The sequence below is a fragment of the Chroicocephalus ridibundus genome, unplaced genomic scaffold (genome assembly GCF_963924245.1).
Source record: "Chroicocephalus ridibundus unplaced genomic scaffold, bChrRid1.1 SCAFFOLD_105, whole genome shotgun sequence".
Classification (NCBI taxonomy): Eukaryota; Metazoa; Chordata; class Aves; order Charadriiformes; family Laridae; genus Chroicocephalus; species Chroicocephalus ridibundus.
This window is the reverse complement of record NW_026961652.1, coordinates 578507-648408: the sequence shown is the minus strand read 5'-3', so window position 1 is coordinate 648408 and position 69902 is coordinate 578507. Positions and strand designations below refer to the sequence as shown.

General features: G+C 56.6%; 2 protein-coding genes and 1 pseudogene across 2 annotated transcripts; 2 read left to right on the top strand and 1 right to left on the bottom strand.

The window, feature by feature from the left end:
* The window catches only part of LOC134509534 (olfactory receptor 10AG1-like), a 24566-nt pseudogene extending 10353 nt beyond the window's left edge, over window positions 1-14213 (bottom strand).
* A 7101-nt stretch (window positions 14214-21314) lies between these two features.
* LOC134509544 (leukotriene B4 receptor 1-like) lies at window positions 21315-23799 on the top strand (the record flags this gene model as incomplete). The annotated part of the gene is made up of 2 exons (XM_063322086.1): window positions 21315-21420; window positions 22792-23799. A coding segment is annotated over exon 2 (987 nt), but the record flags the coding sequence as incomplete, so codon positions are not given.
* Window positions 23800-26684: 2885 nt separating this feature from the next.
* On the top strand, window positions 26685-49633 carry LOC134509533 (E3 ubiquitin-protein ligase rnf213-alpha-like). Its single transcript, XM_063322075.1, is given in 29 exon segments — window positions 26685-26745; window positions 30296-30426; window positions 31508-31682; window positions 32533-32664; window positions 32833-33411; window positions 33717-33878; window positions 34032-34249; window positions 34962-35099; window positions 35401-35580; window positions 37565-39035; window positions 39179-39375; window positions 39562-39717; window positions 40352-41402; window positions 41405-43917; window positions 44362-44495; window positions 44612-44707; window positions 45248-45363; window positions 45575-45690; window positions 46121-46133; window positions 46271-46335; window positions 46787-46937; window positions 47354-47495; window positions 47962-48076; window positions 48079-48146; window positions 48497-48630; window positions 48895-49052; window positions 49331-49391; window positions 49394-49429; window positions 49602-49633. Coding segments are annotated over 29 exon segments (8601 nt in total).
* The last annotated feature ends 20269 nt before the right edge of the window (window positions 49634-69902 follow it).

The following is a 69902-nucleotide window of genomic DNA, read 5'->3' as shown; positions in this document are numbered from 1 at the left end:
TTAGGCCTCCAGACAGCCATACATAATAAGGGTAATAGTATTGCCTGGATCTATGTCAGGATTCCCTGGAGACACTCAAGGTAAATCGGTCTGTCCACGTACATGTCTCCAAGGTTCCTGTAAGACACAAAGGAAAAGAAAATCTGCTCGGTCTTATTCGACCGACGGGGTTAAAAAGAAGGCGAGATCCACCGGGTGCTGATCCGGTGGATCTTCCCTGAACAGCCTTCGGCTTCCCAAGCATGGGGATTTTGGGGAGTAGCTAGCACCGTTGGTACTGTGGCAATTTGAGGCAAAGGCTGCCCAAGGTGAAATCTTCCGGGGTATCTCCCCTGTTCAGTGGGAACTTTTGGAGTGATGACATCGGCAGGTACACAGAAAGCTTTCATTTTAGGAGAGCCGTCTCCACTCCATCTGTTATTTAGTTGATGGATGGCATCGTCCAATCGCAAATGCCAACCAGGTTCATGAGTGTTTGCAAAACGCTTAACCAATCCTTCGGTGCGTTCAACAGCGCCGTTAGCCTGGGGATAATAGGGAGTACGAAATGCCCATCGAATCCCTTCCTCCTTGGCCCAATCCTGTACCACCGAAGCGGTAAAGTGTGAACCGTTATCACTTTGGGTTTCCTCGGGAAGGGGAAGTGCGCTGAACCACCCTTTTAGGCCTTCCACTGTGTTGTCCCCGGTAGCTGATTTGAAGCTGGTGGCCATAGTGAGGCCGGAGATAATCTCCAGTCGTAGTAGGACGTACCTTTTCCCACCTGATGATCTCAAGGGCCCAATATAATCAATTTGCCAGGAATGCCACAATGTTTTCTTGTCCCGAATGTGTACGGGAGGCGCCTTACTCGGATGATCTTTGCTGAGTCGTAGGCGACGTTGCGAACAGACAGTTACTACTTGCTCGCACAGCTTAACCGACACAGGGCACACCTGGGTTAGTCCTTCCTGGTACACGTCAGCACGGCCTGGGTGCCCAGGCTTCATACGTAACCATAAATCAATTCGCTGCGGCCGCGGGAGATATCTCCCTGTTGGCTGACCTAAGCAGTGATGGAGTTAGATCATTGCCTTCTACCCAACAAATGAGCGTGCGTGCGGCAGCGGACGGGGGTTTGGGGCTGGGGGGGGTGAGCGGTGAAGGGGGGAATGGGAAGGGCCGGGGGAGATGGTGCACCCGTGTGCAAGTGCCACGGTGTGCGCACGGTTGGGGTGGGGCAGATGTGACCCAGATGCCTGGGTGCCTTGGCGAGAACTTGCGGGGCAGCCGGGGGGCACCGCTGGGGCAGCCGTGAGGCGTTTGTGGGGCAGCTGTGGTGCCAGCGGCACCCACAGGCCTGTCTTCCCTGGGGGGCGACGGCAGGCCCACAGACCCGCTATTCCCTGGGTAGCACCTGCAGGGCAGCCATGGGGCAGCACTGGGCCAGTACTTGTGGGGCAGATGTGACCCAGAGGCCTGCTGTTCCTTGGGGAGCACTTGCGGAGCAGCCGTGGGGCTGCGCTGGGGGAGCCGCTGCCCTGCCACCACCGCTGGAAGACGACCGGGGCACGGGCATGGCTGAAGTCACCCGCCCTCCTTCGCACGGCGAGAAACAGAATCGAAGCCAGGTAATGGGGGGGCGTGGGGGGGTGGGGGGAGGAGGAGGACTACACACCACCAGAGGACAGAAAAAACCAAAAAAAACCCACCCCCCCACAATCAATCTCCGCTCAATCTGCCAGGTCTACCCGGCACGGGGTTGGGGGTGTGTTTGTGGGAGGTTCAAAGACGAGGGGTACGAGCTCTTCCCGGGTCTGGAGTGGCCGAAACGCGGGGGGAGGGACGGAAAAGGTGGGGCGACAGCCCTCACCCTCCTGTCACACCACAAGGGCCCCCCAGCCCACCCCACCCCACACCGGACGGGGAGAGCCGAGCCACGGGGACGACTCCCCTTTCCCCGGCACCGTGGGGGAGGCCTGGGAACGCTCACGGACAGCAGGGCCCCCCTCTGGCCGCGCACCGCCGGACCCTTCGCCTCAGGGGCGATGCGGGCACTGCGCACCTGAAACAGCAGCGCCGGCGGTCCCTTTTGCCGCTCCGCCCCAGCCCCGCGCGCAAGGCAGCGGGAGCCCCCCTCCACAGCCTCCCGCCCACTCGCCGGCCCACCGCTTCCCTCCTCCTGCCCGCGCTCTCCCCGGCAACCCGCCGTCGGCGGACACCCGTCATCTCCCACACCGTCAGCGGACCCTTCGGGCGCTGGGAAGCCGCTGCCGCCCGACCCCTTCTTCCCCAGCCGTGCGCATTCCAGTGCCGGTGGCGGCGGCGGCCGCCGCTCTTCGCCCTGCTGCTGCGGGAGCCGGACAGCACCGCGGACGCTCGCTAAAGCCCTTCTGCGGCAGGTGAGTCACCGCTTGCTCCTGGAAAACGGGATACCAAGTCCCGGCCCGCGGTGAGCCCCAAGAGCGCTGGCTCTGCCCACCGGGGAGGAGCCCCGCTGCCCGCCGCCTTTCACGGCGACTTGACCGCAGGCAGCGAAAAACGGGGACCCCTCGGGCGGGAGGCGGGGGCGTGTGGGGACACCAGGTCTACCCCCGGACCGGGAAACTGCCCCCGGCCGGCGCAGGGGCTGCCAGGTCTACCCATGTTGAGGGCAAAAAAAAAAAAAAGACCTGACAGCCGAGCCCGTCCACGGAGCTGGGTAGACCTGACAGCTGAGCCGGTCCCCGGAGCGAGTTAGACCTGACAGCCGAGCCGGTCTCTGGAGCGAGGTAGACCTGACAGCCGAGCCTGTCCAAGAGCGAGGTAGACCTGACAGCCAATCCAGCCCCCGGAGCGAGGTAGACCTGAGAGCCGAGCCGGTCCCCAGAGCCCGGTAGACCTGACAGCCAATCCGGTCCCCGGAACAGAACAGCCGCTCGCCGACTGGACCCTGGATGCCCCTGCCTTGCCCAAGCCCCGACTTCCCACCCCTTCCCCTGGCAGCGCACAGTGCGCATGGCTCCATGGGGTGGAATACCAGCCGCACCCAGACTCCTCTCTGAGAGGGAGTTCAGAAAGCCCAGGGGGTCCTTTCTGAACCTCGTGACTCAACAGTAGGGTCTCCCTGACAGCTCTGTCTGACCCCGGCCTCTAGGCAGTAAATAATCAAGCGTGCCCTGGCATCGAATCTCATAAAACACTGTCGTATTCACTACTGACTTTGTTAAATCACTGTTTTGTGTTAATAAACATTTTACTGCTTCTCTCTGACAAGTAAATTTAATCACTCCGCCCACAACATTCTGGGAACCCAACAGGCACCATGGGTGGAAAGTGAGGGGGACACAGAATCACAGAACGGCTGGGCTTGGCAGGGACCTCTGGAGATCATCTAGTTCAACCCCCTGCCAGAGCAGGGTCACCTACAGCAGGTGGCACAGGAACGCATCCAGGTGGGTTTGGGATGTCTCCAGAGACGGAGACTCCATCACCTCCCTGGGCAGCCTGTGCCAGAGCTCTGCCACCCTCACAGCAAAGAAGTTCCTCCTCATGTTGGGATGGAACTTCCCATGCTCAAGTTTGTGCCCGTTACCTCTTGTCCTGTCCCCGGGCACCACTGAGAAGAGCCTGGCCCCATCCTCCTGACACCCACCCTTTGAGTATTTATCAGCGTTGATAAGGTCCCCCCTCAGTCATCTTTTTTCCAGACTGAAGAGACCCAAATCCCTCAGCCTTTCTTCATCAGAGAGGTGTTCCAGCCCCTCAGCATCTCGGTAGCCCTTTGGTGTACCCTCTCCAGTATGAAAGACCCTCTTCAAATGAAAGACACTCTGGTCCCTCCGTCCTCCTTACGGCCCCGAGCCAGGCACATTCCTGCCAGGCTCCCTTTCCTATTATTATCTAAATCTCTCCTCTTTCAGTCTAAAACCCTTCCCCCTCGTCCCATGGCTCCCCTCCCTGCTCCAGAGTCCCTCCCCAGCTTTCCTGGAGCCCCTTGAGGGACTGGAAGAGGCTGGAAGGTTCTCCCCAGAGCTTTCTCTCCTCCAGGCTGAATCCCACCAACTCTCTCGGCCTGTCCCCACAGCAGAGGGGCTCCAGCTCTTGGATCATCTCTGTGGCCTCCTCCGGCCCCGCTCCAACAGCTCCGTGTCCTTCTGCTGTGGGTGCCCCAGGGCTGGAGGCCACACTGCAGGGGGGTGTCCCCCGCGCGGAGCAGAGGGGCAGGATCCCCCCCTCGCCCTGCTGCCCACGCTGCTGGGGATGCAGCCCAGGCTGCGGGGGGTTTCTGGGCTGCCAGCACGTTTTGCTGGTGAACGTTGAGCTTCTCACCCACCAACACCCCCAAGTCCTTCTCCTCAGGGCTGCTCTCTGTCCAATCTCTGCTCAGCCTGTTCTCTAAGCAGTACACATCGTGAAAATTCACATTTTGCCATGTCACTGTACTTTTATTAAAAGTCTTGATGAAAAGGTGCTCCTTTTTTTTTTTCTTTTTAACTTAAAATACTGAAAATCTCTTTAGTTCTGAAGCGGAGCTTCACGTTCTGACCATGAGCACCCAGTGCCACTTGGAGTCCCCAGTGTAACCGAGGTAGTTGCCCGGGACTGGCAGCTGTTACGTGGAATCTGTGGAAGATCGAGGAACCTTTGGAGCTACAGCTGGAGCTGGGCAGAGGGTCCCAGGACACCTGCACAGGCACAAGACGCCCGTGTCCCTGTAGCACATGAAATCCCCCCAGAGAAACGCATAATAATACAAATCAGAACACGGAGGAGAAGAACACTAAGAGTCTCAGAAGCTTAACGTTTTCTTGACTCTAGATATTTTTCTTTGTTGTTTCCTTCTTTTGACATTTACTGATGCTAGTCAAGGCTACAGCATTAGAAAGGTCCATTTTCTGTGACTTTTGTCACTGTTTGTGGAAGAGTCCAGTTTCAAAGTCGGTTTCTCCCGTCTGGTTTCTCTGTCCCTGTGCAGCGGAGCAGAGAGGGATGCAGCCGGCTGGAGCGGCTCTCTGCTGCCTGGAGCTGCCCCTGCCAGGAGCTGCTGCTCTGTGCCCACGTCTCCTCCCTCTCCCTGCTCCCACAGCCCATCCCACCCGCTGGGGGCTCAGCTCTGCCCTGCAGACCCCTCCTGGCAGCAGGGCACTGCCCAGGGCCATCTCCCTCTTTGTGGCTCCTCAGGAGGAGAGGAGAGAAAGCCCGATGCTGGAAGCAAAGGTGCTGCTGGTGCTGTGTGTAGGGAGAGGAGGGGCTGAAGGCACTTCACGGAATCACGGAATCTTCAGAGTTGGAAGGGACCTCTAGAGATCATCTAGTCCCACTCCCCTGCTAGAGCAGGATTGCCCAGAGCACATCCCTCAGGGCTGCATCCAGGCGGGTCTTGAAAATCTCCAGAGAAGGGGACTCCACACCCTCCCTGGGCAGCCTGTTCCAGTGCTCTGTCACCCTCACCGTAAAGAAGTTTTTCCGTGTATTTGAACGGAACTTCCTATGTTCCAGCTTGTGCCCATTGCCCCTTGTCCTGTCGCTGGGAACCATTGAAAAGAGCCTGGCTCCGTCCTCCTTCAACCCACCCTTTAGACACTTGTAAACATTAATCAGGTCCCCCCTCAACCTTCTCTTCTCCAGGCTCAAGAGTCCCAGCTCTCTCAGCCTTTCCTCATAAGGGAGGTGCTCCAGTCCCATAATCATCTTGGTTGCCCTACGCTGGACTCGCTCCAGTAGTTCCCTGTCCCTCTTGAACTGGGGAGCCCAGAACTGGACACAGTACTCCAGTTGTGGCCTCACCAGTGCAGAGCAGAGGGGGAGAATGACCTCCCTCGACCTACTGGCCACACTCTTCCCTATGCAGCCCAGGATGCCATTGGCCTTCTTGGCGACAAGGGCACACTGCTGGCTCATGGATAATTTGCTGTCTACCAGGACCCCCAGGTCCTTCTCCTCAGAGCTGCTTCCCAGCATGTCCGCCCCTAACCTATACTGGTCTTTGGCATTCTTCCTCCCCAGGTGCAGGACCCTACACTTGCTTTTGTTGAACCTCATTTGGTTCTTCTCTGCCCAGCTCTCCAGCCTGCCCAGGTCACGCTGGATGGCAGCACGGCCCTCTGGAGTGTCGGCCACCCCTCCCAGCTTGGTATCATCAGCAAACTTGCTGAGGACACACTCTGTCCCCTCATCTAGGTCATTAATGAATATATTGAACAAAATTGGTCCAAGTATTGACCCCTGAGGGACACCACTGGTTACAGGCCTCCAACTGGACTCTGTGCCGCTGACCACAACCCTCTGAGTTCTGTCACTCAGCCAGCTCTCGATCCACCTCACTGTCACCTCATCTAGCCCACACTTCCTCAGCTTCCTAATGAGGACGTTATGGGAGACAGCGACAAAAGCCTTGCTAAGGTCAAGGTAGATGACATCTACGGCTCTCCCCTCATCCAGCCAACGCTTCATGAGGTTCCTGGCAGATCTGCCGATGCCTCAGTGTAAAACCTCAGGAGTCTCAGGGACTTAACATTGACCACGCCTTTCCCATTTCCAGCAGGAGCCAGTGGGCATCAACGACCCCGGAAAGATCTTCACCTTTAAGGTATCCCCTGCCTTGGCATTCCTCTTGAAGTGCTGCCTCCGGCGACGTCCCACGGTGGTCTGGAGCTGTGAGCTGCCCTGGCAGAGGAGGTCACTCCTTCCAGACGCAGCTTCTCCTGGGCAGCAGCAACCCCGGCTGCACACCCACCACCCTGCAGCCCTCCTGGCTCTGGGGGGGAGGACGAGAACTTGAGTTGTGTGGGCAGCCCACCCTCCTCCTGTCGCATCCCACTCTCAGTAAAGAGCGGGGGTGAGTGATTTCAGATTCATAAATTCTCAACGGCACAGGCTCAGGTGAGATAAATCTCAAGGTCCGTATAGAAACATTTATTTATTAGCTCCCCAAAAATGGTTAGCGTAGGTCTTAACAAGTCCACGATAATTGGTTAGGTGTATGACGAATCTTGGCAAGTGGTGAGGTGTGCGTTGTGTTACTGAACAACAGGGACAGGACAACTTATGGCAAGCGGTACTTAAGGTCGTTACTTCCCAACTCTAACCGTTACTTAACAACTCTGAGAGAAAAGAGAAACTGAGGGACAGAGAAAGGAAAAGATGGAGAAAAAGGCGGAGAGATCACCAGCCCTGATTCCAGTGTCTTTTTTGGGGAATCTTCCCAGGCACAATCTTCTTCTTTCTTGGAGAAATCTTCCCAGGTACGATCTTCTTTCTCGGCAATAATCTTCCCAGGCACAATCTCCTTTTGTTTCTTCTTTGTTCCCCCCTGGGGGCACTTATTTTCCCCTTTTACGTTTGCCACATTAGCACGGTCCACCCGCCTCGTCAGGGACAGCTTTGGCTCAGGTTTCTCCCTTCTCCCAGGTGAGGTGTAGCATGATTTGGGTGAAGAGACGAGCGCCACAGTCATACATGTTTAGCATGAGCTCTGTAATCTTCATTAGCCAAAAATAATGAAGCAAAGGTCACTCAATTAGACACAAATGGCCTCGAGAACTAGGAAGCTCACCACATGAGTGGCAGAACTATCCTGTCTTCACAAGGCAGTTCTGCCACACTTTCAGGCGCCAGAAGGGTGAGCCTTATCAGATCCTGGAAGGCCAGGCCTGTGTTATTTATTCCCTTGCAAGTGTTTGAGGCGTTCCGCTGAAGGCTTGGAGGGCCTCCTGCCCCTTGACGGGGAATTTACAGTCCGTCCCTCACACCTCCTCATGGAGCTGCCCTTCTAGGGCATCCCTCGGAGTGCCCAGGCCCTTCTCCTCGGAGTCGCTGCTCAGCCGGGCAGGTCCCAACCTGTCCTGATTCATGGCTTTATTCTCCACCTTCCCCACCCCTGGCACCCACCGATGCAGGACTGGCCGCTTCTCCTTGTAAAGCTTCACGTGACTTCTCTTGGCCAAATCTCAGCGCTTCTCAAGGTCCCCGTGAACTGAAGCACCATTTGCTCAGCTTGTAGTGCCGGCGCATGGCTGGCTTATCTTGACGGGGTTGTCCTTCATGAGGTAACAGCACGAGGAGTTGCAGGGTTCTACAAATACCAGAGAAACCTGGGAAACCTGGTGGGGCTAAAGCCACGGGTCTGGACCCAGAGAGGAAGTTGCCCTTCCTGGGAGAGAGCAGCAGGAATACCTGGGGCTCTGCCTGGGGGTGGAAGATGAGGCAACTGAGAGCTGAAGGGCCTGCACGAGAGGGCAGAAGACGAGTACCGCAGTGGTGGGTGGATGGAGCCCTGCTGAGGAAGAGCAAGCAGAGGAGGCCTTCTTCAGACACCTGGAAGAAACCTCGCGTTTGCAGGTCCTGGTGCTCATGGCCGACACAAACTATTCCAGCATTTGCGGAACGGGCGACATGGTGAGGTGCAAACCTTCCAACAGGGTTTTGAAGCTCATTGGTGACGGGAATTGATAACTTACAAACAGGGAAGAGCCGGTCGGGGCTCTAATGGTCCAGGATGAGAAGGTGAAGTTTAGTTCTCCTGAAAGAAGCAAACCCATAGGTTTTTCCTTTTGTTTCTTCCCTTCTTCTGTTTTGCTTTTTAAATATCATTTTACTTTCTCCCTCTGACAGACAGAAGATTTGACCAAAACTGTTTTTCAGCAAGAAAGTCGTCAGCGACTGAGGAGGAGTCTGTTTACGAAGCTTTCTGTTCTACCTGGCAAAGTTCAAGCATGGATGGAAAGCCGTTCCTGAAAACGGGATAGTTTTAAACACAGGCTGTTCATCCTTTCTGTGTTTGTCTCTGGTTTTTTTCTCTGAAAACCGAACCTTTCCCTCTTCTCTAACTGTCCTGGTTACCTTTATGTCCCATACGTCTCCTCATTTGTCACGTTCTCTCCTAATTACGAGGTCAAAGCCCTGCTGAGGTGGTTTATCTTTCAGTAGAATTCATTTCAGCCCATGCTAAAAGATTTATTTAAATAGACTAGAGTAAGAGCGATTGAGAAACAGCTGTTTTACTCTCCATTGACTGTGAGAGACTCTTGGATAAAGAGCTCAAATACAATAACTTAGGCATTGTACATAGTGGATCCTACCCTAACGCCATACTCGGTGTGCTCTTACTGCAGGAAATGATGTCTTCATGCCCTCAGCTGATCGTCTTCTCCTCTCTTCTCTTTTCCCTCCAGTCTGTGCCCGAATGTCCCCCTGCAAGACTTTTCTTCCCCTTCAGCGTTCCTTCTGTTGCCTGTTGCCTCCCTGGGGCACGGGTCAGGGATGTGACGAACAAACTCCCAGACCTGGTAAACCCCACGGATTACTACCCCCTGTCAGTATTTCAGGTGGGTGGTGATGAAATGGGTAGGAGGAGGCCGAAATCAATTACAAGAAAGAGATTTTAGAGCCTTAGGGCAGCAGCTCAAGGGGTCAGGAACACGAGTTGTCTTCTCTTCTAACCCACCAGTGGCAACTGTGAATAAAGAAATTGATAGGAAGAGGCAACAGATCAACTTGTGGCTCCGGGAGTGGTGTTACAGGCAGGGCTTTGGGTTTTTCGAACATTGGTGGCTATACGAGACACCTGGCATGCCATTGTCAGGTGGGACACAGCTGTCCCAGAGGGGGAAAAGAATTTTGGGGCAGGAGTTAGCAGGGCTCATTGACTGGTCTTTAAACTAGATATGAGGGGGGAAGGGGAGATAACTGGGCCTGCCAAGGTTAAACCTGAGCAAAGCACGCCACGGTTTGAAGGAGACCACATTAGTGAGGACTCCCGCTCTGACATTTCATCAGAGAAAGGTGATAAACGTTTAGAAATTACTGCTAGAGAACAATGGGAAAACCCTTTCCTGGAAGGGGAAAAGGGTACTAGGCTAAGAGTTAGCAAAGCTCATGGACAGAGCTTTAAGCCGAAAGTTAAAGGGGAAGGGGATGAAACCAGGCCCGCTGGTAACGAACCTGAGTGTCAAGGGCCAAAGATGGGGGTGAAATCAGTAGCCCAGGTCAAGTGCATCTACGCTAATGCACGTAGCATGGGCAACCAACAGGATGAGCTGGAAGCCATTGTGCGGCAGAACAACTACGACATAGTCGCCATCACGGAAACGTGGTGGGATGATGGTCATGACTGGAATGCTGCAGTGAGTGGCTCTAAGCTCTTCAGAAGGAATAGGCAAGGAAGGGGTGGGGTGTGGCTCTGTACATTAGGGAGCTGTTTGACTCTATCGAGATAGACTCCAGTGATGAAGAAGTCGAGTGTTTATGGGTAAGGGTGAAAGGGAAGGCTAACAGAGGTGATTTTGTGCTGGGAGTCTGCTGTGGACCACCCAACCAGGATGAGCAGGTTGATGAGGTGTTCTATAAGCGGCTGGCTGCAGTCTCGCAAACGCCAGCCCTTGTTCTGGCTGGGGACTTCAACTTACCAGGCATCTGCTGGAAATATAACACAGCAGAGAGCAGGCAGGCTAGGAGGTTCCTCGAGTGTGTGGAGGATAACTTCCTGACACAAATGGTAGGTGAGCCTACCAGGGGAGGTGCCTTGCTAGACCTACTGTTCACGAACAAAGAAGGGCTAGTGGGGGACGTGGAGGTCGGAGGCCGTCTTGGGCTTAGTGACCATGAAATGGTTAAGTTTTCCATCCATAGTGAGGTAAGGAAGGGGGTTAAACAACACCGCCATCTTGGACTTCCAGCGGGCAGACTTTAGCCTGTTCAGAGCCCTGGTTGGGAGAGTCCCGTGGGAGGTAGTCCTGAGAGACAAAGGAGCCCAGGAAGGCTGGACGCTCTTCAAGAGGGAAATCCTGAAGGCCCAGGAGCAGGCTGTCCCCATGAGGCACACAATTAAAGGGCGGGGAAAATGGCCGGCCTGGATGAACAGAGAGCTCTTGATGGGACTTAAGGAAAAAAGGCAGGTTTGCCACCTTTGGAAGAGGGGACAGGCAACTCAGGAGGAGTACAGAGATCGTGTTAGGTCGTACAGAGAAAAAATCGGGAAGGCAAAAGCCCAGCTGGAACTCAACCTGGCAATTAACATAAGGGACAACAAAAAAAGTTTCTATAAATACATCAACAAAAAGAGAGTGACAGAGAATCTCCATCCCTTACTGGATGCGGGGGGAATCCTTGCAGCCAAGGACGAGGAGAAGGCTGAGATACTTAATGCCTTCTTTGCCTCTGTCTTTACTAGTCAGACCAGCTACCCCCAGGGTGTTCAGCTTCTTGGGCTGGAAGATAAGAATGGAGAACAGGACAACCCCCCTGTAATCCAGGAGGAAGTAGTTAATGATTTACTTATGCACCTGGACATGCATAAGTCTATGGGGCCGGACGGGATTCACCCAAAAGTTCTCAGGGAGCTGGTGGGAGAGCTCACCAAGCCTCTCTCCATTATCTATCAACAATCCTGGTCAACAGGGGAGGTACCAGATGACTGGAGGGTGGCCAATGTGACGCCCATCTACAAGAAGGGTCAGAAGGGGGATGTGGGGAACTACAGGCCTGTCAGCCTGACCTCGGTACCAGGAAAGATCATGGAGAGGATCACCCTGAGTGAGCTCTCACGGCAAGCGCAGGGCAGCCAAGGGATCAGGGCCAGCCAGCAGGGGTTTAGGAAGGGGAGGCCCTGCTTAACCAACCTGATCTCTCTCTATGACCATGTCACCCGCCTTCTGGATGCGGGGAAGGCTGTGGACGTTGTCTATCTGGACTTTGGCAAGGCCTTTGACACCGTCCCCCACAGCCTTCTCCTGGAGAAGCTGGTGAATCCTGGCATAGACAAGTGTACTCTTCGCTGGGTAAAAACCTGGCTGGATGGCCGTGCCCAGAGAGTTACGATTAATGGGGTGAAATCCTCTTGGCGGCCGGTCACCAGTGGTGTCCCTCGGGGCTCAGTTTTGGGGCCAGTTTTGTTTAATATCTTTATCAATGATGTGGATGAGGGGATTGAGCGCACCCTCAGTAAGTTTGCAGATGACACCAAACTGGGTGGGAGTGTTGATCTGCTGGAGGGTAGGAAGGCTCTCCAGAGGGCCCTGGACAGGCTGGAGGGATGGGCCAAGGCCAACTGTGTGAGGTTTAATAAGGCCAAGTGCTGGGTCCTGCATTTCGGTCACAGCAACCCCAAGCAACGCTACAGGCTTGGGGAAGAGTGGCTGGAAAGCTGCCCGGCAGAAAAGGACCTGGGGGTGCTGGTGGACGGCCAGCTTCACATGAGCCAGCAGTGTGCCCAGGTGGCCAAGAAGGCCAACAGCATTCTGGCTTGTATCAGGAACAGCGTGGCCAGCAGGAGCAGGGAAGTGATGGTGCCTCTGTACTGGGCACTGGTGAGGCCTCACCTCGAGTGCTGTGTTCAGTTCTGGGCCCCTCTGTACAAGAGGGACATTGAGGTGCTGGAGCGTGTCCAGAGGAGAGCGACCAGGCTGGTGAGGGGTCTGGAGACCAGGGCATATGAGGAGAGGCTGAGGGAGCTGGGCATGTTTAGCTTGGAGAAGAGGAGGCTGAGGGGAGACCTCATTGCCCTCTACGACTCCCTGAAAGGAGGGGGCAGAGAGGCGGGGGTTGGCCTCTTCTCCCAAGGGAGAAGGTACACCCTGGAGGTATTTAAGAAACGTGTAGACATGGCTCTTCAGGGCATGCTCTAGTGCCCAAGATTATCGGTTTGTGGTGGGGTGTTGTGTGTGGGGTTGTGGGTGTGGAGTTTAGTTGGTGGGTGCTTTTTTTTATGTGGTTGGACTCGATGATCTCAAAGGTCCCTTCCAACCACTGAGATTCTGTGATTCTGTGATTCTGTCTCGTCTCTTCACCTCCTGGTGCATTGTCTCCTCCACTGACCAGCTGCCCTTACTCACCGGGCTCGGGTGCAAAATATTGAACCACGTGAGTGTCACAGAATTCCTTCCTTTGGGCTTCCCCTCCCTCCACCCTCAGGAGTGCCCGGTGGCAGTTGCTCTCCTGGCTTCATACGTGGTGATCTTAGTGGGAATCGCGCTAATCATTGCCCTCGTTCCCGCTGAAGGACACCCCTCCAGGCCCGCGTTAACGTTTCCTCTCTAACCGCTCCTGTTTGGACATGAATCCATCACGCCCAAAGCCGCAGGAAACTTGCTGGTGGGCAGCAAAGCCCTTGCCTGCTCAGGCTGCTTAACCCAGCGCTACTTCTGCTCTCTTCTGGCCTACAGGGAGTTTGCCCTTCTGGCTGTCGTGTCCTCTGACCGTTACGTGGCCATATGCCACCCTCGTCACTTCCCCGTGCTCATTCCCAGTCAGCTTTGCCTTCAGCTGCTGTTGGACCCCTGGACACTCTCACAGTAGAGAGGTTTTTTTTCCTCATGTAGAGATGGAGATTCCTGTTTTCGAGCTTGCGGCCCTCGCCCCCTGTCCTGTCACTGGGCACCACTGGAAAGTGTCTGGCGCCTTCATCTTGCCACCGGCCCTTTGGATATTATCTCAGTCTGCGCTTCTCCAGGCTAAACGGCCCCAGGGCTCTCAGCCTGTCCTCAGCAGGGAGATGCTCCAGTCCCTGGATCATCTTCGTAGCCTCCGCTGGACTGTCTCCAGCAGTTCCCTGTCCTTCTTGAACCGGGGAGCCCAGAGCTGGACACAGTACTCCAGATGCAGCCTCACCAGGGCAGAGTAGAGGGGGAGGATGACCTCCCTCCACCTGCTGGCCACACTCTTCTTGATGCCCCCCAGGATGCCATTGGCCTTCTTGGCCACAAGGTCCCATTGCTGGCTCATGGTCATCCTGTTGTCCACCAGGACTCCCAGGTCTCTTTCCACCGAGCTGCTCTCCAGCAGGTCAGCCCCCAACCTGTCCTGGTGCACGGGGTTAGTCCTCCCCAGGTGCAGCACCCTACACTTGCCCTGGTTGAATTTCATAAGGTTCCTCTCTGCCCAACTCTCCAGCCTGTCCAGGTCTCTCTGGATGGCGGCACAGCCTTCCGGTGTGTCAGCCACCCCTCCCAGCTTTGTGTCATCGGCAAACTTGCTGAGGGTGCACTCTGTCCCCTCGACCAGGTCATTGATGACCATGTGGAACAGGACTGGACCCAGCACTGTCCCCTGGGAAAGCCGCTAGTTACAGGCCTCCAACCGGACTCCGCACTGCTGATCACAACCCTCTGAGCTCTGCCATTCAGCCACTTCTCCACCCACCTCACTGTCCGCTCCTCTAACTGCCGCTTCCCAAGCTGACCTATGAGGACGTTACGGGAGACTGTGTCAAAAGCCTTGCTGAAGTCGAGGTAGACATCGTCCGCTCCTCTCCCCATCATCCGCCAGTCACGCCATCATCAAAGGCTACCAGATTGGTCAAGCATGATTCCCCCTTGGTGAATCCATGCTGACCACTCACGATGACCTTCTCTTCCTTCTCATGCTTAGACATAACATCCAGGATGAGCTGCTCCATCACCTTTCCAGGGATGGAGGTGAGGACGACCAGCCTGTAGTTCCCCGGCTCCTCCTTCTTGCCCTTTTTGAAGACTGGAGTGACGTTGGCCTTCCTCCAGTCCTCAGGCACCTCTCCTGGTCTCCAGGACCTTTCCAAGGTGACAGAGAGTGGCTTCCCAATAACATCTGCCAGCTCCCTCAGCACTCCTGGGCGCATCCATCAGGGCCCATGAATTTGTTGGTGTCAGTTTTGCCTAAATGACCTCTAACCAGATCCTCCTCCATCAAGGCGGAGTCTTCCTTACTCCAGGCTCTCCCTCCTGCCTCCAGGGGCTGGGGTTCCTGAGGACCAGCCTTAGCTGTAAAGACTCAAGCTGAGAAGGCATTCCGTAACTCCGCCTTCTCTGCATCCTCCATCTCCAGGGCACCCACCTCATCCAGCAGCGGGCCCACATTTTCCCTCGTCTTCCTTTTACTGCTGATGGACTTGAAGAAATCCTTCTTTTTGTCCTTGACATCCCTCGCCAGGTTTCATTCCAAGCAGGCCCCGGCCTTCCTCATTGCATCCCTGGGTACTCTGACAGAGCTCCTATCCTTCTCCCAAGTGTCCAGTCCCTTTTTTCTCCACTTTCTGTGAACTTCCTTCTTCCGTCTGAGTTTTGCAGAAGCTCTGGATTGTGCCAGAGCACTGGAACAGGCTGCCGGGAAAAGTTGTGGAGTGTCTTTCTCGGGAGCTATTCAGAACCCGCTGGGGTGCGTTCCTGTCTGTGTCCTGTGCCCATCCCGCCCCTGACCCACGGTGTTTGGGGTGCCCTTACGTTGGCCGGTGCGTGACCCACGGAGTTTGGGGGTGTCCTGTGCCCATCCTGGCCCTGACCCACAGGGTTTGGGGTGCCCCATCCCTGGCCAGTGCGTGACCCATGGCATTTGGGGGTGTCCTGTGCCCATCCCGACGCTGACCCACAGCGTTTGGGGTGCCCCATCCCTGACCAGTGCGTGACCCACAGGGTTTGGGGGTGTCCTGTGCCCATCCCGGCCCTGACCCACGGTGTTTGGGGTGCCCTTACGTTGGCCGGTGCGTGACCCACGGGGTTTGGGGGTGTCCTGTGCCCATCCCGACGCTGACCCACGGCATTTGGGGGTACCCTGCCCCCTTCCTGACGCTCAACCGCAGGGTCCTGGGGCTTCTTTTTTTGGTGCCCGAGTGGCCTCTTTGGGGCGGGGGCAGGACGAAACCTCAATTTCTGTTACGTTCAAACCAAAAAAAAAAATACAAATCCAAACCGACTTTTACTCCTCGTCCTTCGCCCCTTTCACTACCCACCGCCCGTCACCCGCCCCCCCCACCCCCCCGGCACGATTTTTACCGATAGAGCAGAGATCTCTGCCCCGTTTGGCAGAATTTGATTCAAAAAAAGAAGAAGAAAAAAAAAAAGGAATAAAAAAAGAAGAAAAACCTGTCACCGTGGATTTTATTTTCTTTTTTTCAAGTGGGAGCCGCCCCCCCCCCCCCGCCCCCTTCCTCCACGGTTGGCTGCAAATCGCCCCCCCCCCGGGCCTGGACGGGTTCCCAGCGTCAGAGGGATTTCGCCCCAAAATACGTGTTGTCGTCCAAAAATACACATTTCTCGGGGCGGGGGGGGGGGAGGGGGGGTGCTGCTCCTTTTCTCCCTCTCCCCACCCTCCCCGGGGGCCTGACAAAACCCCGAATCCTCCCCAAACTCCAAGTGTCCGCTTTGGGTGTCCCCCCCCCGGGGCCCCGGCCCTTTTATTGCCCCCCCACCGTGACACTTTGGGTGCCCCCCCCGTGAGCCTCCGTCGCCCCTTTGAGCCACCCTTTGGGTGGCCCCTGTCTCTCTCTTGGGTGTCCCCCTGTCCCTTTAGAGTCCGTCCGTCCCCCCCCCCCCAACGCTGTGTCCCTTCGGGTACCCCCGGCCCCCTTTGGGGTCCCTCTTTGGGGATGTCCTTTTGGGGACACCTGGAGCCTTCCCCCCCCCCCCACCCCTGCCCTGGGGTCCCTCACCCCCTTGCCATGGGGACGCTGCCCCATGGGGGTCCCTGCAGGGTGGGGGGGGTGTCCGTTACACCCCCGACATGCCCGGGGGGGTCCTGGGAGGGTTTGGGGTTCCCCATTGTACCCCAGACCAAACTGGAGGGTACTGGGAGGGGCTTTTGGGGGTCCCCGACCAGCCCTGGAGGGGGTTTGGGAGCATCCTAATTCCCCCCCCACTTCTTAGACATTCCCCATTTCCCCAAAAAATAAACTGTGGGTCCCTTTTCGGGGGGGGGGGTGGTGTGTGTCCTATTTTTCCCCACATTTTGTGGGAATTTGTGTTCCCTTTCCTCCCATATTGGGTGCTGGCGGCGGGGGGGGGGGGGGGGAGAGGGGGACACACCGTTTCTCCCTCCCGATCTGGGGGGGTCCGTGTGTGTGTGTGTGTGGGGGGGGGGGTGGGGGTGGGGGGGTGGTGGAATTACCCTTTTCCCACCCAATTTGGGGTGCTTGGGAAGACGCCCCATTTCTCCTGAGCTTTGCCGGGGGTTTGCGGATGTTGTTCCCCGTCCCCTCCCGTTTCGGGGAGCCGTGTGCGGGGGGGGTGTCCCCTTTTCCCTACACTTTTGGGAGTCCATGGCGGGGGGGTGTGTGTGTGTGTGTCCCCTCCCCCCCCCCCAGTTTTGGGTTCTCCATGGGGCGGTTTTCCCATTCCCCACCAGTTGGTTCCTCCTCCTCCCCCTCCTCCTCCGCTTTTGGGGGGGTGGCGTTATCTCTCCCCTCCAGTTTTGGGTGGCCAATGGAGGGGGGGGGGTCCTCACTGACACCCCCCCCCCCCGCCACCCCCAGGCCTGGAGGGGGAACCCCTGCTGCAGGAGATGGCTCGCCGCTACGTGGCCGCCATGGGGGACACGGAGGGGTGCGAGCCGGGGGCCAGCAGCATCCTGGGTGAGTCGGGGGAGGGCAGCTGGGGCGGGGGGACAGGGGGTGACAAGATGTGTGTGTGTGGGGGGGTCTCACCCCCCCCCCGCCCTCCCCAGGCACCTCCCAGCTGCAGCCGGGGGAGCCCGAGGGCTATCGCGTCCCCTTCAACCCCACCGGTACCGGCTGCGGGGCCACCATGCGCAGCCTGGCCATCGGCCTCAGGTGGGGACGGGGACACGGGGACACGGGGATGGAGGGGGACAGGGTGGGGATGGGGACACGGGGACACGGAGGGACAGGGGGATGGAGGGGGACGGGGTGGGGATGGGGACATGGGGACACGAGGACACGGAGGGACAGGGGGATGGAGGGGGATGGGGTGGGGATGGGGACATGGGGACACGGGGACACGGGGACACGGAAGGACAGGGGGATGGAGGGGGACAGGACGGGGACGGGGACGTGGGAACATGGCGGGGGGGAGGTCACTGGGAGCACTGGGAGGGGGCGGTGAGGATACTGGGAGGGGCTCGGGGGGGTCACTGGTGCCTCTCTCTCCCAGTCCTGGTGGCACGCCATACTGGTGTCGCTGCTCTGTGCCCCCACATCCCCCGCGTCCCCTGCCCCACCGTCCCTGGTGTCACCCCGGTGCCCAGTTTGCCCGCACGGTCACCAGTGCCCATCCTGTCCCCGCTGGCCCCGGTGTCCCCAGTGTCCCCACCAGTGCCGCCGTCCTCAGCCGTGGGAAAGTGGCCCGGGGCCACCCCACTTCCCTTCCCCCCGACCTCAGTGTCCCTGATGTCCCTTGGTGTCCCTGGCGGTGTCCCTGCTGCAGCCGCTGCCATGGTGCCCCCAGGTGTCCCACTTGTCCCCAGTGTCCCCGCAGGTACCTGGTATGACAGGGGCTGCTGGAGACCCCCAGCCCCGTGCCCCCCGGTGTCACCGGTCACCCCGTCGTCACTGGTGACACCAATGACCCCCATGTCCCAAGTGACACCAGTGTCCCCCATGACTCTGGTGGTGCACACGTCTCCAGTGTGACCCCGCTGTCCCCACTGACCCCAATATCCCCGGGGTCCCCACGTTCTCAGCGTCTCCCCAGTCTTCCCAGTGACACCAGTGTCCCCGTGTCCTTGCAGGCACCTGGAATCCCCGGGGGCTCCTGGAGGGCGGTGGCCCGCGGGAGGTGCCGCTGTTCCCGTCCCCGGCTGAGCGGGACGCGCCGTACCTGGGCTGGGCGCTGGAGGGGTGGCCGGGCCGCAGCGGCCACGACGTGCCCATGGTGGCCCTGCTGGCAGCTGGCGGCTCCTGGGAGGGTGCCAGGGGGGTGCTGCACGGCGGGGACAGTGACTCCACGGGGACCATTGCTGCCGGGTGCTGGGGGCCGCTGGGGGGGCTGGCGCCCATCCCCCCCGGGCTGCACCGCTGCCCACCGCCTCCACGCGCCGGCCCGGGGGACACGCTGAGGGTCCCCTGCCGTCCCCCTGCTGGGAAAGCCCCCAGGGTGCAGTGGGGACCTTCAGGGGGTCCTGGAGGGGCTCGAGAAGGGTCTTGGGGGGGGGGTCAGCTGGGACCTTCATGGGATGCTGGGGGGCTCAGGAGGGCCCGTGAGGGTCAGCAGGAGACCCCAGAACCTCCCCGAGGAGCCCCAGTCACCCTCCCCCCAGTAAAAATGTGACCCCTCCGAGTCACTCTGTGTCCAGGTTTGTGCCCTGGGTGGGACCCCTCCCCCCCAAAGCCAAGTCTGCTCCAGGCCAAGTTCTGGCCCCCCCAGGAGGCTCCTGGCAATTGAACACCTCGGGGGGCCTTTTCCTGGACTCTCTCCCAGTCAGTCCAGCTCTCGTGTACTGGTGGGGCAGGACTGACGGCACCTGGTTGAAGGACACACAGGGTGGTGGGTCGCGGGGTGGTGGGTTGCAGTGTGATGGGTCCCAGGGTGGTGGGTCGCGGGGTGGTGGGTCCCAGGGTGGTGGGTCCCAGGGTGGTGGGTCGCAGTGTGATGGGTCCCAGGGTGGTGGGTCGCAGGGTGGTGGGTCCCAGGGTGATGGGTCGCAGGGTGGTGTCTCCCAGGGTGGTGGGTCCCAGGGTGGTGGGTCGCAGGGTGGTGGGTCCCAGGGTGGTGGGTCGCGGGGTGGTGGGTCGCAGGGTGGTGGGTCCCAGGGTGGTGGGTCGCAGTGTGATGGGTCCCAGGGTGGTGGGTCGCAGGGTGGTGGGTCCCAGGGTGATGGGTCCCAGGGTGGTGGGTCCCAGGGTGTTGGGTCCCAGGGTGGTGGGTCGCAGGGTGGTGTCTCCCAGGGTGGTGGGTCGCAGTGTGATGGGTCCCAGGGTGGTGGGTCCCAGGGTGATGGGTCCCAGGGTGGTGTCTCCCAGGGTGGTGGGTCCCAGGGTGATGGGTCCCAGGGTGGTGTCTCCCAGGGTGGTGGGTCCCAGGGTGATGGGTCCCAGGGTGGTGTCTCCCAGGGTGGTGTCTCCCAGGGTGGTGGGTCCCAGGGTGATGGGTCCCAGGGTGGTGGGTCGCAGTGTGATGGGTCCCAGGGTGATGGGTCCCAGGGTGTGGGTCCCAGTGTGATGGGTCCCAGGGTGGTGGGTCGCAGGGTGTTGGGTCCCAGTGTGATGGGTCCCAGAGTGGTGGGTCCCAGGGTGTGGGTCCCAGTGTGATGGGTCCCAGGGTCGTGGGTCGCAGGGTGTTGGGTCCCAGTGTGATGGGTCGGAGGGTGGTGTCTCCCAGGATGGTGGGTCCAGTGTGATGGGTCCCAGGGCGGTGGGTTGCAGTGTGATGGGTCCCAGTGTGGTGGAACCCAGTGTGACGGGTCCCAGGGTGATGGGCCCCCTGGGTGATGGGTCCAAGGGTGATGGGCCCCAGGGTGAAGGTCCCCCAGGGTGATGGCCTCTAGGGTTACTGGCACCCAGTGTGATGGCCCCCAGGGTGGTGGGTCCCAGGGTGGTGGGTCCCAGGGGATGGGAGATGGGCACCCAGGGTTAGGGCACCCAGGGCCATTTCACCTATGGTGACGTGCCACAGGGCGATGGGCCCCGGGGTGATGGCACCCAGGGAACAGGCCCCAGGTTGATGGCCCACATGGTGCCCAAGTGCTTCCGCCACAGCCTTCGTTGATAAAAATGATCCTTGATCCCCAAATTAGCCAGGAAACATCAGGATTACGATCAAAAAGCGCTTTATTTGAAGCCCTGTCTCTACTCTGGTGGAAAGAAAGAAGAAATTAAAACTATTTGGTTTTATTCTCCTTCAAACCTCTGTGGACTTCTGGGTTCTGGGGAAGTTCTTCCCATGGTTCCCTGAAAGCCTTGGGTTGGATCGCAGCGTGGTCCCACCTGGAGAGCGTCTGCCGAGACCCAACCCCATGAGTTTGGAGGGGCAAAAAAAAAAAAAAAAATGCAGCGGAGGGTGAAAAAGGCCAACCGTGCCCGTTTCTAGTCTTGGGACACATCGTTTGGTCAAGGGCATTGTGGGAATTTTGGGGAAGAGCTGGAAGGGGAAACTTGGATCCTGCTGCAGGACATCTCCAGTCTTACCTCGCTTTGTTTGGACAATGGCGTGATGGGAAATGGGGAATCCTTCAGCGTGGTGGGTTACGGAAAGGCACCTCTGTCACGGGGTCTTCTTCTCACTCGGGGTCACCCCGTCATGGGGGGCATCTGTTGGGGTTTGTCCCGATTTTAGGGCCAGAACCCAAAGGTTAGGACAGGCTGGATGGACGGATGGATGGAGGGAAGAGAACGTACGTTGACCATACCACGCGTAGAAGACGACCTTCCCTGTCCCCTCCACACCACCTCCATGAGCTCCCACCACCCCCACGGCCATGTGACGGAGCAACCAGACCGCCGCCTCCTGGAGGGCCTCCGGGAGGGGTTCCCTACCTGGTGGCAATGCCACCGCTTCTGTCACACCCCCCCCACCCCCCCCCCCCCAGGGGACAAATTGAGTCCACCATCCCTCCCCCACCATGTCCCCTTTGTCTCCTCGTGGTTTTCCTGCCTCCTTCCTCTTGCACGAGCGTTTCCTGCCCGGGGCTGGGTGGAGGGGAAGAGGCACCTAACGGTCACGGCCACCGGCGGTGACAAGGACACCGAGGATCCACCAGCCCCACCAGAGCCCCCAGGAAGGGACATCTAAGCCCCCAGGAAGGGACATCTGAGCCCCCAAGGTACAGGAGGGAAGGCTGGTGGGGTGGGAGGTCCTGGAGGGGCTCCTGAAAAATAGCGGGGGGCAACAACTAGAAGGTCTCGAAGGTGATGGGGAGGGTCTGGTGGGGGGCGACTGGACGATCTGGGTGGATGACTACGATGTCTAGGGGGGGTGGAAAGTGGGAGGTTCGATGGGGGCAAACGGGCAGTGTGGTGGCCCACTGGGCAATCTGGGGGGCAAGTGGGAGATGCGAAGATAGAAGGAACGAGCCCAGCAGGGTAAAGGAAGAAGAGGAGACTTCAGAGAGCGGGGAGAAGGAAGGAGGGGGGGTGGGATGGAGAAGGAAGGGAGGGGCCCTGGGGAGGGGTGAGATGGGAGGTGGGTTGGCGGGATGGAGGGAGGGACGGAGGAGAGATGAAGGGAGGGAGGAAAGGAGGGAGAGGAGGAGGAAGGGCGGGATGGATGGAGGGACGTAGGTGTGGAGGGAGGGATGGATGAAGGGATGGGTAGAGGGGTGGGAAGAAGGAGGAAGGGATGGATGGATGGATGGATGGATGGATGGATGGATGGAGGAAAGGTGGGATGGAGGAAGGGATGGCAGGGTGGAGAGAGGGATCAGTGGATGGAAGGATGGATGGAAGGATGGATGGAAGGATGGATGGAAGGATGGATGGATGGGTGGATAGATGGAAGGATGGATGGATGGAAGGATGGAAGGATGGATGGATGGAAGGATGGATGGGTGGATGGATGGAAGGATGGATGGATGGAAGGATGGATGGGTGGATAGATGGAAGGATGGATGGATGGAAGGATGGATGGATGGAAGGATGGATGGGTGGATGGATGGAAGGATGGATGGGTGGATAGATGGAAGGATGGATGGATGGATGGAAGGATGGATGGGTGGATGGATGGATGGAAGGATGGATGGAAGGATGGATGGATGGAAGGATGGATGGAAGGATGGATGGAAGGATGGATGGGTGGATGGATGGAAGGATGGATGGGTGGAAGGATGGAAGGATGGATGGGTGGAAGGATGGATGGGTGGATGGATGGGTGGATGGATGGAAGGGTGGATGGGTGGATGGATGGAAGGATGGATGGGTGGAAGGATGGATGGGTGGATGGATGGGTGGATGGATGGAAGGATGGATGGGTGGATGGATGGAAGGATGGATGGGTGGAAGGATGGATGGGTGGATGGATGGGTGGATGGATGGAAGGATGGATGGGTGGATGGATGGGTGGATGGATGGGTGGATGGATGGAAGGGTGGATGGGTGGATGGATGGAAGGATGGATGGATGGAAGGATGGATGGAAGGATGGATGGAGGGACACCTGCATTTTCTCGGGAGGATTCTGTGTTCCCCCTCTCCCCACAGCCCCTCTCCACCACCGCCATCATGTCCTCGTGTCCCGCCAACGCCTCATCTCCCCCCAACGCCACCACTGTCCCCGTCCCCGGCGCAGCGCTGGGGCTGACCCTGCTGTCGGTGGCAGTGGTGGTGGGGCTGCCGGGCAACGCCGTTGTCCTCTGGGGCTGTGCCGTCACCCGCCGGCGCAGTGTCCCTGTCCTCCTCATCTTCCACTTGGCCTTGGCCGACATGGTCACCCTCCTCACCGGTCCCGTCTACATCCGGGCCTTGAGCGTTGGCCAATGGACCATGGGCTTGGCCGTCTGCCGCGGGTGCAACTACCTCTGCGCCGCTGCCATGTACGTCAGCATCTTCCTCATTGCTCTTCTGGCTCTCCACCGGTGCTTGGCGGTCTCCAGGCCAGCGACGACGGTGGTGATGGCGGGTGATCGTGCCGGACAGTTGGCTCATGGAGCGGCAGCGGTGACTTGGTCGGCAGCTTTGGTGTTGGCCATCCCATCCATCATCTTCTGGCAGGTGAAGGACAGGCACTGCAAGCGGGTGCACAGCACGAAGGCTTGGTTGGTGGTCCAAAACCTTCTGGAGACCATCTTGGGTTGGGCCCTGCCGTTGACCGCCATAGCCACTGGCTACGGGTTACTGGTCTGCCGGTTACACCAGACCCGCTTGGCCCGGCGTGGTCACACCTTCCGCTTGGTGGCCGCCGTGGTGGTGGCCTTCGCTGTTGCGTGGGGACCTTACCACGTGGCCAGCCTGTTGGAGGTGGCAGCGGTCCTCCAAGGGGATGGGGGGATCTTGGAAGCGGCCGCCAAAGCCACCCGGCCACCGGCCACCGCCTTGGCCTTCCTCAGCAGCGCCATGAACCCCCTCCTCTACGCCTGCGCCGGGCGGAGGCTGCGCCGCGGCGCCGTGGGGTCTCTCCTGCCGCGGCTCCTGGAGATCTCGGCCATCGCCGGCAGCTCCCGAGGGACCGTGGCCAAGGGGACCACGCAGGGGGAGAGGGGCTGGGGGGGAAGGGAGCGGGGGGGGACAACAGGGGGGAAGGAGGGGACAATGTTGGAGGAGCAAGGGGGGCAGGGGGAGGGGGGCCCCTAAAACCAACCCCTCCCGCTGTTCATGCGTCCTCTTCTCCACCTCTCCATCCTTCCCGCTCCCCGTCCACCTCCATCCCTCCCTCCCTCTGTCCCTCCATCCCTCTCTCCATCCATCCCTCCATCCCTCCCTCCATCCCTCCATCCCTCCCTCCCTCCATCCCTCCATCCATCCCTCCCTCCATCCCTCCCTCCCTCCATCCCTCCATCCCTCCATCCCTCCCTCCCTCCATCCCTCTCTCCATCCATCCATCCCTCCATCCCTCCCTCCATCCCTCCATCCATCCCTCCATCCATCCATCCCTCCATCCATCCATCCCTCCATCCATCCCTCCATCCATCCCTCCCTCCATCCATCCCTCTCTCCATCCATCCATCCCTCCATCCCTCCCTCCCTCCATCCCTCTCTCCATCCATCCATCCCTCCCTCCATCCCTCCCTCCATCCCTCCATCCATCCCTCCCTCCATCCATCCCTCCCTCCATCCCTCCATCCATCCATCCCTCCATCCATCCCTCCCTCCATCCCTCCATCCCTCCATCCATCCCTCCCTCCATCCCTCCCTCCATCCCTCCATCCATCCATCCCTCCCTCCATCCCTCCCTCCCTCCATCCCTCCATCCATCCATCCCTCCCTCCATTTCTCCATCCATTTCTCCATCCCTCCATCCCTCCCTCCCTCCATCCCTCTCTCCATCCATCCATCCCTCCATCCCTCCCTCCATCCCTCCCTCCATCCATCCCTCCCTCCATCCCTCCATCCATCCCTCCCTCCATCCCTCCATCCATCCATCCCTCCCTCCATCCCTCCCTCCATCCCTCCATCCCTCCCTCCCTCCATCCCTCCATCCCTCCATCCCTCCATCCCTCCATCCCTCCATCCATCCCTCCATCCCTCCATCCCTCCATCCCTCCCTCCCTCCATCCCTCCATCCCTCCCTCCCTCCATCCCTCCATCCCTCCATCCCTCCATCCCTCCATCCCTCCATCCCTCCATCCATCCCTCCATCCATCCCTCCATCCCTCCATCCCTCCCTCCATCCATCCATCCCTCCATCCCTCCCTCCATCCCTCCCTCCCTCCATCCCTCCATCCCTCCATCCCTCCATCCCTCCATCCCTCCATCCATCCCTCCATCCCTCCATCCCTCCATCCCTCCATCCATCCATCCCTCCATCCCCCCATTTCTCCATCCCCCCCCGTGTCCCCACCCGCTCTGTCACCCCTCGCCGAGGGCTGGAGGAGAAACACGACACCTTGGGACCCCCCCTGGGACCCCCCCGGGGTTTCCCCCGGACAGTGACGTCACCCGCGTCCCTCTGTCCAGGTCGGGACCCCCGTGGGGCACAGGGTGGGGAGGGACAGCGGGGGGGCTGGGGGGGCCCAGGGGGCCGGTTCTGGGGAGGTACCGGGGGGGTCTCCGGTGGGGCTGGGGGCAGCAGGAGTGTCCCCAGGGGTGTCCCCAGGGGTGTCCCCAGGGGGGCACCTCCCAGGAGGTCGGGGTGTCCCCGGGCTGTCGTTGGGGCGGGACGGTGGGACCCGCTGGGGCGGGGGGGCGGGGTCGGCCACGCCCGTGTGACGTCACGGGTGACGGGGGAGGGGTGCCTGGCCAGGCACCCTCAGGTGTGACGTCATCAGTGACTGCGACGCCCACCCCCGTCTGCGCCCCATAACTGCGCACAGACCCCACAACCTCTCACAGACCCCACAGCGCCCCATAACTGCTCACAGACCCCACAACCTCTCACAGACCCCACAGCGCCCCATAACTGCTCACAGACCCCACAACGTCTCACAGACCCCATAGCGCCCCATAACTGCTCACAGACCCCACAACCTCTCACAGACCCCATAGCGCCCCATAACTGCTCACAGACCCCACAACCTCTCACACACCCCATAGCGCCCCATAACTGCGCACAGACCCCACAACCTCTCACAGACCCCACAGCGCCCCATAACTGCTCACAGACCCCACAACCTCTCACACACCCCATAGTGCCCCATAACTGCTCACAGACCCCATAACCTCTCACAGACCCCACAGCGCCCATAACTGCTCACAGACCCCATAGCGCCCCATAACTGCTCACAGACCCCACAACCTCTCACACACCCCATAGTGCCCCATAACTGCTCACAGACCCCATAGCGCCCCATAACTGCTCACAGACCCCACAACCTCTCACAGACCCCATAGCGCCCCATAACTGCTCACAGACCCCACAACCTCTCACAGACCCCATAGTGCCCCATAACTGCTCACAGACCCCATAGCGCCCCATAACTGCTCACAGACCCCACAACCTCTCACAGACCCATAGCGCCCCATAACTGCTCACAGACCCCATAGCGCCCCATAACTGCTCACAGACCCCACAACCTCTCACAGACCCCATAGCGCCCCATAACTGCTCACAGACCCCATAACCTCTCACAGACCCCCATAGTGCCCCATAGCTTCTCACAAACCCCATAGTGCCCCATAACTGCTCACAGACCCCATAACCTCTCACACACCCCATAGTGCCCCATAACTGCTCACAAACCCCATAGTGCCCCATAACTGCTCACAGACCCCCATAGCTCCCCATAACTGCTCACAGACCCCATAACTGTTCACAGACCCCACAGCGCCCATAACTTCTCACAAAACCCACAGGGCCCCCTGTTGCCCCCCATCGCCGACTCCTCCTGCCCCATAGCCCCCACGCCCACAGAGCCATTTCCCCGCAGTCACGTGTAGGACTGGGGGAAGTAGTACCTGGGGAGGTAGGCTATGGGGCTGGGTTCGACCACGGAGCAGTTATGGGGCTGGTGGTGACCACGGAGCACCTATGGGGCTGGGAGCCTGTGAAGGTCCTATGGGGTGTGTGAGGGGCTATGGGGTAGCTATGGGGCAGGGAGGGGCTCTGTGGGGTGTGGGGGGAGCTCCGAGACAGCTATGGGGCAGCCGTTGGGGGGCCACCAAGGCACGTGTGGGGTAGCTGTGGGGCAGGGGGGGCTCTGGGACACCCGGAGGGAGGGGGCGGAGGGGTCTATGGGGCAGCTGTGGGTCGGCCCGTGTGGGCTGGTGCCGGTGGCCCCGCGACTGGTGGCCCTGGGGACCCCCCGTGGGGCGCGCTGGGGGCCGCCGTGGGGCCGGTGACGGCCTGGCCCGGGGAGGGTGACGCCAGAGCAGGCCGGGCGCTGTGGGGCGCGCTGGGGGCCGCCGTGGGGCCGCCGCTGCTGCTGGAGGCCCGGACCCCCCCCCCCCCCCCCCATCCCCCAGCGGGTGCGTGTGGGGCTGGGGGCAGACGGGTGAGACCCTGCCCCCGGCACCCCACATCCCCCCCCAAATCCCCCAAATCCCCCCAAATCCCACGAGCCGCCCCCCCGAATCACCCCCAAAACCACCAAATTCCCCCCAAATCCCCCCAAATCCCCCCAAATCCGCCCCAAATCACCAGAAAATCACCCCAAATAACCCCAGATACCCCCAAAAAACCCGAATTGCCCCAAATACACCAATATCACCCCCAAATTGCCCCCAAATTACCCCGAATACACCCAAATCCCACCAAAACCACCCAAAATCACCAAATTACCTCAAATGCCCCCCAAATTGCCAGAAATCCCCACAAATCACCCCCAAATTACCCAAATTCCTCTCAAATTGCCCCAAATCACCCCCTAAGAACCCCCAAATTACCCCAAAGCCCACAAATCTCCCCAAAGACACCAAAATCGCCACAAAATCACCCCGAATTACCCAAATTCCTCTCAAATTGCCCCAAATCAGCCCCAAATCTCCCAAATCCGCTTGAAAGCACCAAAAAGCCACAAAATTCTCCCAAATCTGCCAAATCCACCCAAATCGCCCCCAAATTGCCCCAAACCCACCCAAACTCCCCCAAACCCCAGAAATTCTCCCCAAACCTCCCCAAATTCACCCCAAATTGCCCCCAAATCACCCCAAATCATCCCCAATCACCAAAATCCCACAATTTTCTCCCAAATCCCCGAAATTGCTCAGAAATGCCCCCAAATTCACCCCAAATCCCACAAATTCTGCCTAATTCAACCTGAATCACCCCAAAAGTGCCTCAAATCCCCTCCAAATCAGCCAAATCACACAAAATTCACCCCAAATCTCCCCCAAATCACCAAAAATGGCACAAAACTCGCCCAAATCGCTCCAAATTCTCCCAAATCGCCCCAAACTCGCCCCAAATGCACCCAAATCCCCGAAATTCTCCCCAAATTAGCCCCAATTCAGATGAAATTGCAAAAAACTGCCCCAAATCTCTCCAAATTCACCCCAAGTCCCCCGAAATCGCCCTGAATTCACCCCTGCCCCACGGATCCCTATATGCGTCCCTGCCCCACGGATCCCTATATGTGTCCCTGCCCCACGGATCCCTGTGCGTGTCCCTGCCCCACGGATCCCTATACCTGTCCCTGCCCCACGGATCCCTGTGCGTGTCCCTGCCCTACGGATCCCTATACCTGTCCCTGCCCCACAGATCCCTGTGTGTGTCCCTGCCCCACGGATCCCTATACCTGTCCCTGCCCCACGGATCCCTGTGCGTGTCCCTGCCCCACGGATCCCTATACCTGTCCCTGCCCCACGGATCCCTGTGCATGTCCCTGCCCCACGGATCCCTATACGCATCCCTGCCCCACGGATCCCTATACCTGTCCCTGCCCCACGGATCCCTGTGTGTGTCCCTGCCCCACGGATCCCTATACCTGTCCCTGCCCCACGGATCCCTGTGCGTGTCCCTGCCCTACGGATCCCTATACCTGTCCCTGCCCCACAGATCCCTGTGTGTGTCCCCTGCCCCACGGATCCCTATACCTGTCCCTGCCCCACGGATCCCTGTGTGTGTCCCTGCCCCACGGATCCCTGTGCGTGTCCCTGCCCCACGGATCCCTATATGCGTCCCTGCCCCACGGATCCCTGTGTGTGTCCCTGCCCCACAGATCCCTATACCTGTCCCTGCCCCACAGATCCCTATACGCGTCCCTGCCCCACGGATCTCTGTGCGCGTCCCTGCACCACGGATCCCTGTGTGTGTCCCTGCCCCACGGATCCCTATACCTGTCCCTGCCCACGGATCCTGTGCGCGTCCCTGCCCCACGGATCCCTATACGCGTCCCTGCCCCACGGATCCTTGTGTGCGTCCCTGCCCCACAGATCCCTATACGCGTTCCTGCCCCACGGATCCCTGTGCGCGTCCCTGCCCCACGGATCCCTGTGCGTGTCCCTGCCCCACGGATCCCTATACCTGTCCCTGCCCCACGGATCCCTGTGTGTGTCCCTGCCCCACAGATCCCTATACCTGTCCCTGCCCCACGGATCCCTATATGCGTCCCTGCCCCACGGATCCCTGTGCGCGTCCCTGCCCCACAGATCCCTATACCTGTCCCTGCCCCACGGATCCCTGTGTGCCTCCCTGCCCCACGGATCCCTATACGCGTCCCTGCCCCACGGATCCCTGTGCGTGTCCCTGCCCCACGGATCCTATACCTGTCCCTGCCCCACGGATCCCTATACGCGTCCCTGCCCCATGGATCCCTGTGTGCGTCCCTGCCCCACGGATCCCTGTGTGTGTCCCTGCCCCACAGATCCCTATACCTGTCCCTGCCCACAGATCCCTATACACGTCCCTGCCCCACGGATCCCTGTGCGTGTCCCTGCCCCACGGATCCCTATACGCGTCCCTTCCCCACGGATCCCTATACACGTCCCTGCCCCACGGATCCCTGTGCGCCTCCCTGCCCCATGGATCCCTGTGCGCCTCCCTGCCCCATGGATCCCTATACGCGTCCCTGCCCCACGGATCCTATATGCGTCCCTGCCCCACGGATCCCTGTGTGTGTCCCTGCCCCACGGATCCCTGTGCATGTCCCTGCCCCACGGATCCCTGTGCGTGTCCCTGCCCCACGGATCCCTATAACCTGTCCCTGCCCACGGATCCCTTTGCGTGTCCCTGCCCCACGGATCCCTGTGTGCGTCCCTGCCCCACAGATCCCTGTGTGCGTCCCTGCCCCACGGATCCCTGTGTGTGTCCCTGCCCACGGATCCCTATACCTGTCCCTGCCCCACGGATCCCTGTGTGTGTCCCTGCCCCACGGATCCCTATACCTGTCCCTGCCCCACGGATCCCTGTGCGTGTCCCTGCCCCACGGATCCCTATACCTGTCCCTGCCCACGGATCCCGTCCCTCCCCAGTGCGCGTCTTCTCCCTGGACCCCCGACCTGCGCCCGAACCCCAAACCCATCCTGGTCACCATCACGGTGCGGGGCCCTGTGGGGCTGGGGCAGCTCTATGGGGCAGCCCTATGGGTCTGCGGGGGGGTCTCCTCCGGGGTGGGGTAGGGATGGGGCTGAAGCCGAACGAACGGCCGCCGCCCTTCAATTCCCGCTCCCAAAGGTGGGGTTTGGGCTCAGGAACGCGGGGGGTGTCGCCGCGCAGCCGCCGCCGAAACAGGACTTGGGCCCCCACCCCAAGACGGGGGTTTTTGGAACAACCATCGTCAGCCGAAGCCCGGACGCAGCGCGCGGGTGACTGACAGCGGGTGACAGCGGGTGACAGCGGGTGACAGGGGGACGCCTGAGCGCGCAGCAGCAGGAGGGTGCGGGGTCACGGTGGCCGTAACCCCCGCGCGCGGCAGCGGTGGCAGGAGGGACGCGAGCTCCTTCTCCTGCTCCTCCTCGACGTGCTCCCCCTGCGCCTCCAGGAGCTCCAGCTCCTGCTGCAGCTTCTCCTGCCGCAGCTGGGGGTCGGGGCGGGGGGGGTCCTGCCTGCACCCCCCCCTGCCTGCACCCCCCCCTGCCTGCACCCACCTTGTGGCGGGTGTCGGGGTCCCCCAGGTCCTGGGGTTCGGGCACCGGGAAGGCCAGAGCCGGGGGAGGGCGTTGGGGCGGCAGCTCCTCCTGGGGGGGGGGCGCTTGGGGGGGGGGGGGGCTGCACCCAGGGGTGGCGGCACCGGGCACGGGGGGGGCACCCGGACAGCGCGGGGGGACAGTGCCCATGGGTCGGGGAGGGCACCCAGAGAGTGGGGAGGGGGGGGTGCCCAGAGGACGGGGGGGGTGTCACCCTTGGGGGGGCACCCAGAGATTGGGGGGGCGCCCAGAGATTGGAGGGGGGGCGCCAGAGATGGGGAGGGGGTACCCAGAGACTGGGGGGGGGGAGGGAGCACCCCCCATGGAGGGGGGGAGCGGAGGTGGGAAGGGCACCCAGAGACTGGGGGGGGGGGCCCCCATGGGGAGGAGTCGCCCAGAGACTGGGGGGGGGGGGGGGCTGTCACCCTTGGGGGGGCGCCCAGAAATTGGAGGGGGGACGCCAGAGATGGGGAGGGGGTACCCAGAGACTGGGGGGGGGGGCACCCAGAGCTGGGGGGGGTCCCCATGGGGAGGAGTCGCCCAGAGACTGGGGGGGGGGGGGGGCTGTCACCCTTGGGGGGGCGCCCAGAGATTGGAGGGGGGATGCCAGAGACTGGGGGGGGGGCACCCAGAGCTGGGGGGGGGCACCCAGATATTCTGCAAAGTGGAAGCCGCTGGCTCTTCCCGAGGGTCTGGCTCCGACAGAAATGGAGGAGAGGAACCGCCGGCCGCCTTTCCCCAAACTTCGTTTATTTTCCAGCAGAATCGAAGCGCCGAGTTCCCAGCTCGGCTCAGCGACGGCGCGCGAGACCTCCCTTCCCAGCGGCACAAGCTCTCCGGCTCCGCGGGACGCTGCGCTCCCTCTGGAGATGTTCCCTGCAGCACCCTCCCCAACACCTTGGAGCACGAGGAGCAGTTGAAGAAGATCCTGGTAAGTTCGGGGTTTCGGAGTCGCGTGTTTCCATAGTTACGCGGCCAACAGGAGAAAAATCTACCGGATAAAAATGCAAAAAAATACCCTCAAAATTATCCGCAGTGGGAATCGGAAAAACAAAAGCGAAAATGCAATACCTGGTCGCCGAGGGGATTTTAAGCAATTCCGGAAGCAGGAAGGGGTGGAAACGCTGGGATATCATTTTAATGTCGTTAAAGTTTTGGGGTGTTGGTGGAATTTATTCCCAGGATCGCGGTGGCGCAGCTTCCTGGTTACAGGCCTTGCCTCCAGGCCCACGGCAAACCCCGTCTCCGTTCCATTCGAACCCAGAGGAAAAGGGGGCAAGTCCTCCAAATTCCGCTCCGAGAATACGCTTTATCGATATTTTTGGCACTTTCGGAGGCAGATCCTCCAAATTCCGCTCCGAGAATACGCTTTATCGATATTTTTGGCACTTTCGGAGGCAGATCCTCCAAATTCCGCTCCGAGAATAAACTTTATTGATATTTTTGGTGTTTTGGGGGGCAAGTCCTCCAAACTGCGTTCCCAGAATACGCTTTATCGATATTTTTGGCACTTTCGGAGGCAGATCCTCCAAATTCCGCTCCGAGAATAAACTTTATTGATATTTTTGGTGTTTTGGGGGGGCAAGTCCAACAAATTCCGCTCCGAGAATAGACTTTATTGATATTTCCGGTGGTTTTGGCAACACGGCACTGGGGAAAGGTTGCAGGCTTTCCGCAAACTGAAACGCTCTTGTTTTTTTTCTTTCGATGGCAGCGGTTCTGTTCCTTTCAGCTCTTCTCTTTCGAAGAGGTTCTCCTTCGTGTCTGGCTCTTTTTTTTTCCCAGATTCCTCTTTCTCCCAGTGTCCAACAAAAGTGCTGGAGGTCAGGAAGCAGGAGTTTGAGCAACTGGAAGAGCTGAAGAAGCCGAGGTGCTCCTTTCTCCGCCTGTGCCGTGCCACAGAGGACATGATAAAAGGTACCGGTTGGGTTAATGGAGCTCCTTCTGTGGCTGTGGAGTGGGGAGATGTCTCCTAAAATAGAGAGTCTCACGGTGGGTGGGAGGAAAACACGATGAGGGAACCTGTTGACATCGGGTGAAGAGACAAGCGATGTGATTTCCTCCTTGTTCCCACCTGGTTTTTAGTGGATAGAAGTACCGTGGAGAAAAGCGTCATGGACAACGAGAGTTTTAAAGATCAGATGTCAGTGAAGAAGTTCTCCGTCGACGGCACGAGTCAAATGGAACCGCATGTCCTCGACATTTATAGCAACATGATGCAAAAACTTGACATCGTGGAGAAAAGCCAATGTTTCCGTAGGCTGTGGAAGATGAGAGCGGAGCAAACCAAAGCCACCACGCCTGAAGATCACATTTTCTCCATAGAAGATGTTCAAGAAAAAATTTATAAGCCAGCCGTCGCTGACCTTCAGAAAACCTACCTGTCCCTCAAAGACTTCTCCATCACCCTCGGCACTGTGCAGAGCTGGTTCAAGAACCTGCTGGGAAAGAAGGATCAGCTCCTGGAGGAGTTTAAAATCCTGGAGGACAGTGAAGGGCCAAGGAATGGAAAAGCTGGCTGGATGGCAGATGCGGTGGAGAGGACTGAAAACTACCTGACCCTCTCGAAAGCGGTCAACACTGCCAAGATGATCGATGATCTGCAGCAGATGCTTCGGCTGGAGGGCGATTTCCAGATTCTCAGCGACCTGACGAAACACCTACGTAGGAGACCCGTGGCCACCTGTATTGGTTGAAAATCCAGGTAGACAGGTCCATGTGGTAGTTTATAATGAAGTCCTACGAGGTGTGATTCCTTCCCCTTCAATTAAACTTGAGGGATCAGCTGAAGGAATTCCAGTTGCCTCTTCCTACTCATCCTGGAGGCCCATGGGGACGAATTTAAGAGCAGACCTAAGAGCAGTTTGAGGCCAAGATCTCATCTTACCCAGGGAGGAGGAGGCAGAACTGAGCTGCTTCTCTTCCCAACAGACACATACTGATTTTTATGATTTTTTTTTTCCAGGAAGAGCGGGAATTCAAGAATAAGCGCCTCGATTTTATGACCCAAGACTTGATGAAGGTGAAAAAATGTTTGAGTGAAATTCCCCAGGGAGTCTTGGACTTTTTGAGGGTACTTCTGGACTATTCAAGGAAAGGTTTTACCTCCTGGATCAAGACCATAATAAAAGGTGGGCTGGAAGGAAGGAAGTCATCAGATATAGCAGCAGAGGGAGACCACTTAGTCTGTCCCCACGTCCAGCACAGCGTTACATGAACAAGAGGAGAGAAACTCCTCAACTTTTTCTCTTATTTGTCTTTTTTCATTATTTCCCACCCCCAAGACAAGACGGAAATCCCCGTATTTGGGGACCTGGCATCGATTTCTGTGGGTGAAAACGACATGGATATCGACAGAGTGAGGTTCTTCCGTGATGCCATGGCTGCTTCTGCCCCCATCATGTTAGACCTTAGTCCCACAGCCGGGTTCGAGGAATTCTCTGAAGCTCTGTCTTTCATCAGAGAAGCCATGGCGAAAGACAAGAATCTTCCCAAGAAGCTGGTGAGTCCTCAAGTCCCGTGTCCAAAAGTCACTTGCATGCTTGCTGTCTGGCCGAGTTGCTCACACGTAGGTCTCTGACGCCAGTTAAGATGGTTTCCCCAGGACATCCATGTGGGCCTGGCAGGACCTGGGCAAAGGCCGTGCTCTTTTTGGAGTGGAAACCTGGTGGAACATGTCAAATGACCTTCCACATGTGTGTGGGCAACCAGAGAGGAGCCAGCAGGTGTTGTGAAGAGGAGGAAATGAGTTCAGGAGTCTACAGTTTAGGATCACAGAAGAGTTGAGGTTGGAAGGGACTTCTGGAGATTGTCATGTCTAAATGGGGTCAGGTGGGGCAGGTAGCTCACGGCCGTGTCCAATCGGGTTTTGAGCATCTCCAAGGCCGGAAGAATCGAGAACCTGTTTCAGAATTTGATAGAAAAGCTTTGCTTTAACAGAATCCCTGGTGTTGGTGCCCCAGGCTGTAGCTGAGCCTTACGCCCTGCTCCCCACCAAAACCAGAGCAACGAGCAAGAGCTTCACCCCATGCCAATGCTCTGGGGTGTTAGAGAGGTCCAACTCTGGGGCTGTGTCTCCTCAGAAGCCATGGGAAACCCTATCCTCAGAAGAAATGTTCATAGAAACCCCACCTGCATGAAATTTGGGGTGGGAGGGTGGTGCTCAGCATCCTCCCATCTGGTTACGGGATTTTCCTTTGGTTCTTCTTTCACAGAAAGATTCCTGTGACAATCGAGAATGGATACAGACGGTTCATGACTCTCATGGCTCTGTGGAGCGTTCTTCGATCTCTCAAGCCAGAAGCATCAACAACAACGGGATTTTTACCATCTCAGCACCTCTGAAATTCAAGGTAAAGGGTCTCCAAGAGGCTTTCTTGTCCAGTTGTATTATTTTAGTGCCGCTGGGGGAAAAGCTCTTTCTTGAAATCAACTTCCGATGAGCATGCCAGGTTGCCAACAGATCTCCAGTTGGGTTTGCAACTAGTACCACCGATTTTGTGCTGAATCTTGAGTATTTTCAGTGGAAAAATGGACTTTTCTTTTCTCCAAAGGAAGTGGTACAAAACATGTAAAGCCCTGATGTGCAGCTTTTCAACTCAAAGCTATGTGAAAGGCCGTGTGGGGATGTTGGTTGTCTTCTCTGCTTTCCAGGCTACTCTCGAAGACTGTGTCTCATTGCGACTGCTGAATGACAGCGAGGAGAGCACATCTCCAGCAGACCAGAAGGCCAAGAAATATAGTTTGTCTCAGCTGACGGAGCTCCAGAACAAGCTTATGTTGATTGCCACCAAGGTTGAGCAGGGCAGAGAGGAGGCAAACCGTTTCCTGGAGGTAAGACACAGCATAGCATCATCATCTGCCTGAGAAACAGCTTGGGATTTTGCTGGAATTCTTTCCAGGAGACACAGCCATGACCTACAGTTCTGGCCTTTCAGGAGCACAGGCTTTGTTCTAGGATGATGCCCACTTCCCAAGCTGCAGGGGTGGGATTTGCTTGCCTAAGCATTGTTCTTCACTTGTGGTGCCCAAGAGACCATCCAAGATCTTTGTACTTCATTATGGAGGGACTCATAGAATGGTTTGGGTTGGAAAGGACCTTAAAGATCATCTAGTTCCAACCCCCTGCCATGGGCAGGGACACCTTCCACCTGTTCAGGTTGCTCCAAGCCCCAGCCAAACTGGCCTTGAACACTTCCAGGGATGGGGGCCTCAAGATCTCTCTCCATCTTTCTTATAAGCCCCCTTTATATATGAGACGGTCACTGCCCTCGTATACAGGCCAGGATGCTGTTGGCCTTCGTGGCCACCTGGGCACACTGCTGGCTCATATTCTTGTGCTGGGGACCCCAGAGCTGGATGCAGTGCTCCAGGTGGGGTCTCACCAGAGCGGAGTAGAATCCCATGGACTTAAGTACATTCAAATTCTTCAGTTGATTTCATACCTGATCTCCTGCGATGGGACTTCATTGCCCCAGCCTCTGCCATGATGGTCAAGGGCTTGAGAGATGCAAGAAGAGAGATTACCACTGAAAACATGCAAAAAATTGAATATCTCGGTCTTTTCCATGTTGGTTGACACCAGCTCTCCTGTCTTATATACCACGGGCTACATTTTCATTAATCTTCTTTTCCTAGCCCAAGTGCCTGTAGAAGCCCCTTCTCATTCTTCACACCCCTTACCAAACTCGGCTCCAGCTGTTCCTTAGCTTTCCTCATCCCCTCCCTATGCATCTGGGCAGCATCCCTGTAGTCTTCCCAGGATACACGTCCCTGCTTCCACCGGCTGTGCATTCCCTTCTTACACTGTCGTTTGACCAGGAGGTCTTTACTCAGCCACGCTGGTCTCCTGCCTTCTTTGCCTGATTTCTTATATATAGAATTATAGAATCATAGAATGTGTTGGGTTGGAAGGGACCTTTAAAGGTCACCTTGTCCAACCCCCTTGCAGTAAGCAGGGACATCTTTAACTAGATCAGATTGCTCAGAGCCTCATCAAGCCTGGCCTTGAATGTCTCCAGGGATGGAGCTTCCACCACCACTCTGGGCATACCTAAAGAACTTAAAGTAATTTAGTTCCTTCTAAACTCATAAATCTCTTTATCTCTCCTCCTCTTCTCCTACCTGAGAGGTAGGGGAGAGCATCTGTCATTCTCATTGACCAATCTGGCCCAAACCATGACACCAAACACAAGGTTTTTTTTCTTGGCTTGACTTCTAATTTCACCCCAAAGCTCCCAACTTGTCCTTTTTAGAAGAACATGCCCTAATTCCCTTGAGACATTCCACAGGTATTTCCCTGTTAGTTCCTAATACACCAGCAGCACCTGGCTCTTCTCTGTTGCTCAAAACTCCATCCCCTTCCCTAGGTCTAGCCTAAAGCTCCCTGTAGAGGCTTGGCCAGCTTCTTGGTGAAGACACAGTTGTCCTGGTGAATCTCTTCATCTCCCAACAGACTCAGCTTCTCAAGGGTAGACCTGGATTCTCAAGGGCAGATCCAGCTTCTCGAGGGTAGATCCGGCTTCTCAAGGGTAGATCCGGCTTCTCAAAGGTAGATCCAACTTCTCAAAGATGGGTCCATGATCGTAGAAGCCCAAACCTTGAGTATGGCACCAGCCCTGCAGCCACATGGTCCAGTCCCCTCATTATCTTCCTTGGACTCTCTCCAGTACATCCATGTCTTGCTTGTTCTGGGGAGCTCACAGTGGGGCTGTATAGATCTCAGGAGGACAGTGTGACCTCATCAGTGTTTGGAAGCTGTTGAGAACATGCTGCAGTACGTGATCCATTTCCTTGTTGTGTCTTTGGCCTGTTACAGACACTGGAAAAAGTTGAAACAATTGGGAAGTTGTACCTGGAGCTTCTCAGCATTGGCAATATCCTCTTCATCAACTGGAAGGCTGATATCTACTGCAACCCCCAACAACATGTGAAGGTCTACACAGAGTTTGGAATTGCCGGAATCCTTGTTCAGAGCACAAGACCCCTCCTGGAGGAGCTGGATAGCCTCTCTAAAGTGATGGAGCATTGCCTGGTAGAGTGGAAGAAGTACCTGGAGACTCAAAGGGACACCTACTATCACCTCGACCTGTTCACTGCACACCAGCTCTTCTATTTATGCAGCCAGCTGGCCCGAGCCCAGAAAGGCATTGTAGAACCGCAGGGGCTCATCATGCTTTCCATCATCAAGCATGACATCAATGACGAAGATATCAAAAAAGCCCTGGGGGATGCACTGATGACTCCCCTGGACTCTGTGAATGTGTCGGCAGGAGGCGAGGAATCAGTTACCTGGCACGATTACGTCATTCGTTTTCCCCAGCTCGTCAAAAGCTTGGCCGAATCGGGCTATGATGAGTCAGTGGCAAAGGCAGCCTTGCAGAGCTGCCTGTCCAACTCCCCCATCACAGAGCAAATGCTCATGGATTTTGCCTTTGAGCAGGGTGATGACAAGGAGGTGGTTGAAGAGCTCAGCAAGTTGTACGAGGAGACGAGGGAAACCTTCCTGCAGAAGAGACGGAAATTCCAGACTGGCAGCAGAGATGTCGACCGGGTTTCCTTCAGCACCCTGGCGCACGATGAGTTGGCCGCTGCCTTTGAGAGCTTGCCGTCTATTTACGACAAGGTGAATCTGCTCTGGGATGCCTACTGTAAGAAATTCGCTGGCCTGGTGTCCGATAAATACATAGGCTTGGATGTTTTTGGGGAGACGCTGAAGCACTTGGCCGCTCTAGAAAGCACGCGTGTCGAGAGAAGTTTACCCGTAGGCTTTGAAGCGGGGAAACCGCTTCTCATCATGTGTAAGGAAGAGGAAATGTTACCCAACGTGTTATTTGTCTACCGACACACTGAGATGGCGCCTCTCCCATCGTACGATGAGGTCCTGGTGTGCACACCCAACACGGAGGAGGAGGAGGTGGAGCTGCTTGTCAGGAGAGCTCTTTTCCCAGGTTCCCAAGACCAGAAGATCTACTGCTTGCTGGGTGCTGATAGATTAGTTTATAAAGTTTCCAAACAACTCGAGTCCCACTTCTTCCGCCTGGTGCACTCTTCCAGCTTTCCCAACTACAGATTCATCATCTTCTGCAATGCCAAAGCTCACAATTCCTATGTTATCACAGCCTTTGATGCCTACAAGATGACTTTCCCCTGCTACTCCAAGACAGAGATCCAGACCTACCTGAAGATGCACCTCAAAGTGCCGAGCGGGACAGCCCCCGTCGCTCAAGCCTTTGAAGAGCCCTATCAGCAGAACGTGAAGTTCGTCTTTTCGGAGCGAGCGGGAATGGGTAAGTTTCTGGGGAGTCGTATTTTGAGTTGGACTTTAAACCAAGGAGGCAAGGTGGCACATCGTGCTTTTGGGGAGAGATTTCCTTGGTTTGGGTCGCATGCAAGGGTAGGTGATTGATGGCTGTTTTTTTCCACTCCTTAGGGAAGTCTCTCTTTGTGGACAATACCATCAGAAAGGTCCGTGTCCAGCTGGGTGGCACGCTACCACTTCACAAAACCATTAGGCTGATGGAGTCGGAGATCGATTTCCAGTTCTTCGTGGAGGAGCTCTTCTCCATCAAGGAGTCCTTGACTGATGAAATTCATCCCACCATCTTCCAGATTGATGTGTCTCCAGTGGTGAGTGCCTGGATATAAAAGTGGAGAGGAAGAGGTGGGGAAACACAGAAGACCCTACGCACAGGGAGGAAGAGAAGGAGGTGGAAACTCAAATCCAGCCCAGTCAGAGCAGCGAGTATGTTGTGACAGACTTCTCCATCAATTTTAAATTCACCGGGGGGGTTGTGTTTTTTTTTTCCGTGACAGGTATCGAAGGGTCTCTACCGGCTGCTGATTGACCTGTGCATCCTGCGGCACATCCAGAGTCCTGACGGCTTAGTCTGGAAGTGCAAACCCTCTCATCTTTACTTGATCGAGTACCTGGTGAAAGGGAAAGGTGTTAGCACTACAAGGAAGCAAGAGGTATTTTGGGGAGTCTGCGCTCGGGCTGAGCATGAGTGAACCCGCTAAACTCTGATGTCTCCGCCGGAAGCGATGCACAATTTAGGGTCTGTCTCTCCAGTGAGGCAATGTCTCACCTACACAGAAGCAATCAGGGCAAATGTGCCTCTCCTCAAACTGAAACATCAGGCCCTGAACTGAGTTTTGGAGGGAAAAAGGGAGTTTTTTCATCCCAGTTTTCCTGTAACTTGAACCTCGCACATGTTTTTAAAGCTAATTTGCACCCAAGCCATGCTTTAGAGTTACCAAACATGTGAAATGCACCCTAGATTCTTCCGTCTATGGTTCCTCACCATACCTTGGATATTGGCTGAGTTCAGGTCCCTCCACCTCCAAAAGGGTTTAGTGGAACACGAGAAAGTGTAGGAGAAGGTAACAAGAGCACCCAACCCAAGACAAGACGCTGGGCAAGACAGATCTTAATGGTTGTAGGGATTTCAATCCCCACAAAGGCTTGGAGAAATCTTGGCATTTCTGCATTTTTTCCCAGCTTGCTGAACCATTTGTGACCGGGGGGAAATAAAAATGGGTTTTAGGCAAATGTGGGAAGATGGGAAATGTTCCTTGTGGTGGTTTTGTGTCCTCTTGCTTTTAGATGTCTGTTGAAATGGAAGAAAATTTTTTGGATCTTTTTCCTACTGTGAAGTGCGTATCACCACGGCGGGTGCTCAACTTGCTGGAAGATCCCAGCTCTGTCCCTCCTGAGGGATTGAGGGAGGAACAGTTTGACCAGGACAAGCTAAATAGTGAAGTTTTCCAAAGGTCCTACCAATACCTCAGCAGATACAAACAGAAGGAAAACCTCGACCGTTTCACTTTTGTCCCTGGGAGGGTTGAAGGGACAGAGAAAGAATGCCTGGCCTGCTTGATGGAGTTCTGCCAGAGAAGCAACCCCTCCTGGACTGAGCTCAGCAACTTCACGCGCTTCTTGAATTTCCAGCTAAAAAAGTGTGAGAAGTCGGTCTTCTGCAGTACAGTGGTCGGAGGCGAGTTCTCTGGCTTCAAAACATTTGTCATTAAATTCATGATCGCCATGTCCAAGGACTTTGCCATGCCTTCCCTCAATGTGTCCGACGAAAGTGTGCCAAGTGAGGAGTGGAAGGAGATGGACAATGTTTTGAGAAAGTACCAACTAAGACACAAGTGGGAACAACAGTCTCACCCTTATATAGTCTTCCACGCTGAGGATGATTCCAGGGAATTTTTGGGTTTCCATATCAACCAGAACTTTGACGCTATTGATGCTTATTCCGAGGCTGTTTTGGAGAGGGCGGTTACGAGCAGGAATTTATACAGGACCTTGGCACTGCAAAATGTTCCTTTCAATAAGAAATTTGAAACCTTATCCAGAACCGAGCAGTTGGAGGCCCTCTGCAGAGTCTTTGGTGTGAAATGCCAGGAAGATCCAGATGCTTCATACCAGCTGACTCTGGACAACACCATGAAGATGTTGGCTATTCACCTGCGGTTCCAGTGTGGCGTCCCCGTGATCATCATGGGTGAAACTGGCTGTGGGAAGACGAAGCTGGTGCAGTTCATGTGCAACCTGCAAAACGCAGGCAAGACCATTCAGAATATGATGGTGGTGCGTGTTCACGGCGGCACCACCTCCAAGACCATCCAGAAGAAGGTAAGGCAGGCCATTGAGCTGCACGCACCAACGAAGAAGAGCACAACATAGACATGGTGCTGTTCTTCGACGAAGCCAACACCTCGGAGGCCATCTTCGCCATCAAAGAGGTGTTGTGTGACCACAGCGTCAACGGAAAGCCGATTTCCACTGGCCGCTTAAAAGTGGTGGCCGCTTGCAACCCTTACAAAAGACACAGCAAGGAGGCCATTGAGAAACTGGAGAAAGCTGGCTTGGGATACTGAGTCCGGAGTGAAGACACCCTGGAGAAGCTGGGTTACATTCCTTTGCGGCAGTTGGTGTATCGGGTGCGGCCCCTTCCTCCCAGTTTATTACCTCTGGTCTGGGATTTTGGGGAGCTGAACGAGAAGACGCAAAGCCTGTACATCAGGGAGATTGTGAAGTCCACTGTGGAGACCCAGATCCCTGAGGGAAACCTGGATGTCTTCACCAATGTCATTTCAGCCTCCCAGAAGTTCCTGAGAGAGAGGAAGGACGAATGCAGAGTCGCCAGCCTCCGGGGTATAGACCGCTGCGTGAAAATAGTGCTCTGGTTTTATGAGTTGAGAGACCTGCTTTTCCATGAGATTGATAAGAAGAGGCGGCATGAGGAGGAAGAGGAGCCAACCTTAAATGATGCACAAAGGGCTTTGGTCCTTTCATTGGGGGCCTGCTATTACGTGTCTCTGGAGAGCCGCCAAGAGTACCTGGAGGAGATTGCAAAATGCTTCTCGCTCCCTGCGTCCCGGCTAAAGCAAGAGATTGAGTTGTGCCAGGAGGTATTTCTTGATAACCTCTCCATTCCTAAGGCCACAGCCTGCAACGATGCTCTGAGGGAGAACATCTTCATGATGGTTGTCTGTATGGACCTCCGGGTGCCGCTCTTTCTGGTTGGCAAGCCGGGAAGCTCCAAATCTCTATCCAAAACCATTGCTGTAGATGCCATGGAAGGTACATTGTCCAGAAGCCCATTGTTCCAATGGTGCAAAGAGATCCAGCTGGTCTCCTTCCAGTGCAGCCCCCACTCGAAACCAGAAGGTATCATCTTCACTTTCCGACAACGCGCTCAGTTCCAGAAGGGCAAGAACCTGAATGACTTTGCATCCATGGTCCTGCTGGATGAGATCGGTCTTGCAGAAGACTCACCTGATATGCCGTTGAAGACGCTGCATCCTCTTCTGGAAGATGGCTGCGTTGATGACGAGACGCTGGAGGCTTACAAAAAAGTTGGCTTTGTGGGCATCTCCAACTGGGCCTTGGACCCTGCCAAAATGAACAGGGGCCTCCTTGTCTTTCGGACCGAACCTAGTGAGAAAGAGCTGGTGAAGACCGCTGAAGGCATCTGTGCTGACCAACCTCACCTTGAAAAAATCAAGCATTTGTTCCCCATTCTGGCAAACTTCTACTGCAATGTGCTGAAAATGCAGAAAACAGAGTTTTTTGGGCTTCGTGACTTCTACAGCTTAATCAAAATGATCGTGTCCTACACACAGAATATGAAGCGCGGTTCTCAAGATGAGCTCCTCATCAAGGCCATCCAGAGAAACTTTGGAGGCTCCAGAGATATCCATCCTCTGGAAATCTTCCGTAACTGCACCAGTGAGCTACGTCTCAACTCTGCGGTGGAAACCAGCTGCATCCGTCTGTTGGAGGAAAACATGGACAAAGAGCAAGCGGCATTCACGTCTCGTTACCTCCTGTTGCTGACGACCAACAACGCTGCCTTTCAGATCATCCAGATGACGCGTCTGATAGACACGAGCAACTGTGACATTATATTCGGCTCTGGTTTCCCACGGGACCAGGATTATTCCCAGGTGTGCCGCTCTGTGAACAGGGTGAAAATTTGCATGGAGATAGGCAGGCCTGTTGTCCTCCTCAACATACAGAACCTGTATGAGAGCCTTTATGATGCTCTCAACCAATGCGTCCTCAGCCTGGGGGGCAATTACTACGTTGGCCTGGGCCTTGGCACTCATAGGGTGAAGAGCCGCGTGAAGGAGGAATTCCGGCTGATAGTTATAGAGGAGAAGAAAGTGGTCTACACACAGTTCCCCACCCCTCTGCTGAGCCGTCTGGAGAAACATTGCTTGGACATGAACGCTATCCTCAGCTGGCAACAGCAAGACCTGAAGCAGGACCTGGAAAGGTGGGCCAGTCGGTTTGTCTACATTGAGAACCCTGATTTGTTCAGGGTCTCGTCCCACACGCTCGCTCCCAAGGAATACGATGTCTTCATCGGCTTCAGCGATGACACGTCCGCCACCATCGCGCTGGAGTGCTCCCAACACACCCACTGTGGAGGCTATGAACCCTATGGAGAACAGGTCTTCTCCACTGCCACAAGCAAAGTGGTGGAGTGTGCCACTCCTGATGCCATCCTACGCCTCAAGTACTCCGCTCTGAAGGATGCTACGCAGATCCAGGACCTGTATTTCATCCAGCAGAAGCACAACAGCCTGGCCAGCCTCTTGAGTGAGATGATGAACCAGCAGAAGAAGGAAGGGAGCACCAGCGGACTGTGCCTGCCGGTACTCATGCTTGGCTGTGAAGTACCCAAGGGTGCTCTTTGTTTTCCAAGTGAGCAAGGCCAGGTTGGATGGGGCTCTGAGTAACCCGGCCTAGTGGAACGTGTCCCTGCCCATGGCAAAGGGGTTGGACCTAGATGATCTTTAAGGTCCCTTCCAACCGAAACCATTGTATGATTCTGTGGTGCCCCCAACATCTTGGTTAGGCCAGGACAATGATGGGCTTATGGCTACCTTCTTTGCCTCCATGGTCTTCTGCAGCCAGGGTAGACCCTACCCTTCCTCGGGAGGCAGATGGGATCTGACCATCTCTGGCTCAGGCTGAGCTACTCAAGGCACCTTCCAGTTGCCTGTAGATGAACCCAAGCCCCGATGAAGATGCCCTGCAGGATCCCGCCCATTTGAGGCAGCAGGAAAACCAGTTTTGATTTCCCTTTTTTCCTGCAGGTTTCTACTCACACCAGGCTACTAAACCAGAAGGATTTAGAGGTGCTGAGGAAGACATTCGGTCTGCTGGACACAATCCACTGCCTTTTCCTAAGCCAGTTTGACACCGAACACGCTTTACGCCAGGACCTCAGGTGGGCTCTGGTATTTCTTTTCTTTAACCCTGCAGGTGAATTCCACTTCTCACAGTGCTTTGGGGTGGGGTGAGACCTTATTAGGAGAAAGCATTAAAGAGGCTGTTTCATTGTAGGAATTTCTTCAGGGACTCACAAGAAGCAAGACTGGTCCTCGTTCAGTTTCATTTCGATGAGCCACAGAGCAGCAAAAGACTGCTGGCACGTGCCAAGTGAGCAGCCTTCCTTTGTCCTCTGTCATCCTTCATCCTTCTTTCTTCTCCTTTGTCATCCTTCGTTGTCCTTCCCACTCCTTTTTCCTCCTCCTTCTTCCTCCTCCTCCACCTTCTTCATCCTCTTCCTCCCTCCTTCCTCCCATCTTTCTTCCTCCTTTCTTTCTTCCTCTTCCTTTCTTTGTTCCTCCTCCTTTCTTTCTTTCTTCCTTCCTCCAGGCACAATGTACTTCCCAGAATCCTGTGCTGCCTTTTGTCCTGTTTTTTACCCTCTGAGACCTGACCTGGGCTGTGCTCTGGACTCTGTTTTCTCCTTTGCCCCTGTGCTGGTAGCAGATTCTACCAACCATGGCCAGAAAGAATGTCTTCTCAGGGTGGCATCCACCCAAGTAAGCCAATTCAGATGACTGCAACCTTTGGTGGGAAGGGAGATGAAGCCCTGGAAGGGCACGTAGAAGGAGGAGGTGCAGTTGTTGCTTGGAGAGATCGCTCAAATGAGTTTGGAGTTCACCATCTCTGACCTCCTGGTGGTGCTTCCAGGTACTGCATCACAGACGAGCGACGGAGGTCGGCCAGCCCCCATCTGCTGCATCTTGTGCTGATCACTAAAGTCCCACGGGTGCTGGGGGGCTGCAGCTACCTGGCTTTTGACAGTGGTAAGGTTCCACTCACTTCTTTGTGTCGAGAAAAGAGTGGGAGGGGAAGATGACCTGCAGAGAAGACATGTGAAGTGACGGATCCTCCATCTCTCGCTGTCTTCCTGCCCTGGTTGGCTGGTAAATCTGCGTAGCCAAGCTCGCTGGTTTTCCAAATGGCCAATGCACCAAAAGAGAGCGGATGGACTGACCCATTCTCTTGCCTCTCCAGGCGAGTGGAAGTCCATCCACTTGGATGACCTGATGCCCCCAGAGAACTTTAAGGCCAATCTTGGCCAGCTCTCCAAAATGACCATTGCCGAGATTTTCACCAGCAGCTCCCAACAGGTAAGAAGTCTCTCACCATAAACCCTCCATCTCCCCACTGCTCTCCCTTCCATAAACCTGCTGCCCCGTCTTATCATGTCCCACCTGTGGATGGGAATGCAGATGGATCCAGCAGGTCCCAAGCTGTGGGTCCCAGGAGCACTTACTGCTTCTGAGTTCATAGCAATGCAGCTTTTGCCTCCTGATGGGCCAACTGTGACCATGGAGCAGCAGTTAGCAATGGCAAATGAGCTGTGCCGCTGGAGACTTTCATACGGGGTCAACACACGCTTGTTGACCCCTGTTCTTCGACTAGACGCTTGGGCAAACAGGACAGAAATGGCTTGATTCATCATTGCAAGCCAACTCTGGGTGGCTCCTTGAATCCATATTCTTGCTTAAAGGTGGTCAGCAAATTTCTCTCCAAGCCTGAGGGTCCCATGTCATCAAGAAGCTGCCACCCAGTGGTTGGGTGGCCTCCGCCCCAAACACTGCTTTATTTCTCCCTGTTGATTGTCAAGGCACTGCCGCCACCTCCTGTGGATGAAAGTGTCTCTTGTTGGGGTTTTGACAGCTGTTATGTGGTTGATTGTGATTTCAGGTTCTCCAGAGGATTCTGCTGCCCTGGGAAGACTCACCGAGGCGGGTCTTTACCCAGAGAAAAATGTATGTGGTTTTTTTTTCCTTTTTTCTCCTCATTTTAGTTGCTTGCCATAGCGCAAGAACTGGTTTGGGTTTCAACAGACACTGTGGGTTCTGCTTTTAAAAGTCCTTGCTTGGGCTGGTGCCTTGTTGTGCGTAATAGCTGCAGGTCTTCCATCGTGAGACTGAAGTAGGGTGGTGGTCTCCCAGGCCCCCGTGAGCGACTAGCACAAGACCAGGAGCCTTTTGTCACCATCAACAAAGCAGTGTCCCTTACCGGGGGGACACTGAGAGCAGTGAGCTCTCCACGCCCTGGGGACTGACTCATCCAGGGTTTGTTGGGGTGGTCAGATGGGTACAGACCTTGGAGCCCACTGTGCTGAGTTCTGAGAAGATGATGTCCCAGGATAAGCGTCTCCAGGCAAATGACAGTAAAGTAGCACCAAGCAACCAGCTGACCTCCAGTCTTTTCCAGCCACAGTTTCTCAATGTGGACACAATGATCAAAGGCATCATCCAGAAGGCTGGGATCCAGCTGGAGGACAAAAAGGACAACAGCCAGCGTCCAATGGAGAGAATCAAGATCCTTCACAACTTGCTTTTCCACGCTCAGAGCAGTGGCAAGAGTGAGTAGAGAGAGCTAGAAGTGGCTCCTTGCACTGTATGGCAAGAAGAAGACAACAGACAGGTTAACAGCCAGTTCCGGTGTCCCTCAAAGCCCAGGTGGGTGAGGAAGGACCCAAGAGACAGAGGGTGAGGTGGCATGGGGCCTCCTTCACCTCCCTGCACAGCCCCTCACGTTCATGATCAGAATCTGTACTAAACCACAAAGCTTTGGTGCAGACCTTGGTAGACGATCCCAGACAGATGTCACTTGCCAATGGAAGTTGATTTCTGCAAAGGACTAATAAAAAAATAAAGAGGTGGTGTGATTTTTGAGTGGAAAACTGTGGAAACCAAAATCCCTTGCAGGTTTTTGATGGAGTCTCCTGCTTGGAGACAGGCGCCAGGAGATTTTTAACCCGTGCTATTTTTTGATTAGTTTCCAGTCACTTTATGACCATCCTGAAGAAGAGAATTTGTTACCTCCTGCAAGAACGAGAGAAACCCACCCAAGAGCCAAGGGCCTGGATTTTCCGCAGGGCGCTGAGTACTGAATTCATCCTGGAAGACACATCATTCAGGTAGTGCTGGCTGTGAGCTACCTTCCTAATGCCAAGTATTTCTGTTCCTAAAACTGCTCTGCGTGAAGTGTGAGGCACCTTGCCTCAAAAAGACCAAGATGTGCCAACCAAGAAGTGTCTAAATACATGGTGGTGTTTTTTTTTACCAGCCTAGAACAAGGCAGGGGCTTGGTGAAAGGTCATAGTCAGTCTCAAAGGCAAAAAAAAAATAATTAAGAGCACTGTTGATTTTGAGGAAGCTTCTTCTGAAAGGGCTTTTCTGGGAGCAAACAACATTGGTTGACTGTGAGATACACAAGGACAGTTAGCATCAAGCCTGGATGTCCACATTTGGCTTCTTTAGAAGCAGTTGAATTGTTCTGGTTGACTTGTGGTTCTTCAGGGCCGATGCTGTCCCCTGGGCAGCGGAGTGTTTCTTGGTGGGAGGCAGGAAAGTGATGCCATGAGCTGCCATCTCCTTTTTCAGGCAAGCGCTCTGGGTGCACCTGGAAGACGTTGTGGCGAATGTCTTTGCCCAAATTCTCGCCGTGGTGGATGCCAACAACAACCTGGATCATGTCTCTCAAGGCTCTCTTGCCAGCTCAAGCTGGCAGAACTGTGGCTCCAGATGTTCCAAGAAGAAACATACCTAAAAATTAAATACACCCAGAAGTAAGAGGCAGGGCTTAAATGTACAGTGAGGTGGTTTCCTTCGGAGAGTAAAAGCCAGCGTTCCTAGTGTAGCGGTAGCTCACGCTTGAGGTGAAGACGTTTATAACCAAGCCATGGAAGGTCTTGGGTGTCAAGTTGCTGGCACCAGAACTTCCCTGTTGTTTTAAGCTGTCAGCAAAACTGGCTTCTTCCCTGCTCTTGCCTGGTTTTCCCTGACTTTCCCACCAAATTCATCTCCTTTAAAAAGGGAATACACGTCAGTGGGAGTTGGGAAGCGAGGTGGTCCATGTCTGGACACCTATGGTCTATGGCACGATTTCATGCTTCTCTCTGTGCTGTTTGAATTCAAGGGCGGCAGATGCTAGGATTCCTGTGTTATCGATGACCGAAGACCCCAACACCTCCCTCTTCTGCCAGTTCCCCTTCAGCTGGGTTTTGAAAGCCTACCTGGACGACATATGGGAGAGAGTCTATCACATGAAAGGTAACATCAGACTTTCCAGGGGCAGCTTTAATCCACCAAAGCTGCCAAAAATCCATATCCTTAGGAGGAGGAACCATGGGGGCTGTGTTCCTCATTCAAATGACCCAGAACTACGCTGTGCATCTCTGCTGCATTATATCTCCTCTTCCAATGGAGGCATTGTGCCTCTTCAGCCATGCTCTTGGCTACACGTCCACCTCAGTCTTAACGAGGATCTCCCATTTTCCGCTAAGCCACCATAACTCTCTTCACTGTCCCTTGCAGATCAGCCTGAGAGGCCAATGGAGGAAGTGGCCAGGTTCTACCAAAGCTTCATCAAGAACGTCTTGATGCCAGATGGCAGCCACCCAGGCATGCTACACTATTACGCCAATGACTTTCTCAGGATGGCTTTTCCCGGGCAAGATCTCCCTGTCTATGAGGTGAGCAGGGCTGGGTAGAGCACCATCTCCAACTGACGTTGGCTTTGGCCCTAATTCTGTCCTTCCTGGCCAAATCTGATGTTCTTGATAAGTCCTCCCTTGCACTGCTCTGTGGCTGCTCCTCAAACGTTATGAACGTTTGGTCTTAATTCTGCTTTAAGAACTCTTTTTTTGATGGGCAAACTTCATATGGGATAGCACAGCAATGCTGAGTGTCCCACCTTTGTCCCCTTGCTGTTTGCTTTAAGGAGAAATAATGTCATTTATTTTACCTGTAGATTCTCTCAAGGGTTTTCCTAGTCAGTGCAGAACAACTCTGCTCCTCCGTGGGCAGGGGGAGACGGGCTTCTCCCCGATTTGGCTTCACCTAAGTCACGGTGCCTGGTTGATTGATGTCACACGTGGTCCAACACAGCCCAGCTCGAGCCAGCACAGAGCATGGTTTGCTGTGACATGTCCAATGATATGTCAGTTGGAGACATCCTTTGACATAACATGTCTCCTGGGAGGATGCTTTGACAGGGCCGTTTTCTCTCTCTGTGCCCACAGAGGACCAGCGTTGGCTTTCAGCAGAGCTATAGAGACCATACGGAAAGTTTGGAGCAATATTAAAATGAACCCATCCAGCTCAGGTACGTGCTCTTCTTCTGGGAAGAAAGAGGGATGTCATGTCCCTCTTTCCTTGGTCATTTCTTCTAGAGATGCTCGGAAGCTGAGCTACTTCTGCAGCTGCCCTTCCTCAGAAACGTGCTGAGATTGCTCAATTTCCACCTCCTAAAAACAAATTAAAAACCCTCCTGAAAACACAAAAGCTAATAAAAAACCCTTCCAATGAAAGGGTGAATTTCCCCTGGGATCCAGTGGAAGACCATTCAACTCTTTCACAGGCATCACCATCCTGCCGGACCTCTCGCCGAACAACATCAACACCGCTGTCCTTCATCTCCTCCCCACCCAACCATCTATCAGCCATCTGGTGACCACGTTCCTCATCCAGCTGCAAAACAGCTGCATTGACACAGCCACGCGGGTGACCAGGGAGAGGCAACGGTGGGTCTGGAGCCACTTGCCCCAGGGCTTCTCCATCTCCTTCAGCCTCCATAAAGTTTCCATGAAAGGTTTTCAGGGCTGGTGTGGGGTTTGCAGGGAGCTGTGGTGGCCAGGCAATGCCATTACAAGGTCCTGGTGGCTTGGTGTTCAGCAAAGCGGGTCCTTGATGGCAGGGTAGGACGAGGCCAGAGTTTCTGTAACCACACAGAGCAACCTTTTCTCTCCCAGATCCATCTCCGCAGAAGAGGTGAAGCCCTCCTCGGTACTGGCCATAACCAAGAGTGATCTGGTAACCATGGCGCTCGCCAACTTGCAGTACGAGATAGATGAAGATGGCACCAAGACAACCTACTTTGACTTCCAAATGCTGCAGCGGCAAGTGGTTCATCGCTTCATCAGCGGAAAGCCCATCATCAAGGCTCAGGTGAGCTCAGCAGCGGCCAGGTTGGCTTGTCCCAGGCGAGCAGTAGGGTTGGGGTCTCTTCCCAGCCTCTTCTATGTGCCTTTCTGGAGTCAGCAGACTCAACTGAAGGCATTGGCAGATGCCTGTTGTGCATCTGTCTCTGTTCCTCGGGTTTTGAAGGACTTCCATGGCCAGAAACCACTTCTGTGGTCATGAAATGGTGGCCTGAAAGGTAGCGTGAAGACCTACAGCCCTGTCTTTTGGGAAGGGGAAGCCACCCTGGTTTCTTTGAGAATGAGGGAGGAGTTGGTAGCTGTCCAAAGAACTTCAAGAGGCATGTTTCAGGGCTATGTATGGTCCCACGTGGGACTCTGCACCACCTTGGAGGAGCACATCTTTGGCTGGGGTTGTTGGTCTCCCTTCTGTGAAAAATGAAGCCTGGAGCTGTTGGGAAAAGAGGACTTGAGGACACTAGAACCAGGCTGTCCTGCAGCAACTGGTGTGTGCATGCACTCCTAAAGGTGGAGATCAGTCCATGCTGGCTGTTCCCAGGACCATTTTGGTCCTTGGGAATAGCTCCCAAGAGGACTTTATCACCTTGCTGGAGACGGAGGTGAGGCTGCAAGTTCCCCAGGTCCTCCTTCACGGACATGCCTTCCTGTAGGAATGTGTCTGAGAGAAAACGGTCATGTGAGCCAGCCTCCCTACTGTGAGAGATTAGATTAAGAGCAAAACAGGTGGTAGAAGATGGAATTAGTACATGGGAAAAACGGGGACTGAGAAGGTAGAAAACATGTTGTGCTAATGACTAAGTAATTTACTATGTGAATTCTTGTAACCAATCTGATCTGTGAATGAACTGCGTGCACCGCGCGTGAACAGAGACTGTAAGCCAATCAGATAGCTGCCGCTAGCGCGTGCTCTTATTGCCTGTCTATATATACTCTGTGAAAACTTGAGTAAAGGGAGAACGATCATACTCATATTGAGACTCCATCGTTACTCCGGGTCCGTCTCCCACTCCAACATCTGGTAGCAGAGGATGGTTCAGCGCGACTGAGTTCTCCGAGACTGCGGTAAGCAGCTAGAGGAGGGGAGTGGGAAACTTCGGCTGGGAGACGTGCTGCTTGGGCGCATCAGCGGGAGCAGACAACGGCGTGAGGTCGCTCCTCACCTCCCAGGCGCAGCTATGGAAACAGAAGCTGCGGCCAGGCTACTCGCTGGGATCCTCTCTAAGAGAGGGATTGAAACACCAGCGAAACTGTTGCTCAAACTGATTAAATTGGGCAGGAGATGGGGCAACAAGTAACAAAAGAAGAAGGAGCTATATTAAGACTTCTCCTGCATATCCTCTGTAAGAGAGGGGTGAAATATGATGAGCGTATGCTCCGAAGGTTGTTAACCTGGTGCAAAGAGAACGGATTCACACCAGAGCCCCAGACAGCTTTTAAACCAGAAATATGGGAGGCTGTTGGGAAAAAACTGTGGGAAGTGATAAGTAAAGGAGACAAAGAGGCATCACCGTTAGCGACGACATGGTGGTTGGTGTTATCGACCTTACAAGGTATGAAGGCGGAGCGAGCCACGGCAGCCGGGGCTTTTGCAGCGTTACAACCCACAGGAGGGGGATCGAACAGGCCAGGTCCGAAGGTCTGGGACGATCCCCTGCTGATCCCCTCTGCTCCACCTGAGGCCGATGGAGGAGGCAGAATGTCAGCAGAGAAGGACAGAGCCGGAGCTGTTTGCTCCTGCCATTGCCCGCCTCGCCCCCTCCCCTCCCCAGTTGTCTCCCTGAGATAGAAGTGCTGGTTTTGTATGTCTGCTGTGTAAGTGTGTGTGGGCGCCAGCTTATACCTGCTGATCAGCATGTGTGCTACTGTTTGCTTTTTGTTGTGTGCAGTGTCGTTAGGTGACTCCACTTGAGCAGGTGTTCTGCCCGGTGTGGTACTGTTCTCGTATGCAACTAGGGCTGACACTCCGTCAAGTGAAGAAGTTTGTATATACACAGTGTTTAGACGTAAGGCGAGCGCGCCCCTAGTAGATACACCAGGATGGGCTGTAGAACCGATGGAAGTCCTGAAATATTGGGGGAGTTTTCACCAGCCGCCACGTTTACGGTTTCGGGAACGGCTCGCCCGTGCAGGTTGTTTGTTGTTTGTCTATAAGGTCATGGTTGATTGGGAAAAGGAGTTGAGCCAAAATCTATAGGATGCTCTGTAGGAAAATGAGAAACTTAAGGAAAAATGAGAAACTGAGCTCTTGTTGCAAAGGCAGACTTTTATGTCAGTTGTAAGTGATGGAAGAAAAAAAAAAAGAAAAAAAAGAAGAAAAAAGAAAAAAGAAAAGAAAAGAAAAGAAAAGAAAAGAAAAGAAAAGAAAAGAAAAGAAAAGAAAAGAAAAGAAAAGAAAAGAAAAGAAAAGAAAAGAAAAGAAAAGAAAAGAAAAGAAAAGAAAAGAAAAGAAAAGAAAAGAAAAGAAAAAGAAACCAAACAGGAGCAATTAGATGGGAAATGTGCCACGTTAGCACAAAAGTATGCCATACGCATTACGAGAAAGCATCACAAAAAGAGAAATAGGGCACCTGATTCAAAGCAGTACCATAGAGATATGTTTTTGGTTTTTTCCTATATGTGTCTATGTTATTGCATGCCTTAGTAGATTGCTCTGTGTTATACCCTGCGATTGTGTTTCCAGGGTCGTTTGTGCTGTCACCAGCTTTCTGGAATGGATCCAAGCCACATACATGTCCCCATCAAAAAGGATGACCTTGACCCTCGGTTATCACAATTTGACATGTCGTTGCAAAAAATATTTGTCCTTTACATGATCAGCTAAAAGCTCAAATACTAAAGATTCAAGACTTAACGAACCGCAATGTATTTGAAATATTACAAAAGGATTTCTCGTGGGTAAATGCAAAGAAATTGGCTTTCTGGGCTAAATTTAGGAATCTGGGTATTTATTGCCTTAGCAGGGTTCTTTTTGATTCTGTTTTTAATTGTGTTTAGTATATAACCTGCTAAGAGCGTCACAATGACTAGAAGCACAAGTCATGGCGACCTTGTTAATAAATGGTCTGGTGTTAAACAAAAAAGGGGGAGATGTGGCAGATCTATGGGCAGAGGCCTGCGTACGGCCAAAGACACGGTGAGCAGAGCACACAGTAACCACAGCGCCAAGAGAACAGTTCATACCTTCACTCCATCCTGTGACCACCATATAACATTTTCGAATCTCGGACAAAGAATAGGGCTAAGTATTCTTCCTTCGCTAGGAACAGCAACGGCATTAAATATGTTGAATAAGACAGGGTGTTGGGCAAGTAAACAGATAAACCTTACAACTGAAATCATATCTAGCTTGCTTACTGATGCTGATAGCATTCGGCGTGCTATGTTGCAAAATCGAGCGGCTATTGATTTTTTTGCTGTTAGCTCAGGGTCATGGATGTGAAGGTTTTGAAGGTATGTGTTGTATGAACCTTTCCGACCACTCATCATCCATTCATAAGCAGTTATGGGAGCTGAAGGATAACATGTCCAAATTAAAAGTGGTCAAAAATGTTTTCGATGATTGGTCAAACTCATGGGGTATAACGGGATGGTTATCAGACTTACTAAAGCAAGGGCTCATGCTACTGTTGGTTATATTATTATTGATTATGGTAGCCTCGTGTGTTCTCCGCAAAGTGACTGACATGATAGAAAATCCCATGCATAAGGTCTGGCTGGCTCAAGAAGAAAAAGGGGGAATTGTAGGAATGTATCTGAGACAAAATGGTCACGTGAGCCAGCCTCCCTACTATGAGAGATTAGATTAAGAGCAAAACAGGTGGTAGAAGATGGAATTAGTACATGGGAAACACGGGAACTGAGAAGGCAGGAAACATGTTGTGCTAATGACTAAACAATTTACTATGCGAATTCCTGTAACCAATCTGATGTGTGAATGAACTGCATGCACCGCGCGTGGACAGTGTAACGAGCTAATCAGAAATGAGCGAGTTGCGTGTATGGCTACAACGCAGGGTATAAAAGATGATGATCTGTGCTTAATAAACGGCTTCTGTTGATTCACATTGGATCGTCTGGAGTCCAGTCATTTCTCCTCAGGAGGGCGCCGTGGCGATCCCATCAGTGGGAGCTCCCACCAATGGGAGCGTAGTACCGGGGGTGCGGGGTGCTGGGGTGGGGGGTGCTGTTTACACTTCTACAGATCAGCCGCTAAGCAGAGGCACATCTCTTGACACTCAGATGTGACACTGAGGATACAGAACATCTCATCAGACGGGCTCTCTGTTTAGACGTAGGTTCTGGCGCTGGAAGAGCTCTTTATAAATGCAGCTTTTTCCAAATCTTTTCCTGGTCTGAGCTCCTTGACAGCGTCCAGAATCAGAGCATCCTTAGAGAGAGCTTGTTATTTTGATCTCCTTTTAGACAACAGGAATGACTTTTATTTTCCAGGAGCTGCAAAAAGAAGAGCTTGTTCTCTCTTTCAGTGCCTGGCACCCAGAGTTACAGGTTTGAACCTGTACTTCCAAGGCCTCCTCTTGTAGTTAAACTTGTGCTCGTTGCCTTTCGTCCTTCCACAGGACGCCACTGAGGAGAGTCTGCTCGACGTGTCTCCCAGTCAGAGAGCTCCCTCTCTCTCAGCCACTCCTTGTGTGTAAAATTCTCCAGTCCCTTCATCAGTGTGGCTCTTTGCTGGGCTTGCTCCAGAATGTCCAAGCCTTGACCTGGAGAGCCCAGACCCGGATACAAAAATTATACACATAAAATAAGAAGACAAATACACAAATAAGGCCATCTGCAGAATTCAAAATCCACCTCTTGCCATATTTCACAATAATTTCTATCTACTCTTTTACACCTTATGAACTTAAATACTTAACGCAAAAGGAAAAGACCTTTATGGAGCCAATCGCATCATCTCTCCCAGGATCTGTACGATTTGCTGGCTAGTGGCCTTCCCTGGGGAGCTGGAATTTTAGAAGGCTTGGCTGATCCTGGCCGAGAACCTGCTCGGGGTGTGGGTCTGCTTGTAACAGGAACAGCCTCTGACATACCCGAGCACACAGACTGGATCTCTGAAATGTCAGAGGCATCACTGCCTCGGCGGCTACTTGCCCTGCTGCCAGCCTTGCCTCCTGCTCGGCTTCCAGCTCTGCTCGGAGTTGTTCTGGTTTCTCGAAAGACAAAAGATACCCATCAGTATTAGAGGTAAGGACAGAAAAGGTGTGCGGGTAGCCCCCAAAATTCCTCATTGCACCAACTAAACTTCACTAGCACATCTCATTAAAAATGTATTACCCTGGCAACTTTTCTGGACTTGCTAGACGTGCATTGCTTATTCGCTTAACAGCCGGATCCTTTCTTTCTCTTTCCCCTGCCGTTTTCTCAATTATTAACTGAAAGAATTAATGTCACATTTATTGTCATTTTTGCCACGCCAACTCCAACGTATTTTAACATTGAATAAAATGCATGACAGTGTAACACGTTTATTTTGGACACAGACGAGTTATGTGCAGAACTTGCTTATTCTGATACTTTCTGCCAGCAGGAATGAACCACTGTCAAAGGAAGTCAGTGTGATAATGGAGTGCTCAACGTGCTAAATCACTGTTAATCAAGCCCCTATTAATACATAGACACAACCTGACGAGCAGTTTTGCTAACTCTGCAGCTATTCACAATAAATAATACGCCCATCTCCAAGGAGGGTCAGAAGGAGGATCCGGGGAACTACAGGCCTGTCAGCCTGACCTCGGTACCAGGAAAGATCATGGAGAGGATCACCCTGAGTGAGCTCTCACGGCAAGCGCAGGGCAGCCAAGGGATCAGGGCCAGCCAGCAGGGGTTTAGGAAGGGGAGGTCCTGCTTAACCAACCTGATCTCTCTCTATGACCATGTCACCCGCCTTCTGGATGCGGGGAAGGCTGTGGACGTTGTCTATCTGGACTTTGGCAAGGCCTTTGACACCGTCCCCCACAGCCTTCTCCTGGAGAAGCTGGTGAATCCTGGCATAGACAAGTGTACTCTTCGCTGGGTAAAAACCTGGCTGGATGGCCGTGCCCAGAGAGTTGTGATTAATGGGGTGAAATCCTCTTGGTGGCCGGTCACCAGTGGTGTCCCTCGGGGCTCAGTTTTGGGGCCAGTTTTGTTTAATATCTTTATCAATGATGTGGATGAGGGGATTGAGCGCACCCTCAGTAAGTTTGCAGATGACACCAAACTGGGTGGGAGTGTGGATCTGCTGGAGGGTAGGAAGGCTCTCCAGAGGGCCCTGGACAGGCTGGATCGATGGGCCAAGGCCAACTGTGTGAGGTTTAATAAGGCCAAGTGCCGGGTCCTGCATTTCGGTCACAACAACCCCAAGCAACGCTACAGGCTTGGGGAAGAGTGGCTGGAAAGCTGCCCGTCAGAAAAGGACCTGGGGGTGCTGGTGGACGGCCAGCTTCACATGAGCCAGCAGTGTGCCCAGGTGGCCAAGAAGGCCAACAGCATTCTGGCTTGTATCAGGAATAGCGTGGCCAGCAGGAGCAGGGAAGTGATGGTGCCTCTGTACTTGGCACTGGTGAGGCCTCACCTCGAGTGCTGTGTTCAGTTCTGGGCCCCTCTGTACAAGAGGGACATTGAGGTGCTGGAGCGTGTCCAGAGGAGAGCGACCAGGCTGGTGAGGGGTCTGGAGACCAGGGCATCTGAGGAGAGGCTGAGGGAGCTGGGCATGTTTAGCTTGGAGAAGAGGAGGCTGAGGGGAGACCTCATTGCCCTCCACAACTCCCTGAAAGGAGGGTGTAGAGAAGTCGGTGTTGGCCTCTTCTCCCAGGTGAATAATGACAGGACCAGAGGAAATGGTCTGAAGCTGCGGCAGGGGAGGTTTAGGTTAGATATTAGGAAGAATGACTTTACTGACAGAGTGGTCAGGCACTGGAACAGCCTGCCCAGGGAGGGGGTCGAGTCACCATCCCCAGAGGTGTTTAAGGAACGTCTAGACTTGGCATTTCAGAGCATTCTCTGAATGGCACAGATTGCAGGTTGTTGGGGTTTTTTGGGATTTTTTTTGTGTGTGTGTGTGTGTATGGTTGGACTCGATGATCTCAAAGGTCCTTTCCAACCATGAAGATTCTATGATTCTATGATTCTATGATTCCCTGAGGCTGGGCATTCAGGGAAGAACCCCCTTGGAGATGCTGGGGATGGAAGCCAGGATCTCCCACATGCAAAGTGGACGCTCTGCCACTGAGCTACACCCTCTGGAGCCTTCCCAGCAGGAGACACTCTCCTCCCATGAGGGGTCTGTGACAAGCACAGCCCCTTTGTCCCCTGGGTGCCCAGGGACCCTCTGCAGGAAACAGCACTTGAGCCCTCCTGAGATGGGGGAAGTCCGCACTGCCTCTCCCCTGGGGCCTGATCCCAGCACAGGGCTGCACGGCAGAGCACTGCCCCTCCAGCGTCTCTGAAGGGCGATGGGGCAGAAGGAGGCTCTGGCTGCAGGTGCTGCTCCCACGCTCTGGCCCCCTCCAGGGCCAACGGAGAGGAGAAAACTCCTGAGCCTCCTCTGCCCCCCAGGGCAAGGGCAACCCCCCTGTGTGCCACATCTGTGCGCAGCGGAACAGGAGGAGAAGTACAACAAGGTGAGGGACATGCCCTCCCTGGGGTGAGGTGCCCCCAGTCTCTGATGGCACCCCAGGGTGTGCGATGGGGCAACATGGGGACAGAAAGCTCACACGCCCTCATCCATGTAGCGGGCCTCCTCCTGCACCCCTCTGCCCCACAGCATCCCTGGAGGTGGGGTGAAGGGCAGGTGTCCATCTCCATGGGGCTGATGCCCAGAGAGGAGCATATTGGTGTGTTACCAGTCATTGGAGCAGGTGGGCAAAGGGGGCCAAGAAATTCTGCTCAGGACAGCGTGTGACTAAACAATACCGATGGCCATGCACTCCGGTGGGTGATCCTCAGCGTGGCTTTGTCAGCTGTCCTGGGCACATCAGAGGTCTCACTGCAACACCCCCCCGGGGGAAGGATGCTGCCATTCAGGCCGCAGCTCCAGGGAGTGCCTCTCCCTGGGACTATGGGTCCAGTGGCCTCTGCTCTGGGAACTGAAGATGAGGTGCAGGAGGCGCCTGAGGAGGGGAACAGACTCTGCACCATTGAGCATGACAAAGAGGAGAGGAACTGGGTCGTTCAGAGACCCCGCAGAGGACACATCCCGATCCTGTGGAGCAGGGAAGGAGGCCCAGCTGGAGACCACCCCAAAGCAGCCCTGAGTGGAGAGTCCTGCCCAGGGGGAGGCTGGGGACTTGTGGGGCTGGAGGAAGGCTCCTTCTAAGGCGCAGATGTGCAGGTCCAGGGCAGGGACAGTGCTCTGGCAAGAGGTGAAGGAGCAAGCAGGGCTGGGGCAGGCTGGAAGGCGGCAGACGGGCTCTGCAAAAAGCAGAGGGAGAAAAATCACTGCTGAAGGCCAGGGCTGAACCAGGCACCTTTAGATCTTCAGTCTAACGCTCTCCCAGCTGAGCTCCTTCATCCCTGCCCCAGCAGCCCTTGTCCCTGGGCCACCCCTGCCGGGCCCCAGGCTGACACAGACGAGGAGTTCTCCTCAGGGAGGTTCCCAGGGAAAAGCTGTGCCCAGCCGCAGACAGAGGGGACCGGGTCCCTCCCTGCCTCCAAGCCCAGGTGGGCTCCAGCTTTGGTGGAGGCCACGTTACGCTGGGCGTGCCAAGATGTGTGTGGGCCTCGTACAAAGGGGACAGTAGTGAAGGTAAGTGGGCAGGCCAGGCATGTGCAGCTGCAAAGGCTGAGGGCCAAAGAAGCATAGGACCGATGGAAGACCTTATCGCCTGGAAAGCCTCCTCCCACACATTTTTTCCCTTGCTGAACTTTGCTGCTTCGTTCCCAGCTCCTCTCCCTCCTTCCCCCTGAGCAGTGCAGGGCGATGGGGAATGGGGGTCCTGGTCCGTCCGTAACAATTCCTCTCTGCTGCTCCTTCCTTCTACCACTTTTCCCATGGGGTCCCTCTTACAGGCTACAGTCTTTCGAGATAAACCTGCTACAGCATGGGCTCTCCTCAAGCTGAAATTCTTTCAGGAAATATCCAACCTCTCCAGTGTTGGGTCCTCCACCAAGTGCAGGGATTACCTCCTCTGCTGTGCTCCTCTCCTTAGGCTGCAGGGAAATACCTGCTCTACTGTGGTATTCTCCACAGGCTGCAGGAGACCATCTGCTCTGGCACCTGGAGCACCTCCTCTCCCTCCTTCTTCACTCACCCTGGTGTTTTCAGGGCTGTTTCTCACACTGCTTTTTCCCTCACTCCTCTCCCACTCGAGCCCTTGTGTCCTCTCTTAAATACACTCTCACAGAGGTTCAACCACCCTCGTTGATGGGCTCAGTTTTGGCCAGCGGTGGGTTTCTTTTGGAGCCGTCTGGAACCAGCTCTGTCTGACACGGAAGCAGCCCCTGGTCTCTTCTCACAGAGGCCCATCCCTTCAGCCCCACCACTACCAAACCCTGGAGATGGACACCAATTCCACAAGCCCTGGCTCTGCACCACAAACACTCTGGTGTGAGTCCTCACCCCGCATGGGCACACGGTACAAGCTGCACTCCGAGGATTTTTCCTCCTGGGCACTTTCCAGCCCAGCCCAGCTCCCTCCAAGCTCTGCCACCTCCCCTGCCCTCTCTCCATCCCAGCCCAGTCTGCGCTGGCCCAACAGCAGAGCCCGCCCCAGGGTGCTGCAGAGCTCTGGGCACTCGCTCCACAGCCACAGCCCCTCTGAAGGGCACCGCAGCTGCTGGGGGGCAGAGGAGGGTCAGCCCCAGAGATGGGGGGCATGTGGGCACAAGGCAAAGGCAGTCAGTGGGCCCCTGTGTCCTCCTCCCCAGGATATTCTGAGGGGTCTGCAGCCCCTCACTGCCATCCCCTCTCCCCAGCCCAGTACAAGAGCCCTGGCCCTGGGGACCCTCAGGCAGCTCCTGCCGCCCCAGTGACAGAGTGGCACTGGGACAGCCTGCCCCAGGCTGCTGCAGCCAGAAAGGTCTTCTCATCTCCCGTTTATTCAGCCCTGCTGCTGATGGGTCTCAGACAAAGAAGTTGGAGCTGGTTCATGTATTTTATTTAAACACACAGAGAGACTGAGTCTTTATTTACAGAAATGTTTTGTGTCACAGCCGAGAGGTGAAAAGTCAAGGAGGAGGGGAGGAATAGTGAATGCTTGTCACAACAGATACAGGGAATCCTTTGCAGAGGAAGGTACACAGTCTATGGCTGATGAAAAAATGTCCAATCAGTTTCCTCAGGGCATCCTTGAGCTCCTGGTTCCTCATGCTGTAGATGAGGGGGTTCACTGCTGGAGGCACCACCGAGTACAGAAATGACAGCACCAGATCTAAGGATGGGGAGGAGATGGAGGAGGGCTTCAGGTAGGCAACTACGGCAGTGCTGGTAAACAGGGAGACAATGACCAGGTGATGGACGCACGTGGAAAAGGCTTTGTGCCGTCCCTGCTGTGAGGGGATTCTCAGCACGGCCCTGAAGATCTGCACATAGAACACCACAATGAAAACAAAACACTTAAAGAATAAACAGGCACCAAACACAATAAGCCCAACTTCCCTGAGGTATCATTTGTTCCCGAGGTACTGCCAAAGGAGGAAAGCACACTCACAAGTCAGGACAGCTCTGAGCAAATCTCTTCCCATTGCCTGCCCTTCCAAACCCAAGCCCCGAAAACACACTTTGCCTGTGTCCTTTTTTGCGGGAGCTTTCTGCATTGCCCTTGTTGGAGCTCTCATTGTTGCTGGCCAAGTGTGCCGTGAGGAGCAGAGCTCTGCTTGTGGGCTCCCAAGGAGTCATCCCTGCTCCACAGCAGCGGGGATTTGGGAAAGGGGTTACAGCTTCTGCCATTCACTAGTTACCTCATCTGTGATCCACTTGTAACGCAGAGGAGCTGCTCAGCATATTCCTGCAGGAAAACCTCAGGGAAACTCCTGGTTGTCCTAAAGCTGCAGTGACATGAGCAGAGCTGGCCCAGAGCAGGCGGCGAGGAGCGGAGCTCCGGCCATGCACGGCTGGCGGCGGTCCGGGCCAGGTGCTCCCTGGCCGCTGCGTGGGCGGTGACAGCGGCGGGGGGAGGCGCCGGTGGCCTTCCTGGGAATGAGCAGCTGATACTTGGCTCTGCTTTTCTTCCCGCTCTGCTCTGCTGTAGCTGAACACTGAACTGCTGTCCCCGAACACCCTGGAAGCACTCTGGACTAACTGCGCGTCTGTAAGATGCCAGCGGTGCGTGTGTCGGCTTCTACAAGAGTGGGGGTGGCTCTCTCAACGTTGCCAACAGTGAATGCACAGCTGGTGGCTGCTGCCTCTTGTTAGGGCTGAGGCGTCCCTTCCTGGTGCATCTGGAGCAAGAACAGGGCCAGCACGATGAGCTGCCTGGGCACCTCTTGGTTTGCACGTACAAACTGTGCTGCAGTGCTCAGGAGCAGCAATTTGTTGCGCTTTGATCATAAATCACCGTGCCATGTAAAAGGGAGTGTGTTGTGTCGCTCCTGGTGTTCCTGTGCGTCGGAGGCGCTCACTTGGCAGGCGCAGCACTGCAGCCAGCGCCGTTCCATGACAGCGCTTGAAATCTGCATCGTGGCTCCCAATGGCAGAAAGCTGCGTCACCATCCCAGGGAAGCCCAGAGCAGAACTCCCGCGCAGAGGCGACAGGAGCCCACAAGCCCACTGCCTGCTGTATTTCCCACTGGGCTCTGAGGGGGGAGAGCGGAACTGGGGGCTGTGATTTGTCAAGGGGATGCCCCCTCTGTCCCTGTGACCGCCGTTCATGGCCAAAACAAAGGGAAAAAAACCCAACACAAAATAACATCAAGGGCTTTTTATTAGTTAAATAAGAAATCACTTTCTGGAGAGCAGCTGTCCCTGCCCAGCTGCCCGGCTCCTGGGTCTGTCCCGCGGGGGCCTTGGTGCGTGAGGGAGGTGGCAGTCGGACGAGTCGCTCTTGCTCTCCGCTGCCTTGTGCAGCCCGGGCTGGTGCTGTGCTGGCCCTGTCAGGCAGCAGGGGTGGCAGGAGAGAGCAGAGTGAGCTGGGGTGGGGGCAGTGGGGGGGACACGGGTGGGGAAAACCCAGCACCTCGTGGGTGCCCTGCCCTCCCCGCTGCCCCTTCACACCCATGGGATCCTCTCCCCAAGCCAGCCCCGGCCGTACCCTCTTTGTCCGTGAGCACGGGACTGTCCAGCTGCTCCCTGGACATGCAGCCGTCCTTTGCCAACAGGTCCACCACGTTGCACTGGGAATGAGAGAGCGGGCTGGCTGAGCCACGGGGCCGAACTCGGCATCCCTCGGCAACCCTCCCACAGCCAGCTCTCCCTGGGGAAACTGAGGCACAGATGCCCCCCCCGCCCCCGCAGAGGCTCGGCCTCAGTGGCCCCCGCCGTATCCCTACCTTTGTCATCCCTACCTTGTTGGGGAGCAGGAGCGGCTGGAGGCGCCGGGGGAGCTGGAGGCCCTGGCGGCGCTGCAGCGGGGTGGTGACAGTGTGGCGGCCCCCGCAGCTCCGCGGCACGGTGGGGTACTTGACCTCGGCTGGCGGCTGCCTGTGGGACGGGGTACGCGGATGCTCAGTGCCCGGCACCGTGGCAGCCCGTGCTTCAGCCTGCTACGGCAGGGAGGGGGCCAGGGGCTGCTCCCCGCTGGGGTCTGTCCCTCCCGGCTCCCCTCCGCCTGCTGCAGGAGACCCCCCGGCCGTCCTGCTGGATCTGCTCTTTCCCCACAGCCCCCGGGAGCTGGCCGTGGCAGTGGCAGGTCCCTGCACCCCACGCCAAGGACAGCAGGAGGCAGGAGCTGGGCTGTCCCAGCTGCAGCGCTTGATTTCAGCAACTTGTTTGGGAGAAGGACCCTGACCTCCCTAAGCCCGAGGTCAGGCTGAGACCAGACACAACTCATCGCACGTGGCTTCAGCGCCCTTGAGACAGAGACTTGGGCCAGACGGGCAGCGAGGGGGGGCTGTAAAACCCCTCAGAGGCGGGGTAAGCACAGCTGACCCTCTGCAGCACAGCTCTGCTCCCCTGCCCTGCCCAGGTCCGCCCGGACCCCTGCGCCCCCACCTGGGGAAGAGCTCTCCCTCGCCGGGGCCAGGCCACCCTGCACCCCAGTGGGACGGGGATGGGTCCCCGTGTCCCCTACCTGTGGTCGTGCTGCTGTTCCTGCTCTGGCTTGAGAATGGTACGGGGGTGCTCGGCGAGGCGGGGGGACAGCGGCGGCAGGGATGGGATGGTCACGATGTGCCTGGGGAGGGCAGGAGCCGTAGATGGGTGACGCGGCAGTGCCCTGAAACCCATGGGCTTGTAGCCCACGGCACCCCCTGCTCCCTGGGGAGGGCTCTGCGTCCCCCTGCTGCCAGGCAGGGCCGCGAGGGGGCTGGGCAGGGTCAGACCCCCCAGGCAGAGCCCCGAACCCCTGTGCCTGGCACGGCGGGGCACTGCCAGCACCCATCGCCCCCCCGTCCCGCCCACAGCGCCAGGTGCTACTCACGGGCCAGGCACCGACATGTCGAGGGGCCGGTCGCAGGACAGGCAGTGGAAATGGGTCAGCAGCGGGCTGGAGTGGGGAGAAAAGGGCTGGGTGAGCTCCTGGGGGGGACACAGGCAGGCAGCTCGCAGGCAGCAGCGAGGTGTCCCTGAAGCCGCCGCCGTCCCCAGTGCACTCACTTCTTAATGCCAGCTGCATCATCAGCCCCTGCCTGTGAGCCCTCCTGGAGCTGCTTGAGGTTGCTCTCCCAGTGCCCCTCCAGCTGCTTCTGCAGAGCCCCCAGCTCCTGGCGGTCCAGCTGTGGACAGGTGCCCCCCCTCAGCCAGCTGCCCCGGGATGGGACGTGGTGGTCCCCGGCTGGGACAGCTGGCAGAGGGATCCTCGGAGGGATGCCAAGCCCTGAAGGAGCAGGTTTTGCGTGGCAGAGACGAGACACCCCTCACCTTGGAGGCCACCTCTTCACTAAGCTCTTGCTGGACCTTCTCCTGGCCCGTCTGCCGGCTCAGCACCTCCTCGAGCATCTCAGTCAGCCGCTCCATCCTTGTGTCGAACTCGCTGCGGTTGACTTTGCCAGCCAGGCTGGTTTTGTCTGCTTTCTAGCAAGAGGGAAGGGCAGGAGAGCGGTGGGGAAAGGACGAAGGTAGCCTAGGCAGGGCCAGCTCGTGTTGGGAGGAGAGGGAGAAGTGGCTACGTGGCCCTGCTTGCCCCATCACCCCCATGGGGTTGGTGCCAGCCGCCAAAGGGACCCGTGGGGAGACAGAGGGACCTGGCGAGGGACGCGCAGCCAGTCTGGAAATCTTCCCTCCCCCCGGCAGGTTCTGCCACCAAGCACCCAAGGGACAAGGGGTGATTGTCACCCTGCCTGGGACCCCCTTGGCTGCTGCTGGGGACCCTCCAGGCCATACCACATCGAGTGCCAGCATCAGGTCATTCTTGTCCGCTTTGCCCTTCACCAGCTTCTCCAGGGACTGGAACAGAGCCTGCCAACACAGAAAGCACCCCATGATGCCACGGCAGCGTCGCAGCTGCCTCCCGGCCAGCTCAGCGCCCCCCATCCACCTCCCACCCCCCTTAAAAACCTGCGGGAAAGGGACAAACTCCTTGTGGTGCCCAGGCTCTGCCTGGAGGATGCTCTGACCCCGTGGGGCTTTCAGCCACCCACCTTGGTATCTTGCTGCTGCCGCTGACTGTCACGCAGGAGGTTCCCCACGACGGAGCTGAGCTTTTCGTAGCTGCCTTGCACCTGCCCAAGGGTGGCCTGGACGCGCTTCAGCACCTCCTCATCCTGCTGCAGGGAGGAAGATGACAGGGCGGTGCTGTGCAAGGGGGGACTGGCTGCCCCGTGGCGACAGAGCCAGGTTACTTGGCCGGTGGCCAAAGGCTCTCGGTGCCAGCAGGACATTTGCACCAAGGCTTTCATTTCCTTCCGTGCTGCTGACTTGTACAAGGCAATGTGGGGAGCAGCGAGGGGCTCCCCCATGTTACAGCACAGCACGACCAGCCAGGGGAGTCCCGGCAGCCCCCTCCCAAGCCCCCCATGCCGCCATCTCCCTACCTGGCTCTGCCTCGGCAGCTGCCTCGGCACCTTGCCCACCGCCCGCCGGGACATCAGGGAGTCCACCACCTCCTGGAGCTTCTCGTAGCGCTGCAGGAGCTGCCCCACCTGCGCTCCGGTGTCCCCACAGCAGGCAGGGCATGCTGCCTGCGCCTCTGCCTGCTCCTGCCCTGCGCTCTCCATCGCCTTCAGCTTGTCCTGCTGCAGGAAGGGGAGAAGGGATCGGCTCTCAGATGGAATGGATGCAGCCAAGAAGCCAAGGTGCTGTGGAGGCTCGATGGCTGCAGCCGGCCAGGGGCCGTGGCCGGGAACCCTGCCAGGACCCCCCCACCCAGCCGGCGGGCAGTGGGAGCACTCCCCCTAGACCTCACCTGAGCCTGCATCAGCTCGGCCACCTTTGTCACCAGCTGCCTCAGCGTGGCCTCGGTCATGTCCTGGTGTTCTCCCAGCTCCTTCAGCTCACGCTTTATCTTCTGTAACTCCAGCTCCTTCAGCCCCAACACCTCTTGCTTTAACTCCTTCAGTCCCAGCTCCTTCAGCTCCAGCACCTCTTGCTTTAACTCCTGCAGTCCCAGGTCCTTCAGCTCCAGCACCTCTCGCTTGAAGTCTTCCAGTCCCAGCTCCTTCAGCTCCAGCACCTCTGGCTTTAAGTCTTCCAGTCCCAGCTCCTTCAGCTCCAGCACCTCTCGCTTTAACTCCTGCCGTCCCAGCTCCTTCAGCTCCAGCACCTCTTGCTTTAACTCCTGCAGTCTCAGGTCCTTCAGCTCCAGCACCTCTCGCTTTAAGTCTTCCAGGCCCAGCTCCTTCAGCTCCAACACCTCTTGCTTTGTCTCCTGCAGCATGGACCTGGCCAGCAAGATGGGTGCACAGGCAGGCTGAGCCTCATCGGGGCCACTCAGGGGGGTGTCCCTCACCCCCCAGACTGGGATGCTCCCAGCCACTGCGCTCCCTTGCAGCCCCGTGGGGTAGCAAACCCTCTCCCGTCCTCTTACCCCAGTTGCAGGGCGATCTGGTCGCTGCCATCTGCTCTCCAGTCCGCTCCAGCCACCCACGACTTTCCAAGGGCATCCTCCAGCTGCCTGATCTGGGAACGGCGGTGGTGGCAGAGTCAGGGCATGGCACCCCGTGCTGTCCCTTTTTGGGGGGGGCCCTTTGGCTGCCCCCTCCCTCTCCAAATCCCCCCTGGCATCCCTGCAGCCCCCTCGGGCACTGCCACCGGCTCACCTTCTCCTTCACCTCCTGCAGCTCGCTGGCGAGGCTCTGCAGGGAGGACACCTGACCCCGGAGGGCGATGCTGTTGTCATCTAGAGGGACATGGTCCAAGGGGACATGCTGTCAGTGAGGGGGTCTCGCCCTTGGGGCCAGGCTCTGAGCACGATGAGCCCCCAGCCCAGGGTGTTCCCACGCTAAACACCCCCCACCAGCCCCCTCAGGGTTCCTACCTCCCTCCGGGAAGAGCAGGTGCCTCTGCTCACGCTCGGCGTGGTCTGACTTGGTGGCTTCCAGGTGGGCCACCTGCTCCTTCGGGTGGCCAAGCTGCCCAGACTGGCGGAGAGCCTCCACCGTCTCCATGCCATGGCCAGAGGCACTGCTGGAGGCTGAGGACCCCCAGGGCATTGCTGGCTCTTGCAAATGGGACGTGCCGGGGGATCCTAGCTGCACCCCTGGGGTGGCGGTCCAGGTGCCAGGGGACCCTGGCTTCTCTCCTGGGCTGGTGGTCTTGATGCCAGGGAACGCTGGCTGCATGCCCGGGGTGGTGATTTGGGTGCCGGGGGATCCTGGCTCCGTCCCCTGTGTGGTGCTCGGAGTGCCAGGGGCCCCTGGCTGCATCCTGGGGGCTGTGGCGCTGGCATCAGAAATGCTCTTGCCATCTGAAGGAGCGCCTGCCGCCTTCTCAGGGCTCACTGGTGCTCTGTGTGTCCCTGCTTGCGTCTCCTCGGAGCCAGGCTGTGTCCCGGGAGCCCCCTTGCTTGCGCTGGGCACAGGCTGTGCCCCTGGTTCCTCCATCCCCGGCACGGAGCTTGCCCCGTGCTGGGTGTCCACGTCCGCCTGGGGGGACTCGGTGGGGGAAGAAAGGCTGCCACTGCCCTCCTGGGAAGAGGAGGCCAAGGGGAGCAGGGTTACAGGCAGCCATGCAGCGGCAAGGACAGAGCCCAGGCCCCCCCGCCATGTCCCCACTGCCTGTCTCCAAGGCACCGCCTCCCGGGGCCAAACTCAAGGACACCACGAGAGCCCCAAGGCAAAGGCTGCCCCCCCCGCACAGAGCCCCGGGGCCCACGGCCACAGCCTCCCGCAACCTCCCCAGCCCCCTTAGTGCTTTGCTGGCCTCTGGGCCGGCAGCGTCTGAGCAGTCGAGCCTGGGGAGCGGCAAACCCTCCCTGACTCCCCGGGCCACGGCAGCGAGGCCTTTTGCTCTCCAGCAAGGGCATTCGGTGCTCCAGGCCTGCTGCCCAGCCCCGCTTCCCAGCCCAAGGGGCTGCGCTGGTGTTTCAGGAGCAGCAGCCCCCGGCGGGACTTGGAAACCATCTCACAGTGCCAAATGCTGGCATCTGCCCCCTCCTCCTCCCCCTTCTGCTTCGCTGCCCACCAGGCGAGCCACCCCCCAGCACCTCCCAGCCCACCATGCTGCGCACCTCCTGCGGGACTGGGCTGAGGCTCCGCATTTCCTTCAGGCTTTTCTGGGGAAGGAAGGGATCAAGGGCTCAGCCCGGCCACGTAGCTGGCAGGGACGGCCCCCTCGGGGACAGGACCCCCCAGCATCACTGCCCAGCACCCACCACCCATGGACCATGCCCCAGCACAGGAGGGATGGTCCCCCCAGGGGAGCTGGGGACACAGCTACCTCCTGTCTCAGTGCAGGATCCAGGACCCCCCGCGGCCATACTTCACCACGACACTTCTTGTGACGGGGGCCTGGCAGCTGGCTGGCGGCGTCCTGGAGTTTCCCCTGGAGCAGGGAGAGGACAGGGACACCAGTCTGGCTGTGGGAGCACATTTCAAAGGAGCATCCCCACATTGCCTTGGGCACAAGAGAGAGGGGCGCTGGGAAGGGCTGTGCCCGGGGGCTGTGGCTGTGTTGCGCGGGGCAGAGCTTTCTCGCCCTCCTTCCCAGCCCCCAGGTGTCTTTTTTGATGGCTCTTTGGTTCCAAAGCGCCTGAGCATCCCTTTGGGTGATGGCCACAGTTCCTTCTCGCCCCAGCCTGAGCTGCAGGCAGCGGTGCCCGTTTCTACCCTCCCTGGGGCCGTGCTGGCGGGCAGAGGGTGGGGAGCTCTGGGTGGGGGTGGCTGAGCTGCCCTGCTGCCCTCCTTGGGACATCCTTCCCACTCTGCCCTCCTGGTGCCCTTCCTGCTGGGGGACAGGGAGGGCTGATGGCCGCGGGGCAGGGGCTGGGGTGGTGATGGGGAGAGGGGCAGGGAGGGGGCGAGGGTCCAGCTCCCTCTCGGGGCACTGGCGGCAGCTCACCAAGCCGAGGGCCTCCTGCATGGCCCGGAGCTCCTCTTCCAGGTGGGACTGCGCCTCCTTCATTGCGCCCATCTCCTGGAGGAGCTCCTCGGAGAGAGCTGTGGCCTGGCAGAAAGGGGTGGTGGGGGTGAGCCCCAGGAGAGGGTCCCTGGGGACCAGGACCATTGCCGCCGCTGTGGCCTGCCCAGAGCCGGGGGGCAGTGCCAGGCTGGCAGGGCAGCGCGGGCAGCACGTCCCATCCATCGCATCTTCAAGAGCTGAGATGGGGCAGCAGCTCCCCAGAGACCCCCACCCCTGCCCCGGGGGGGCCCGTTGCACGGCCCGGCTCAGCAGGGACGCCCCCAGCCCTGCTGCCCCTGCCAGGCTCCCAGTGAGATCCCTGCAGCCCATCCAAAGGGCAAAGAGCCGCTGCAGCCCCCTCGAGCACAGCCTGGCCAGGGCAGCAGCAGCCACTGCTAGCCAAGCGGCCACCATCATCTCCAGCTGCGCGGGGAACCCTCCCTGCCGCCATCTCCCGCGGTGTCCCAGCCCTGGCAGGACCTGGCCCGGCAGTGCTGACGGTGGCTCTTTCCTTCAGCCCGAGCTTAGCTCTCCCCACAGGGGATGCTCTGGCGATGCATGGTCCCCCGTGGCTCAGCACCATGCAGGGTGAGGCCCCTCTCCGGTCCCCACCAGTGCCGGCTTTAGCCCGTGGGCAAGCGGTGGGAGATGAGGCCCATGAGCCTCTCAGCTGCCCCAGGAGTGGATGCGGTACCGGCTGAAGGTCAGGAGCGGGGAAGAGAGGGCTGGAGAGGGTGGTGGGGCCGGACCTCCAGGGTGCCGAGCCTCCATCCAAGGGAGCCAAGGGCACCAGG